The sequence below is a fragment of the Phaethon lepturus genome, unplaced genomic scaffold (assembly GCF_000687285.1).
Source record: "Phaethon lepturus isolate BGI_N335 unplaced genomic scaffold, ASM68728v1 scaffold5843, whole genome shotgun sequence".
Taxonomy (NCBI): domain Eukaryota; kingdom Metazoa; phylum Chordata; class Aves; order Phaethontiformes; family Phaethontidae; genus Phaethon; species Phaethon lepturus.
In genome coordinates, this window is record NW_010531107.1 from 16284 (window position 1) to 73369 (window position 57086).

Genomic DNA, 57086 nt, shown 5'->3' on the forward strand with positions numbered 1-57086 from the left:
CCCTTCAGTGGCCTCTGCTCTTTCCACCTCTCCTCACCCGTGGAGCTCCACCAAACCCAGGCAGAACCAGGCGAAGGTCCACGAGAGAAACTCTTAGAGCTCCAGTAAGCACAGAGCTGGGACTGCAGAGTCGAGCTGAGGAAGGCAGCCACGGCTAGAATAGATGTAAGACTGCATAGCTAGTTGCTGGGCTGAGGACAACCCGAAATTCATTCAAAACTTGAGGAGAAGCTTAGAAATTCCACATCCCCAAGCAGGCAGCAAAAACCCCTACAGTGAAGCACTGCCAGAGCAGCCTTATGCTGTGCACAGTGAGTGTGGGCTAGGATGTCACCAGAGAGAGGGTGGGTTTGGGCTGTCTTAAAAAAGCCTTAAACACAAGAGACAGACCAAACCACCAGGCATATGTTTGTATTGTGGGGTGGGTTTTTTTTAATCTTCAAATTTTTTAATCTCTGAGATAAACACTTCTGCAGTTTGCTTTTTGAGCAAACTGACTACTACTGGTGCTGGGCTTGGAAACCTGTCAAGGCGTAAAGCCTGTTGAGTCAGACTGAGTCATGGGCAGATGGAGAAAACAAGGAAAGGCCGCAGGAATTGAAGCTGCAACATGGACAGAGATATATCAGAGAACAAAACATTTCCATCAGCCAACTCAGATGGCCACAACAGCCTTCCCCACCTTTTGCTAGAGCTGAGGTAGTTCTCACAGGAGACAGGAATCAACTCCCTTGTTGGCACCAGCTCTCCCATTGCAAACCGGTGTTGGCACCAGCTCTCCCATTGCAAACCGGAACAGTTACTTTTGACCCCACTGCAATCACACAGCACCCTCAAAGACAACCTGAAGAGGACCCGACCACCTAGACCCACTTTCCTCAAGTGTGGCAACTGCAGCACTTCGCTCATTCCTGCCATGTCCGTCTACCGTGAGCTAGAACGTCCCTCCTGCAACAGCTCTGCACTGCCTGCCGGCACAGTCTGCTCCAGCGTCCTCCTCCCCGACTCACGACACACTCGCACCACCCCGTTTTTCAAGAACCTCTACTCTACAAACAGATTCCAAGGGGATTTCTGCAAGGTGTGAATACTCCCATTCGTAACAACTGGTGTTCTTTCATTAGTTGCACTGGAACGTGACCCAAAGTACATAACCACTGAAAAGGCGCTTTTTTTTTTCCCCCCCTTTCAGATTAGCTGGAAATGGAAGGCATATAGTGTGGAGTATATAAACAGTAATAAATAAGATGCAAGATGCAAGCCTATCTTACAGCATCTAACTTGGGGGGAGGGAGCGGGGGAAGAGAGCAATGCATTTCCTTCAGTCCTTTGCTCTCCACAGCGAGCACTTTATTTCCCCTTCCCCCAGAGCCCTCCATTAACGGAGGCCTTCCCCGTGTGCTCTGCAGCACTGACGGACGTTTGAAATGCTGCACCCACCAGTCAATAAAGTGTGACCAGAATCAGCTCATGCTGCTGGTTCAAAGACATAGTTGACTTCTACAAAAATGTTAACCCCAAACCACGACCCCCACAAGAGCCACATCGTTCTGCCCAGTCGCTCATGCTATGGGGCGTCCTCCCCTGCTAATGTGTCAGATGTCCTCGTCTGAGCACTGGCACCAGCAGCCCATCGCCGAGATCCGTTTCCAATGCTGAGGAGCCCCACCCGCAACTCAAACGGAACGTGGTCTATACACCAGGTACAACAGGAAGCATTCTGTTCTTCTGGGCTGTTGACGTCTCTTGAGTTTTTGTGAGTTTTGAGTAAAAGGCTTAAAAGGCCTGTCCTGGCAATGACTTCTGTGAGGGCAGCCCGGCCCGCTGCAGAGCGCCTGGGAGCTTCATCCACAGGGTTCTCATCGCAACAGCGTTGAAGCGAGTAACTTGCGTTAAGCTGTAGAAACTCCCTATTTTAAAATGTAGGCTCATATATGGAGCAAGTTTTCCATTTCCAAATGCTCTCCACAGTTTATTTTAATCAAGTTTAATTTCTTAAAAGAATGACTCTCCATCTGTATAGTTTATTAAAATGTATTTTGAATACGTTGGCAGTAATTTACGCACACAAATCATTCAACTGCTAACCACCTATGGCTTTTAAAGATACATGACCATTATTTCCAGGGGACTTCATAATAATCTTTTAATTGCCACATTACTAGAATATATTGAAGCTCAGAGGCAGTGAGAGATTAAGCCTTATTTTTAAAAGTTCCCCTATGCACAGCTATATTCTCTTTACTGATAAGCACATATGAGCTTTACATCTTTTACGTGACAGGCTAGTAGCTTTAAATTGTCAGCTTACTTGCATTCATTTTCTGTTTCCAAAACTACCCTTTAAAAAAGAAGAAAAGAAATGGGCACAAACAATCCTGTCCTCCAACCTTGAGTATTTTGGTAGTAGCAGTATTGGAGATACTAACAAAACACTACAAACTAGGAAGAAAGTACTCACTCCTGGGCCTTTCTAAATGCTTAAGGTCATCAGAAAATCATCATTTGAGTATGAACCCTTGGCATGGATTCATGTGCAATTAGAATCATAGCATCATAGGATAGTTTGGGTTGGAAGGGACCTTTAAAGGCCATCTAGTCCAGCCCCCCTGCAATGAGCAGGGACATCTTCAACTACATCAGGTTGCTCAGAGCCCCGTCCAACCTGACCTTGAAGGGTTCCAGGGATGGGGCATCTACCACCTCTCTGGGCAACATGTGCCAGGGTTTCACCACCCTCACTGTGAAAAATTTCTTCCTTATATCTAGTCCAAATTTGCCCTCTTTTAGTTTAAAACCATTACCCCTTGTTCTATCTCAGCAGGTCCTGCTAGAAAGTCTGTCCCCATCTTTCTTAGAAGCTCCCTTTAAGCACTGGCAGGCTGCAGTAAGGTCTCCCCGGAGCCTTCTCTTCTCCAGGCTGAACAACCCCAACTCTTTCAGCCTGTCCTCACAGGAGAGGTGCTCCATCCCTCTGATCATTTCTGTGGTCTCCTCTGGACCTGCTCCAACAGCCTGGATTTAGATGCCCTATGGCAAGGACAGCACACCAACATGCATGACTGGCCCCCGCTGTAGTCATGGTCTCCTGATGCTACTCTTCACTTCTGTAGCACCGTGCATCTCATTAGCTAAAGCCCACTCTAAGCTTCCAAGTTATCTCCCTTATTTTAGCAGTGACAAAACTGCATTCAGAAATCACGATTTCCATCCACAGAGGGAAATACCAAGGTGTGCAAAAAGCTGTTTAAGCATAAGTAATTTAGCACAGCTGTTTGCATTTGTTGTAGCAGCTTCCAGAAACAGATCTCAGTCAAGAATCACTCTTCCACCTGGTTGAGCTTCAACCCATGAATTCTACTCCTGCAGGTACCACAGTTACACGATTCATTTTTTAAGCAAACATGGCCAAAGGGCATGTGAAAGGCTACTGCAAGGCATGCAAGGACACACCCAAAAACATTCTGGGCTTGCAACTTGTTGGAGGCTATGTAATGTCCAAGTTACGGCACTTAGGATTTGGTTTTGTTAATTTATCAGGGGATTGGAAGGGGCTACACACCACCGCCTTACATATTGTGGTGGGTTGGCCTTGGCTGGCTGCCAGATGCCTACCCCTCAGCAGGACAAGGAGGGGGAAAGGGGATAAAAAAAGCTTGTGGGTCAGGATTAAGATAGGGGAGATCGCTTCCAGTAACCATCATGGGAAAAACAGACTTAACTTGGGGAAAATTCATTTAATTTATTGCCAATTGACATAGATTTGGGTAGAGAAAATACATTCTACATTACTGGCCTTAGGTTGATTGAATGGTCTTGCCTCATTTCTTTAATTCTCTCTAGAAAATAATACTATAAACCACTGTTAGTTGTGCTCAGTCCCTCAAGACAGCTGAAAAACTCTCTCCCTATGTGTCATGAGTATTTTCTTTTCCAGTTAGATGAGATGGCAGGACATCTTACATTTTGGAACCCCTTCGGTTTCATTGTGCCTGTTTTGTTTTTTTTTTTTTAATTAAAATACTTTTTTTTTTCCAACACAAAGACAATTTCCTGCTATCACACCCTAGATATTTTATGTGACATAAAATTTAGCCTCTAAGGGGCTTACAGCTTTTTCAACAAATACTTTTTATTTTTAAGTCAAGTCTTGATAGAGATATTAGGGATTCTTTGGGACAAGAATATTTATATGTAGAAGCAAATAATGAGGATTGCATCTCATGTTTTTTTATTTTAAAAAAGAGCACATTACATAAACATCACAAGGAGTGTGCATTTCTGATTTTTTCCTTGTACAGAATTTGTACAAAGTACCTAGGCACAGCACATATTCGTGAGTCAACTTAATAAACCCTGTTTTACATTTCAAAGGTTCAAGTTCAGGCTCTGCCTGTTTGCATATCCAGAATGGTATGTTAAACTGCCCTCGAGGCCACATTCAAGAAATATTTATCAGATTTCACAGAGAATTTCCAATAAAAAACATGTATAATCAATGAGAAGCATGTCATTTGGGTTTTAGTTCCATCTCTCATCTTTTCAGACTGGAGAGAAGATGCACCTTTGTGGCAAGTCTCAGCAGTGGGGATGGTCAAGGCTTTTTTTAATTAAAAACAAAACAGAAAGGAGAATAAAAACAGACCAGCTCCGATATAAATGCTTTCAAAAGCAATTTAATTTAAAACCAAGAAGAATCCCAGACCATCATAATTCCAGTGCTCAGTCTTCTATTCATACTGATTGTGGTATCATATAGCATGAAAGAAACTATGTTCTTCAAGAAATTGTGTATCACCATGGCTAAACCTCTGACTACTCATTCTTCGCACTTATACCACACTGTGGAGAAGTAATGAAATCTTTTTTCCCCATCTTAATGGGAGAGAGGATGGATTTTAACTACATGGGGACTGAAATGCAGCCCAGAGGCAATGCACTAATCAGTCTTTCTTGGTTCTTCATAAAAGTTAAAAATGCCTGTAATAAAACCGATATAAATAACATTCAGTGTCCCATACCGTTCAAGAAAAGGGAAATTATGGCTTTAATGTTCCACTGAGAGATGATGAATACAATTTTCTCCCTCTGAGTTTGCACACACTAATAAAATATTGATCTTTATGACAAAACAAGTTACGTTTGTATGGAGAACAGTTCAGGAGGGTTTCATGGCTCACAGCAACGATGGCAGAGCATATAACATTAAATATTAAGTGTCAGTTTGCTGAATTAATGCCCCAGTGTAGCCGAGTAAAGGGTTTTGCAAAGAGACATAATAGTTTCTTCTCCTTGTTTATGAGTATCCAAGTCATCATCGTTTAATTTATTATCTGTACTACTGCAGATCAATTTGATATGGGTTATTAACATATCTGGCTCCTGTGCTCCAAGCCATATGTCCCCAATGTAAGCAGATGTCAGGAATACACAAACAGCTGTGGAAGAAAAATCAGAGAAAAATCAGAACAGATATTCTTCTATTTCCAAAACCAAACCATTTTGCCTCCCTACCCATGTTTTAAAATAGTTTCCTAACTCTTTTCCTAGATGGAAAATTTGTGGACATTTTTGCCCATGCAAAGCCAATGATCCTCCCCACAGTAAAGAAGAAAACAGTTTCTTGTTAGCACAACCTTCTGACGTCTTTAAATAAAAAAGTTTGAAATCTGACCTGTAGCTTTTACTATCAAATGATAACTGAACAGCATATGGATCAGAACCCATACCCACATGGACGCGTTTGTTGCAGACTATTCTCCCCCTTGGAATTATATTTTTCATACCTCACTGAACTTCATTTTAGTCCTAGAAAGCAAAGTTTCTCTGGGGGATTATGACTGTTGTACTAGCAGAAACCGCTACAGTGCGACCCTATTCTGTGCTACCAACCCCTGTGATCACACCACCAGAGACAGAGCTTTTAATTTGTGAAGTTATGAACACCAACAGACAAGGGCAAACTTCGAACTGTTTTGATGAATTAAAAAACACATGAAACTACCTATTTTCTACCATTACCACCCCGTAAGGTGAGCGAAAAGGAAAAGAGGAGTTACCTTTCTTGTTCACATCCTCTTCCGTCATTGCTGACAGACACAATGTTTTCACAAGTTCATGGAAGCTGTTGTTGGTCAGGCCCTGAGCATCCATCAGGTGAAGCATGACTGAACTGAACAAACAGAGCTCTTTAAAGAGTCCAGCCGTCCCACTGCTGGCCTCACAGATCCGGGTGTAAAACTTGAAGATGTTGTTTCTCAATGTCTCATCCCTGAGCATCTCCTGCACTGCCACTGGGTGTGGCAAGATGCACTTCTGTAGCCACCGCAGAGTTAACGGAACATTTTGCATATTGAGGCTGTGCTCAACCATGGACTTTACAAGCCATTTAGTTACTAGGCAAGTGGACGCACAGGTAAGACTGACTGTTTCATCCGCCGGGTCAGCGGAGTTGAGGGGCTCCCCTTGATGCTTGGTAGGCGGCGCTGGGAAAACGGGCTCCCAGTGGGCAAATATGGAATTCAGATGACCTCTGCATTTCTCCAGCTCGGAGGCTTTCAGGTCTGCAGCAGTGTCATCTTCTCTTTCCATCTCATTCTTTTTCCGAATGTGATGACATGCATGAGATGAGGCTTGAGATTTGTTCTTGTCTTTAGTATTTTCTGTAAGAAGAAAAACACCAGCAAAACAAACATCAGGCACTCCAAAGGATTTTCTTGGTACAAAATTACGCAAGAAAGACGGTACCATGTGTTGTTTCAGTTGCTAAAAGGATAAGTACTAGCCTCATTTAGCAGCCTAATTGAGCCTACGCAATTCAAAGCAACGCCCAATGATTCACGGGCTGAACCGGCTTTCTGAACTGCATCGCTTAACTTCGAGGTGAGCAACAAATAACGCCACACTGGCCCTGGCCCCGCGGGGCCAAGGCAGTATTTCCACGAGATGCAGTTTTGCCAGTAACGCTACGTTATTTACACCACCTCACGAGAAACGCTCGAGCCGCTGTTCTCGGGGCTAGCGAAGGCATAGCACACGCCTGCCTGCAGAAAGGGATCACCGGCACTGCTACGTCACCTTTGAATGGCGCAGGCTAACGCGGCGAAGTCTGCCATCCTCCAGCACAGCCGCGTCCTGGCTGGGTGCCTGGCTGGCGAAGTGTTGCCAACCAGGGGCACGTGAATTTTTCATACCCCAAGGGGAAGAGACAGAGAGCCGAACTCTGCAATGCGGGGCTGCCCTCCGGTAGGTGCTGCCTGGTCATGGGCAGCAGCAAAGCTCCTGAACAGCAACAGCGCTTCGCCACCACCATACCACACGAAGCATTTTACGGCAATTTGCTTTTGAGAGGTCGTTGAGAAAAATCTTCAGAAGTTTCAACTATGTTGCACTCTGCAGCTTAAAATCGACCAAATGCATTTCCTGGGAGCTGTGGGGGATGGGGACAACTCTAGAAATGTACCGTCAGAAACAAAATTTCAGATAAGGACCCATTTTTGCAACTGCTTTATAAGCTCCTGAGCCTTGGAGCAACAGATACTTTTTAAAACCACATGTATAGTTAAGTTACAGATGTCACTATAACTACTTTCTAAAAACCCTCACAAAGACACTAAAAGGGTGTGAAAAACTTAAGAAAAACTAGAGCTTTTATGGTGTCCCTTAAAACTTTAATAATTAGTTTATCCAATACAGAACATTTAAAGAAACCTACAAAAGTTGTAACAGGCACCAAGAGCAGTTGTATTTGCAGGAAAAGTGTCATTTAACACCTCCAACTACAAAGTTCCTTCTACATTTTATATGAAATTATCACAGAGATAACAAGACAGAAGTCATACAAGTTCAAACGTATTTTTGCTTTCTCCTAACACTGATGACAATAAGAAAAATTAACTATTTCATTTTCACTTGCTTTACTGCTAGTTTTTACTCATATTTCACTTTCAGATCCCCCATCCACACTCAGAATGGTCTGAATCATTGAAGACAAAACCTCCAAACACCATTTCAGATTTCACTTAAGAATACAATTTTTCAAAGCCTGACAGCAGATCTGCAACTAGGTTTTTTTTCAAAGCTCCCTTTTTAAAACTGCATTTCTCCAAAGCTTCCAGAATTGTGTTAAAGTTACAAATCACTACAATAAAGACCTGAAAAATGTCTTTCCATTTCCGTTCCTTCTCCTCCAAGTTACATCAGCTTGTCTGACAAAAGTTATTAATACTACTTCTTATGAAGTTTGCCTCACTTGTAACAGCCTCAACAATATTGCTTTTCTGAAAAATTTTAGTACTTACTAAGCAATTCTTTGATTTGGTATTTCTGAGCAAGAGTCTGCACATCCTCCTGCAGTTGCACGTCTTTTTCGATGATGCTCCACTTACGCAGCAGCAGCAGGATCTCTTTGTTCGAGAGAACGCTTTCATTCACAGTGAACCGGCTCATTTCTTTGAAGGCCTCAACAACTATGGCACGATATTCCAGCACAGAATTGAGTGTACTGAAAAACTGAGTCAGTTTGGCTAGATCTAAATTAGTCCTGTGAAAAGAAAACAAAAGTGCCATGTATTTTTCTGCATGCTAATTAACAAAATAAGTACAGGTTTTTCTCCTTACAGTCTCTTCCTACAGTTTTCTTCTGCTGTTCTCTAGAAATACACTTTTGTTTCTCAGGCTGCCAGTAATAATTCGTTTCATTCCCACTGAATCCCCAGTGCTTCGCTCCATTAGTGTTTGGCAGAACAAACCACGAAACATAGTCTTTTCCCTCCTGCCTGTAAATAGCTTTACCTACGCTTCTTCATTTTGCATGAATTTTCAAAATTTTGAGGAAGTAAACATAGCTTCTCCAGGCTGTGGCAATACTTGTCTGCACGAAGGGCTGCCGGTGCTATCACGAACCCAAATAGAACTGGTTACCCATTTGCTTTCTACTATCCCTGCTGCAACTGCTGGGCTTAGACAGGTTAAGTGCTCTAGATCTGGAGAGAAGGGACTGACCCCTTAACATTGTCACGTAGAACTTTGCACTGATTCTCCTCGTACAATTTGCAGGCATGGTACAGACACAGAAAGTCTAAACCTTTGCAGAGTATGAAAGATCTCTGCAGCAAACAGCATTGCTACCTGCAGGCTGTAATCCAGCAGGGAAAATGTAAAACATAGCAGCTCAAAAACGCCCAGTAATTAAGGATGTAGAGGTTGACAGTAACTGTGCATCAGCTGTTATTTTGTTCTCCATGTATTTAAACAGCTAAACCTTCCTGTCAAAGAAATCTCATCAAAATTCACTACTCAACAGTGAAAGTGAAGGGGGAAAAAAAGCATTAAACTACCAGAGATCAAGAAATTCTCCTGGCCCTAATAAATTTCAAACTGGACAAAGGATGACATGCAAATTGATTAAAAAGGAAAAAAAAAAAAACACACCAAAAAAAAGGACTTACCGAACGTGTTTGATTAATGTGATCAAAACATAGAGAAATTCATTTACAAGCTGAATAGGAAGGAACTTCCTGTTCTCCTGGGACTGATTCTTGCTTTCCCTCTTGCCTCCTAAATTTGTTAGCCACAGAGTATGGAGCAAGGAAATAATTCTATTTAACAGCTTGTTTTCCAGAAACCTGAAAAACAACAACAACAACAAAAAAAGGCAAACTCCCATTTAGAAGGCAGATCCTAACGAAGAACCAGTCCATCTCCTAGAGAGGGCCACATTCTAGTGCACTTTTGGAGCTATGAATGGCAATAGGTTCCTCTCAGCCAGGACCCCATCAGGGCATGGGAGCACACTCCTTTGAAGCCCCAGCCACACAGGGGTGTGGTTACTGCCCTCCTCTTGCCATTCTGCAGCTGGGAAAACACAGTAGTGTATCACAGCCCCTGCATGAGACTAGTGATTTCTGACTTGCATCTTTCATTACACAGCTCTGCCAAGTATTCCACTACATTGCAACCACTGCCACCATTTCTTTAGAGCAGCTACTCTTCAAGACAGCTTGAATATCTTCCTGAGACTTTAAGTAACAACAGCAATGCTTACAGCACAGTACCAGGAGCCGTATTTACTTTGTTATTCTAAGGGAGGGGGGGGGAAAGAGGAGGGAGAAATCTCATTTTTGTACAAAGGATGCAAGAATACTTGGCAAAAGTACAATCACAAAATAACTACTGGGTGCTAGAGGACAAATCCAGGCTTTCTCACTTCCAAATGTACCAAATGGTACCAAAGAGAGGTGCACAACAGGGGAGCAGTACTGGGAACCTGTTCAGGCCAATCACACTGTACATGACCCTGAAACTTTGCTTGAACCTGCCAGGGGAATCTATGCAAAAGAGATTTTGTGTGTGTGTGTGCACGCGTGCATGTATGTGAGGGAAAGGCAAGGGGAGGAGGAAGGAGTGGGAGGAGAAATGTTACAGACAGCTCATATTCATTATTGTGCCAATTACTGCGTAGAAGGTCCTATGACAGGATGTGAATTGTGGGTATTTGAAAGTGTCACATATGCTAAAAAGAGGTGCCATTTTGTTTCCTAAGTTTTTCAAGAAAGCGTTACCAAAAATATGACCCACCCCCCCACCATCATCCCTCTTACTACAGCCTGAAAGCATCTTGATTTTGTTTTCAGAAACACAAAGGAATGCTTCAGAGTTCGGCCAGTTCTGCCAGTATGGCCCTGGGTCCCAAACATCACAACTGCTGACAGGCCATCTCTGTATCTGTCACCCTTGTTTTCATACTCAGTTGCATAATTATTCTACTGTAAACAGTAAAATTGCTCCCACCTCACTAGTATTTCCCTAGTTACCTTTTCTCCAAGATGTGCAGCATCCAGGTTAGGAGGCTGTGATCTTGTATCAGCTCATAGGCAGCTCTGGTGACATGGGCAGCATTTTGTAATATCTCCAGAATACGACTCTGAAACAGAAAATATCATTTGTTCTTTTACAAAATTAGAATATAGTCAGGATCTAATTATTCTCAATCTTTCAGAAGGATATAATTAGCAATCTGACAGGTATCTAATCAACTTATAGTTAAAATGTTTTACCAAACACCACATGTTCTTAGCAACCCCACGAAAGAAGATACTCTCTTTTCAAGGCTTCATACACACAGACTCTACTCTTATAAAGAAGTCTTAAGGTAGCAAGACAATTCTCTCTTTTTGTCCAAGATTTTGATACCTAACTGAGATACTTTTAACAGACTGGATTTCTCATGGTAGACGCTTGTGAACATGAGAGCTTCTGGCATGTGAGTGTTCTTCCTGCTAAAGCACTGTACAAGTAACATGCTGGTTAGGGAAAAAGGAGACCTAAAAAAGGAAAGTCCCTGACCATATGAGCAAAACTGTGGTATCTGCAGTATTTTCCATGAAGCAGTAGAAATATGACTATAACCACACCACCAGTTGATGAAACCGAGTGAGGCTCTATGATGGCAGGGACCTATTTCAATTTCAGGGGACAAGAATGTGACTCTGGTTTAGACAGAAGCAATTATTTTACCCTCCACACATACACAAAAGTCAACAAGCAACAGATTTTCAAGAGGGCAAGAGAAGAGTCAACTGCTCCTTTCTGCTTTGTAGTTGTTTAAGATCTCCAAATGATGTAAACGTCTGTGGTTTTGGGTTTTTTTGTGGGTTTTGGGTTTGTTTTTTTTTTTTTTAATTCTTACCTGGGAGCCCTCATCACACAAAGGACTGTTGAAAAATGAAAGAATGACCTGAAAAATCCTCTGGTAGTCATAAAGCTCGTAGCAATGTTTATCACGCAGCCCTTCTCCAAGAAATCTCAGAATCCACTCACGTTCTGTTTTGTACTAGAAACCGTAAGAAAAATACCACCATCAGACATTTCAAAATAATGCCTGCTCATAAAAGCACAAAACACCCTGCTTCCCTGGGAGTGCCAGCACAGCGCTTAACAGCTTTTTCTGGACTTCTCAATTTTCATCCCTATCAAATTTAATCAATAACATCCATCAGGAACAGTTACTCTGCAGCCCAAATAAGCACTTGATAATGGAACGTTAAAAGTTGCTGTTTCTAAAATACCTCAGCTGAACTCAACATTAATAATCTAAACTTGAATATGAATGTAAGCTAGCTAAGGCAGAACATGCTGTTTGCTGTGCTTACAGAGCACGCACAACACAACTCACAATTTCATTACCTGTTACTATTAAGAAAACAAGAAAGAAACCCAGAAATAATACTTATAATTCCAATATAAAACAAAACAAAGATGCCTCTAATCAATTACCTATGGAAAAATAAGATTTCATTGTGTTTTTATGGCTTTTTTTCTATTATTTTCTGAAGAATTAGTGGATACCTAAGATGGGATTCTTACATTACCTCGAAATCAAAACTGTAGAAAAGCTGGAAAAACCCTGGTACTTTCCTCAGGTCCAAATATTGGTGTGACAGAAGGAATTTGTTCACCTTTATATACATGTGCTCCTCTGTGAAGAGAAAAAATGGTTATTGTGGAGGAGGACAACATTCACAGTACACAACCATGCAGAAAAAAAAAAATGGAACCTGTATTTTTCAGTGTTTCAGCTAGCTGCCAAAACAGTCCGTTAATTACAGTGAGGAGGCTGCCTGCTCTAAGGCTGATGATATTGTTGGCCATCCCTCTTCTTCTCTTCCCCAAAATGAGAAACTCATTCAGAGTGTGCACAAAGCAAGTGAGAAGATAAACATTCAACATGGCTCTGATTTCAGCAAATACAACATTACTCCATTGACAAAACAGAAATCTGTGGCAAAGTGAGAGGCAAATCTCTCCACATTTCAAGCCTAACGCTTTACATTAGGCAATCATAATTTTTAACCTACAGACCAGACGTGTCCCCCATGAGCAGTGGGTTTAACTAGACACCTCACAAGGTCCTTTCTAAACTGAGCTACTCTCTGATGCTGTGATTCTCCTTTGCAACAGTGACTCATGTTGATGCAGTGTCTAAGGACAAAAGGACACTTGGGCCAACCTACTTTGATCTGCTAAACCAGACGCACATACCCATCTAGGTTCACTCGTCTAGTCCTCTGCCCACCTCCACCCCAAAATTCAGAGGCGGTAGTGGCTTCATCCCTGAAGGATCAGACTGGTTTTGTACACAAATCAAAATGCACTCTCCACTTCTCCAGCAAAGCAGTCTACACAAGCACTGAAGGTTTTTTTTTGTGAAACACAGGAAGGCATACCTCATGGCTCCTACCAGTGTCACAGCTATCTCATCTTCCAGTATCGGTCAAGGACATTACTTTCATCCATGCACAGTCACTCTCTCCTGTTTACCACCCCAGGAGTTCAACATGCACAGTAGGTTACAGTACCTGGCTTCAGAATCTGCTGTGCCACACGAGCAATGTAGAGGGTCAAAGAGAACGTAAATCTGAGATTTGGCTGCCTGATTCCATTTTGCACAGCATCCAAGAGATACAGCAACTGCAGCACAAGAGCCCAGGGAAAAAAAGCTTGAACCATAACCCAAACAAATACAACAGGAGAGCATGAATACATAATTAAGCTTTTAGGATATTTCATAGGCTATAAATCAAATACCAATCCCATCAGGATTTCCATTCCTACAAATAAAATTCCTAAGAATTTCTAAAACACGTTTTCCTCCCTTTTTCTGCCTGTCGATTATAACAGAAGGAAACACAAAGCAATAGAGGAGAAACAATGGAATAGAGTATAAAAAGCTTCTTTTAGCTCTGTCACCACATGCATATAGATGGATGAGTAAAGCAGTGACTCTCCCATAAGTGTACATGGCCTAACACATCTAACCTGGCAAACTATCAACTGAGCTCAGTCTTACCTGACTCTTCTCTCGAAAGCGAGCTCCTTCCAGATGAGAACGAAAGGAAGCCAGGACAAAATAGGCAGCTGCTCTCATGTTGGAATCATAGCTGCTAAGGGCAGCTACTGTAAGACCCAGGGCATTGACTTCGACAAACTTGTGACATGCCACTACACACTCTGTGTGGGAATAGGGGGAAAAAATGCAAGAAAAACACCCAGTGCATTATACTGACATGTTATAGAGTCTATAACAGCACTATAATCTTTAAGAAAACTTCTGTTTCTCTTCCTCAAAACATTTTCTGGGCACTTGGTAAGCTTGTGCCTAAAAGAATGATCAGCATAGCGAGTGAAAAGCCTATCCGCGCTGAAGAGCTTCTGTAATAGAATGGACGGGAAAATAATAAATAAGCCATTAGCCACACACCAGTTGTTACGGCGCAGGCATGAGTGATTCTGATGGTAAGGCGTGTTCCAAGCAAAGTGCTAAACTGTAACCCTATGTTCTTCTAGGACAAACAAAATCCAGCAAGGAACAGTAACCAGCCAAACAGAAAACACACCCTTGAATCTAACATTTCTCTTCCATAGCATATTACCATCAGGACTTAAGAGTTTCTCATTTAAGGGCTGTGTGTTTTGAAGAACTTGTGCCACTTCCACCCACTCATGGCTAGAAAAGACTTCATGTAAACCTCCAGAATATCTCCTGTGCTATTTCTATTCCATTCACCAGTCATGGAATACAGTGGCACCTCAGTTGTATTTTACCAGCTGAAGTGCAAATGTACTGCAGTTCTGAGTTTAGCAACAATATTCACATATTTTCTTGTAATCCACATGGAAGGCCAAGAGGAAGTTTCTGAGAAACAAATATTCCTATTTAAGAAGGGACTACAGTCTTACTGACAAGTAGCTATATTTGGTCCACTGATTTCTTCTCCCCCCCCCGCCAACTAATATACATATATATATATGCATTTTATATACATTTATGTAAAAATCACAGACTATTTATGTCCTCACACCAGCAGCTGGGCTGTTTCTCTCATCTTTTCCTCAACTGCCAGAACTCCTACTTCAATTTTGTGCCTGGCAGTTTCATACCAGCCCTGCTAGTTACAGGCCAGGCAACGGAAGGGTCTCCACCTCCCAGCACTGCCTCCCAACCAGCCCCCTGCTACATGACCAATGCAAACGCATCACTGAATTGCAGTAACAGATCTTTTCAGTGAGTGGTTTTACAAGTTATTTCAACGCTAGCAATTACTGTACACACCCCTACACCACTCCTCGCCGAAGCACATCAAGTTCAACGGGCGTAATGTAAAACACCTTAGTCATTCTCCCAGTGAGCGAAAAGATCCCTCGTTTGTTAGCATGGGATACCTCTCACATCACCAGAGCTCATACAGATACAACTCTACCAACCCTCTCTACTTGCAGGCACTGGGCAAGGCTACCACCTGACTGCCAAAGTGAAAATGGTGAGTAGCAACAACAAGGCAGGAGAAAAAGAAACACAGGCGAGATAGACACCTAATCTACGCCTTCTCCTACCTTCTGCCTGTGGCAAAGCAACTCTGCACTTCCCACTCTTCAGGCAAGATGCAAGGGTGCAAGTTAAGCACTGGGAAATGGACGCCTTCTGCTGAATCCCAAGTGAACATGCAAAGATGATCTAAAATTCATCTGTCTGCAGAGGATTCTCCATCACTCATGGATATCTCACACATAGCCCTGGCCTATACAACAACCTCTCTTCAGAACAGGATCAGGTATGTGCTGTATGCCTTTTCACAGCAAGACTCCACAAGGCTCCTTCAAACTGCAGTTCTTAAGAACTACTAATGTACACCAACAAGACAGACAAAGTGGGTAATTTTATGGGGTGGTACCACATAGTGAAATCCAAGGTCCTCACTTCAGCAGTAAAGCTCATGCTGGTCACAGAAAGATTTATTTGGAAAACTTTCTTTCACTGAAAACATGCAGTGGAAATATTTTCCATCCAGCTGACCTTAGAGAGTGCATTCAACAACTAGCATAAAATAACAAGCTATTATTAAAAAAAAAAAAAAGTTAATTCTATGTCTGACATACAGTTTGTTTAAAGTACCTTGAGAACCATGATGGAAAAGCTTTCCACAAGATGCTTATCAGAGCTAAAGTTAGACAGAGCTTGCTATCTGCCCAACTCCAGACTTGTTTTTTACTCAGTGAGCATGAAAAACTGTGCAATAAGACTATGTTTATAAATTCAGCAGTTATATAACATCTGTGCACAGGGCACTGTGCAGCCAGTACAAAGAGCAAATAAATAAAGAGGAACTGGGAACTCCAAGGGCAGCTGACAGTTTAGGAGCACCATGGGACTTGAACTCATAAATCACTTGGGCCCTTTAAAAATGCCCCTCTTAGGACACAGACTCTCACTCAGAGTGGAACAGTTAAGAGAACTATTTTTCCCCTTTCCAGTTTTAGAGCAGCCTATGTCAGGATACCCATTGCCTCCACAGCTCCACAAGAAAACAATGTGCATGAGCTCCCTCAACCCCACTAATTCCCACATAAGCGGTTGTCCTCGTTGGCTGACTGTAGTGCTGCTGAGGATGACCAACAGCCACCAAATCCCCCCCACCAGTTAAGATGGTGGCGTCTAGGTGGTGGGTGACAATGACAGGTGTGTGACAGCAGTGCATTTTCCAACTATTACACCCAAGTTCAAAAGACACTGTCTGTCCATGCTCTTAATCAACAACAAAAGACCCAGCATTAACTGGATTGTCTAAGACCCCCCCTACTGCAAAATGCCAAATGGTTCTGGTACCTTTTTTTCCTCAGTAAACTAAAAGACAGCTCTTTTTACTGCTGTCAAAATTAAAAAGAGCAGTTTACAGCTATAGCTAAGTATAGCTGAGAACACACAAAACAGGTACAGTACTATAAGGGTATAGGTGAACAAAGAAGAACTATAAGTATGATTTCGCTGACAGACAGTTATCAGCCTGCCAATTGCTTTGGATGTTATTGTTGTGGAAAGCCAAATCCAGCCGTAACTACACAGTGGTTAACCATAATCAACACAGGGAAGGAGCTGGTTAGGAAATTCCTTATGATACTTGTCTCACTTTGATCCTTAGGGGCTCTCTAAATAGACAGTGTACCTGTGAAGGGATATGCATATGCATATGCAAAGCAGGGTCATGTCAAACAAGAAAAATGAGTCTAAGCAGTTTGTTTTCAAGCATCATGTAGATCTCATCAAATGTAAATTCTCATCAAACAATTCTGAGCACAGGTTTAGTCGTGACATACAATGGCCCCATGCATCTCTGCTTGATGGAAAATGCGTTGGCTGAAGTTTCCCGATGCTATGACCACAGCCTGTAACAGGCCAGATCTCCAGTCCATTCAGTCACACTGTCCCTCACAGAAATCAACACCCCTGCAGAGATTCACTCCGGCCAGGAAACAACTTCACCCTTCCCCAGCAATGGCAGCTTCTGGTCTATGCCTGGAGAACTCCTCCAACATTGCAGGTCACGTTCTCCAACCTGCCCTACCCCTGCCCAGCTCCCACTCAGAGCACAGCCGCAAGGAGCCAATTACTTCTCCCAAAAACTCAGCCACAAAGCAGCCCAGATCAGCCCAGTCCTATCAGCTGCAGGAGGGGCACTGCATGTAGCAGCAGAAGGCACCATCCCTCCCACGCCTGTTTGGTTCATCATGGCACTGTGACACCATAGCTGATGCAGAATACAGCTGTACACATTCACCAGAAAAAAATACAACCTTCCAGTGGGGAATATTCTCTACTGATGCCTCTTATGCTATAATTACATTATGTTGGTTTTTGTGATATACAGAACACTGACAGATCAGAGAACATAAATCTTTGTCTACTTTTTGTCTCTTCCAAGCTGTTTCCATTCCCAGTTTAAAAAAACTCTCCTCATCTTAAGCAGATCAGTCCCTCTACGTTAACCCACTACATTTAGAAGAGCTATGAGGGAGCACCTGGTCATCTGGTCATCTGGACAAGAGCAGCTTGGCAGGCACGCCCATCTGCTGCTACGCTGCTCTAATTCCGAGTAGCCAAATCTCACTAGAGATACTGCATTATTTGGAAAAGTGCCTTAAAACAAACCAAAAAACTTTAATGCCAATTATACCTGGTTACTTTTTAATTCTGACAATTACAATGCAATGCAGTAGCTGGGCACATAATGCATGTTTCTTCTCTCCAAAACCAGGCACAAATTTCTTTGTAGTATTAGTTTTAGATTGAGAATAACAGAGCTACAGATAGAGCCATGCAGCTCCTGCAGCAGAGTAAAATGACACTAAATATTGAAGACAAACATTCACTTTACCTGGTCTGGTCAGTTCACTGAAGAGCTGAAGTAGAAAACAAGGATCATAGAAATCATCAAGACTCTTGACACTTTCATCTCTATATAGTGACTCTTGAACCTCCTGAAACCAAACCAAAACCAGTATTTGTAAGGAACACCACCATTTTCCAGCTTGGTTTCAAACTTCCCCAACCACCTCATCCCATTATAAAGCAGCGATACTAAACCTTGCAAAATATAATGCAACACAGGGTGAGACATGCTTGTGTTTAAATCTGGCTTTCACTATTAGGGTTCCAAAACTATTTCCCCTGACTAGCACAAACAGGTATAGAAGCATGTTAGCAAACTGGATGAAAGACTGAAGAGCCCACTGTCAGTGGATCCTTGGGCAATCAATTTTATCAACTGTTTAAAAGTTAAACTCTGGTCTCACTTATACATGGCAATCTTTGCAATGCTGCACATCACACCTGCTGACAAGATGTGGTTCATGTATTGCAGTTCATTTGAAAAGTACTCCTAAAGAATTAATTCCAGGCCTCCTATGATGTAAACAAATTGGAACGTACTACATGAATGCAAGAAATAAATTACTAAAGTGAAAGGCTCTTTTTCTTAATCAAAAGATGGATAATTCAGCAGTCTGAACCAAAGCACCTGTGATGACAGAAGACGGCGATGCTGAGGGAAAGATAGAATTGTCTTCATCATCTTTTCTCGATCTAGCAGACACAGAATCTCTTCCATGCTTGGCTGCTGCCATAGTGATTTCCCTAGACTCTTGCAAGTCTTGTGATGCTCCACAGCTGCTGGACCCCATAGCAGGATTCTTAAACATTGTTAAAAGTAAAGGTGTTAGTCAACAGACTACTAGCTCTGAGCAAAAAGCAATTACAGAGGATATAAATTAGTATTTAAATTTTCCCTTCACTTGTACTTATTATCCTGTGGGAACTTGAAACCAGAACTCGTTTCCCTGGCAACACCTTTTTCATCCATCCAAAAGCTTTTCAAATTCAGTCTGAGGGCGTCTCATTAACTATTTCGTACCCTGTTAATCTGAGTCAAAACTTACCTTCTCACAAAACCCACTTTTTTCTTTAATGCTACAATGCAGGTGAGTATGATAGCAGCTTCATGAAGAGACAGTGGTCAAGACCTGGTCAGACAAGGTTGTCTCAAATGAAATCAGTATTTCGAAACAGCATCACAGCAGTTCAGTAAAACATAAATCCTTAGTCTTCTCCTCCGGGTTGCTCCTTAGACTCCACTTACTTTGCTATTGTGTTTAAAGTGCTATTGATACTGTCATTTATTATGTGGGTACTGCTAGCAGCATGCCTCACTGTCAGTGAGGCAGCTGGAGGGATGGTGTTAGGCTTCTTATCACCCAGAACCTAAGAGTAACACAAGTCTGGCTCTGCTGGGTTGCACGTACAGCACTTTTGCTGAACATTCTCTATATTCACTCAAACTCTTCAGTGCTGGGATCAAGTCTAACCAAGTGTCTGACTAGCAATTCACTTCAGGGTACAGTATGAAATTGTTTTTCCTTTAAAAAGGCTACAAAAGTTTTGGGACCTAACTACCTCTGAAATCAGTCTCCTTCTCACATAACACCTGCCCATTTGCAAACACTTTCAGTAAAGATTTATGCAGGATGAGGCTACTGCCACAACCCTGGCTTCCAGAAGCCACTTCAATTCCCTGCCAATGAGTACCTTCATTTCCTGTCCCCCTTCACAGACTGCAAGGATTATCTATATTCTCAGACAAAGCTAAGGGAGGTTCTTAATTCAGAGTCCTGTCCTGCTCCAAATGCCTGAGCCAGTACTCTTGCATTGCTGGTAATATTTATGCCCATACCTCAAAGACAGAAAAGTGCATTTGAGCAAGGCAGAGCAAAACCACCAGCATCTGTAGGAACTATCTGTTAGCAACAGTCTTCCTGGTGGACTGTTTGGGGACAGGGCCTGAAAAGAAACCAACTATTTTATACAATACATGGTTCTCTCTTATGAAGCAAGGTTGCATTATAAGTAGAGCTGCAGTCCAGACTGGTGAAAGACAAGGAAGGCATTGATACCATGTATTAGTACCCCAAAACTAACAATACATGTGTTAATGGAAGAGGTTATACACTCACCCCTCCACTGGCATATTCCTCTCCTCTCCAGCAAAGCACCAGAGCAGAGTATCATGCACGCAGGGGCAAGATCATTGAAAACGGCAAAGGCTGCACTGAGTATCAAATGCTGTATCCCAAGGAACAGGGAAGGGGAAGGAGTCCTACACTAGCAACTTGTGCTTTGGCCTTCATCTGTGATGAAATCCCTATAGTGGGTTCTTACTATGGAGAGTGACTACTGAAATGAGACAGTCCCTCACCCGATCCACAGACACTTGAAAGTTTGGGCAACACATGAGAATTACATTAAGAGCAGGAAATACATAGGAAAAACGTTTCCAAAAGCAACATTCACCTCTAGGTTTGACCTTGCTCACTGTTTATCTCAGTTAAAAATAAGACCCTGGAAAAACGTCAGTTGTGAGACAGCTTATTTTTGTGCAGTTAGTCAAACAAAGGAAGGTGGTCGGCTTACCTGGAATTTATAAGACTTTGATTATTCTTCTCATATAACTGAAGCAGTAGCAGTATCTTCTGATCTAAAAACCAAGATGAAACCCAAAGTCAGTCACCTATGAAGATGAAAACCAGATGTAGTAGGAAGTACCTTTCCCAGGCTAACACACTTACCTACAGCACTCAGTGTAGCTCCGTAGGCACCCAGCAACACGGCAAGGTGACTGCTCTCACAGAGAGATGGGCTGAGTTTCACAACTGTCAGCAGTATATCCACCAAGGCCTCTGAAATAAACACACAGCTTTAGCTTTGTTTCTCTCTCAGTTAGATAGCGTGTATATAAATACCACCCCCCCCTACATCCTTTCTAAACAGATGCACTACTGTACATTTTAGATCAAGATCCATCTCTATAAATACCAAAAGCCATTTCCCCGTCTACACTGAAGGATGATTACAATGCATTTAATTCAAGTGGAACAACTGTTTTTGAAGAAGTTAAAACTATTTCCAAGCTGGACACACAAATGTTATTGTGAGGTAAGGTCCACAACGTGGTATACTACCCTGCAGAAACTTCCCATGTGTACATATTTGCTCTCTGGTTAAAAAGCAGCACTATACCCTAGCCTACCATACTGCAGCTCCTTCCTCTCCCAGGAATGTATCTTAAATTATCTCAGGAGTTGCAGAGAGTAAAGGCAGACATCCCAGAAACGTCCCCAAGCTACTCAAGAAGTTGTAAGTTCACTTGTAAGTTCACACCCAAGCTGCAGTAACTTATCAAAATGCTTCTGCACTGTGCATTTAAACAGGGGTCATCATTGTAGAATCCAGTTCATTAGCAAGCTACAGGAACTCCGTCCTGGGGCGTACAAAAATTATCCATCTTTATTTTATAACTATTTGAGAAACAGATCAAATAAGCAACCAGATTACTGAAAGGCAAATAGGGTATCTGTGGCAGATTCAAGACCTGAATCCAGATTTCTTTACTCCCAGTATCTGAAAAGGCACAGACTTTTTGCTCCTAGTATCTACAGAATATAAAATGTATGTCAAAACAAAACAGATCATAAAGACAACAGCCTGAATGAATGCACTCTTGACACCAAGTTTCTGAATTACTGAGGTTAGCCTCAAAGAATCCATCTTGCTGCTCTGCAGAGATACATTCAAAAGGTAAAACACATACAGTATGCAGCCGCATCTATTACTTATTTTTTAATTTCACTGAATTTGTGACTTCCAAGAGCTTTTTGCTCTTTTCAGGTAATTTAAAACTTTAAAGTTTATTTACATGTTGCTCACCAATACACACAAAATTTGTTATCAACATACTGCCCTGAGAATTTCCTCCCCTTTTCTTATATAGCTCCTTCAATATCACTGAATCTCAAAACCCTGCACAGTGGGAAAAGGCTGAGGTCTACGTAGATTAAATGATTGGTTCAAGGTCAGGTTGTATTTCAGTTGACAGAGATGAAGAAACAAAGCCAATCCTACACATGAACTAGCACCCAATTTATATCACTCATGGAAGGATATTCCTTGAAAAGGTCGCAGTATCAAATACACATTTATTAAATTAACATTTTTGAAACAACTTGCAAAATCAACTTAAAATCTTCTATATCAACCTATTTTAAAACAGGTTTAAATCTCTCACATGTTTCTAACAGAACCTATATGCACCTACAAGTGATCTCACACTAACAGCCTCATAGAAACCAAAAGAATCAATTCAAGATTTCAACAGGGTTAAAAAACAAACAAACAAAAAACCCCAAACCCACCTTTTCAGTAGTCTTCTAAAACATAAGCATTTGAAACTGACAGCCATAAAATGAATGCAACATTTGGGTCCAAGTAGAGGTACAATTTAGAAATAAATGCTAATATCCTGGAATTATTTAATAGCTCTGCAAGTATATGTAGGTGGATAGGTTACTGAATGGATAGAATATAAAGCAAGAAAGACAAGATTACTAAATATAGTTAAAGGGAAGAAGATGATTAAAAAATACCTCTTGTTTGTATGTTTGTGCCATCTTCTTCTCTTGACCTCAGTATGGCTGACAAAAATAGAGAGTGCTGCGTGACCATCATGTGAAGTTTGGAGAGCTTGACTAATCTCTGACTAAGTGAGGATTCTTTCTTGTATAATAACTGAATAGCGATGTTCAGGACTTTCAAAAATGCTTCATTTCTGTAGCGGTACCTTTAGAAGCAAGGATCACAGAAAAGTCAGATCCCAACCAAACCCAAGGAAACCTGCTTGAAAAAGATTTGAGAAATCAGAACTTTACAAAGAAAGTAAACTTAAAGCCAAAACAAATGAAAAAGAAATGAAAACACGTGCACCTCTTTCTCTGAGCTGTTTTAATTCTTTTTAAGCTATACTGATGTCTTAATTATAAAAAAAATAAAGGAGAATCAACACACAGTCACATTTGTAGCTGCACTGATCTTAATAAAAGATTAGAATTTTGCCCACTAACCTTCAGACAACAACCCTTCAGATAAACACTGAAGCTAAGATCATCCTAAACTATTTGTCATTTCTTTTATTTAAATGGTTTACATTTAAAGGTGAAAGATCTGACTCTGTTTTCATGTGAATTGTATTTAAGAAATATCTTAAATAAAAAGAAGTTACATAAGCATGAAACTTCTTTATGCCAAAGCTAGTTGGCATAGCTGGCTAGTCCAGCTCTCCAGTTAGCTATGTTAATTACCCTAAATGGAGCATAAAATCCAAATCTGCCTGCAGTTGTGCAGGTTCAGGCTCCAATGAAGCCAGTGGATGTGACAAAGTGCATCCTGAGAAACAAGCAGCAGCATCAAATCTGACTGAATTTCAAGGGAGACAGGGTGTTTCCAGTATAATGCAGAACAAGGCCAAGTGAACAGAACTGTACCTCCTACAGCACCTTTGGTGCATCTCAAAATTACTTACCTGAGTCCTGTCTTCACAAGGCTGTACCAGTCATCTGGGTCCATTTCTTCAACAAAGCGCTGTGCATGTAGTAAGTAAAAACATATGTTTACACTTAGCACATAGAGCTTCTACAGATCAAGACCAGAAATTTTTGTTCAACAGACACATGAACAACATGCAAGCCTAAGACTCAGATGGGATAATCAAAGGATAACAGGGAAGAAAGCTCTTGGATACAACAATACTACCTCCTGATTCAAATGAAACTGCAAGTCTTGTTTTGTTCGTCCTGGGAGCAAAGGAGCATATGCGCTGTGTGCAATTAAAAAGCAAGCTGGTCTGCAGGTACCAAAAAGCCCTCAGTCTTCAAACTCTTCACACTCCCAAAGTGTGAAAGGAATAAAAAGTCATCAAGTCAAAGCAAGAGATTCAGTACTAGGTTTTTGTGTACCTACAATATGCTTAAGCTAACCAACCTTTGCATGTGGCAAACAGGGGTGGTTGGGTGTACGTGTTCTTTACAAAAGCTCATCTTCCCTGAAATGCTATAAACCACAATAAACAACAATCAGTTTTAAGAAGACTGACAGCTGTACATGCCAGCAGCCGCTGTAATGGTAGGTGCTAACCTTGTCAGGCCTGTGAACACCATCAGGATGAAGACTATGAGGTAGCCCCTCAGGGCCTGCAAGACTCCTGTCCTGTACAATCAATCATGTACTTAAAAGGCAGTCTCGCCAGCAGCCAGCAAGAGGTCAAAGGCATTCGCTGCCTGCAGAGACTTTAATTTTTATGTCTTACGTGGATCTGCCTACCTAACTGAACTACGAAAGAAACAGTAGTACAGGGGGAATGATCAAGTAGCATTCTTTACAATCAAAGTCCGGATTTCTGTCTATGATCAACCGGATTTTCTGCCACAAACTTCAGAGAGCATGGCAGGCAGGTCTTGTCAAAAGTGTCTCCATCACTCTTATTTTTTTCCCCTTTTAATAAAAGCATCCGTTGGCACCCTTTGATTTTTAACTCTTGAACACCTCAAACTCTGATTTTTCAAAGGGGACCGTTAGCAGAAAGCCGTCATCAAGAACAGCTCAAAATTGCTTCTTATAAAGGATTAGCAGGGCTAAGTTAACTCTGTAAAAGCTATTAAAAGCCCACAGAAGCCATTATCTATAAAACAGAAAATAAACTCCAGTCTATATTTACCCAAGATACAAGAGCACAAAAACACATATCCACACAGTCGCATTCTGGCAATGCAGATAAAAAGAAGTCTCACCAATAATTCTTCTAGCCTCAGCAGCATGGACCTCTCCATTTCTTCCTTGCTTTCATCTTTACTGCTGTTGTACATGACAATTAACCCCTTCATGCAGGCTGATAACAGGCGTCTTCTCCAGGAATGCAGCTCTTCAGAGTTTTCAAGCACTCTAGATATGGCATCTGCCACTGTCCAACTGCCAAAAGATATTTATTTCTTAATTTTTAACATGCTTTTGTATATGCTAAAGATGCCTGGCTGCCAAAGCTCTGAAGTGACAGATTCTCTAAGGAGAGGATGCTATTATTGTTCACAATATTTGCATTCATCCATATCTATCACAATGTTTTATGGGACAAACCTACGGGACAAACCTAGGACAAGCAGGGCAACTGGATTTGCCTACCTTTCATTATTTTCTGCCTTCTCAAGAAGAGCAGGAAGTTGGTCAATAAGCTTTCGCAGCCCCTTGCTTTCTGAAGATGGCAACAGCTTCGAAAGAACTTGCAGTTTCACAGTGGTCTCATGCGATGCTTCTGTGTCTTGAAATACACTGCAGAGCTCCTTCCACAGAGCTTTCCTCAAGACAGATGTAACAGCTGAGGCCACTGTTCAGAGAGAGCAGGGGATGCAGGTTTCACCATCTAAGTGTGCTAAGCAACAACAGATTTATAATTACAGAAATCCCAAACCACTTTTCTAATCAAGCTCCAGATTACTTAGTTTCTAGGAAATTACACTACAGTAGCTGCTAATCTGCTACAGAGAAGTGCACTCTGCATTGCTCCATAGCATCATTAGGAAGTATTTAGCATATGTACCAGACAACCACTTGCTACACAGCTGAAACTATTAGACACAAGCAAGCAATGCAGACCTCCAAAAGAGGAACAACTTCCTGATAAGAAACCTTGTCCTTGCATCTCAGGAAGGATGAAACCTTACCAGTTTTCTGACCCTGGGCTCAAGGACATTTTGTCTCACATCAACAGACAGAAGTTTAACAAACAGATACTTTATAAATCAAGTCACTCATACAGCAGTTTCCCCTTCTAGCGTTCAAAAATGAAACCACTGGTGTGCCTTGGGTGCTAGAGAAAGGTTTAGTTCTTTTAGGTCTTTTCACTACTTGAACTTCTCCTAGATAGAGCTATCCACCTCCACCAACAGCTACAGTCAGCCTGTTTCTGTTGCTATGCACATTTCTATGCAATAAGAGAAATTAAATCAAAGCGATCATGTTCTGTCAAGTTGAATCCTAACTTGCAGTTTTGCTGGTAGAAAATTTAACAGTCTTGTTAATTTAATGCTGCTGCTAGTTCGGAAAGTTTTGGACTGCCAGGTTAGGAAGGCATTACTGTAGGAAACTATATTTGGAGATTTATTTTAGAAGAAAGTTTTGGACTCTTACACTTGTAAAAGTGAAAGCTTACGTTATGCAAAACCATATGGCTATGGCATTCCACTCACCAGACAGTGTTCCATCTATGTCTGAAAGAAAGTTTTTACCTCCTATACTCAACTAAGCATGAAGACAGATTTTCTATGCACTAAGTATTAAATAAGGGCTTCAAAAGAAAAAAATGGGCAACAGCAACTGTAAGAGTACTTTGCTTCAGTCTAACAACAAACCTTCACTACAGTCCTTTACCTTTTATACCACAGAGGTACTTACAAGAGAACCATTAGAACTTAGACATGCAAATTCTTATCATCTCTACTTATTGTGCAGAGGATCCAAGACTTTAAGGCCAGCAGAGCCTACACTGGGAATTTGGCCTCCCAAATGACAAAATCAGGCATTTGCCTATGCTGTTCCACACACCCTGCCATTTGTAACTATCCAGCTTCAGGGTAGATCTCTGGATGATATTCTTGAATTGCTTGCTAACCTTAGACAAAACCAAAACAATATTCCCAAGAAGTACCAATAGAAGTATTTTAACTACCCAGGGGTGTTCAAAATACTGAAAAGTTATTATGATGAAGAAGAAAACACAATCGAGGGTAGCAAAGGTACCGTTCTGCATTTCCTCCATAAAAAGCCTTTCAGAGGAAGGAGTAAAATTTAGTGGCTTTACCTGTGGAAGGTCGGGTGATATCATACTGGTCTCTGCATTGCAAATACACATTAAGAAGTGGAAGAAAGCTGTCCATGTTTTTCCTGAGGTACTTTGCAGTAGCACTGCTCAAACACCACAGCTCAAACTGCAGCAGGTGAGTCCTACAGTGTTTTATCAGCATGCCCACAATGGCAAGGGAGGTTTCTGACCTCTGGTTAAGGCAGTGAACGTGCACACCTACACTGACTGCGTGTGCAAGGACTGGCTCGCTTTGGAGAGCCTGAAGGAAAACTTTCTCCAAATCTTTGCTGGCTGATGCTGACATCAATATCCCCAAAGCTTTAATGAGCTCTGTGGATAGCAGTAGCTCTCCTTGTTGGGGCTGCCTTTTGTAGCTCTCTGTGAGGAGCTGCACCAAAATCTGTCCATAGAAGCTTAATTGTTTCCCTTTTTTAGGGGACTTTTCAGATTTCTGAGTAGTCAAGCTCATCTCAGGAAGTCGCAGCATGGTTAAAGTGATCTCCTTCAGCTGAGCTGCTGCCATGTATATATGCAACTCCTCCAGAGCCTCCAGCTGGTGAGACTTCTTGGGAGAGACCTGGCTTCTGTCTTTCCCCAAAGCCTGTAGCTCTTTCAAGACACTTTTTGTGATAGCTTCAAAATACTTTGATAAAACATGTTTGTGATTCATGCTCTGCAGCATGGGCGCACCCGTTCTCAACAGCTGGAGCACACCAGCATTGAGATGAGCCGAGAGGAGCTTCACAGTGACAGGGTTTAAACTGTGCTGAGGAACAGAACGTTGTTCTAAAGCCAGGAACCAACTCTCCAGCATAGGATGTCTAAAAATCAACAGGAGCGTATCTTCTAGTGTCTGTAAGAAATGATTGTAACAATATCACTGAATGGATAATTATAGGTGGAGGGAGGAATCATTCATCTGCTTATTTTCCAGAGCATGTTTATTACAATTACTGAACATGAAATTGTTTATTAACTGGTCAGAGGATAAAAATATTAACGAATTACAAGCACATAAATACCGTTCTTCCAACATTTATAATGTGAGAGGATGTCCTGGTTTTGAGTTACTTTTCTTCCTAGTAGCTGGTATAGTGTTGTTTTGGATTTAGTATGAGAATAACATTGATAACACACTGATGTTTTAGCTGTTGCTAAGCAGTGCTTACACTAGTCAAGGACTTTTCATCTTCTCATGCCCTGCCAGCAAGAAGCTGGGATGGGGCACAGCCAGGACAGCTGACCCAAACTGGCCAAAGGGGTATTGCATACCATGTGATGTCATGCTCAATAAATAAACCGGGGGGAGTTGGCTGAGGGCACCATGGCTTGGGAACTGGCTAAGCATCACTCAGCGGGTGGTGAGAAACTTTATTGTGCATCACTTGTTTTGTATATCATTATGATTATTACTATTATTATCATCATCACCACCATCATATTTTCTCCTCCCTTGCTGTCCTATTAAACTGAGGTGGGGAGAAGGACTGAGTGAGCAGCTACATGATGCTTAGTTGCTGTCTGGGGTTAACATGACAGAAGCATGCCTTCACTCAGCATTCTCCACATGTCTAAGCATGCTTCAAGCAGAAAACTGTATATTCTGGGGTTTGTCAATACAATTCCATTCTAATCTCCATAAATCCACAGAACAGATGAAAGGGTGGGCAACAATTCACTCCTCCAAGCAGATAATTTTCATAATCAGGCTTTACACAGGGCTTAGGGAATAGAATTTCTTCTGTAAAGGTGAGTGATCTCTGTCAGGTTCTTTCCTGACCGTATTCCAGCTGAGGTTGAGACTGTGGGTGATGCAGCTTGGTCAAGTCTCCAGACAGTAGTTTTCTAACTGTTGGACCACATGCCCAAAGTGCCTAAGTCGTCCTCCTAGACCTTAGCACCATCTCTCTGGTTCAACCTGTCTCCATGCAACACAACTCTGAAATATACAATGTATAGTATCCCTTTCACTCCCTGCCCTTCTGAGGTCCTGGCAAAAGGCACAATAATGCTTCTACAAAGCAGTAAAATCCTATTCAAGCCCTTATACAGTGAAAGTATGACAGACAGACTTTAATCCTAACTGAAATCCCAGAAATACTCACGACTATTAAGTCACAGCACTCACAAAGCCTGATCCCTGCCAGATCCCCTGTTCGCTGTCACATTTAGCCAGTTCCATGTTTTGGTGATCGGTGAAAAAATATCAACATAATTTGTGCTCAAAAATCATTCATGTTCAAGATAATTTACTTTAATTAATGGTTCAGCAAAACTTACAACTATTTCCCTAAAGAATAAATCAAATCAAAGTTTACTAATAGGTGAGCTTCTGACCTGTGTATCAAGGGATTGGGTACCTTGTCATTTGAAGACTCCTCTGCAATCAGAGCTTCCTCGTCCATAAAGAGATCTGGTTCAGTCTGATGTTCTTCTCGTTTCTGTTGATTATCCAACTCTATCTGATTTCCCCGGCACAACAAGCCATTCAGCAGGTCCATATAGAGGTCAACAAGGTGAGGACCAGAAGTTTTACTAAGCTGTGAAAATAGCAGACATCTTGGAAGTTTAGAAAATAGAAGGATGGGAGCAGACGGATAACGATCCAACAGGAATAGAAATTAACTAAAAACTTCCTAGATTACAACTCTTTTGTGGAAAGGAATCAATCCCCTCTGTAGAAACCTGATTCTAAGAAAAGTCTCAGGGTGGCAAATAAATAATCTATTTATAGATTTTGATCTGTACTGCAACTTTTGGTGTAACACAGGCCAATGAATTTCACTCTCTGGAGAGGCTTCTTATGGAGACCCAGGAGCTGAATTAAAATCTGGAGTTTATTTGCTTTAAATCCAAGACTCCTCAACAATTAGAAGGATAGACATTTGTTCACAAATTAAGTGCAAGTTTGTCTGGTGCTCTATAGCCTCAGTGAGAGCAGAGTATGTCAAAAAGCTGCAGAACTGGATCCTTAAGTTTTAACAGCCAAGTCATTTGTACTTGCTGCACTAAAATAAAACAAACCAACCCACGATATCACCACAATATTGCTCTTACACTGCCAAAGTTCTCCACTGTGGATTTCAGGTATAGCAACACATGCTTTACTCCTAACAGAAGCTGTTCAGGTAGGAGCTGGGAAGCCAAGTCTCTCAATTTTCTCTGGATATCATCTTCCAGTAAGGTATTGCCTCCTCTCTCATATGCTTCCTTTAGCAAAGTGGTAAATACAGAATCCAGGGCCACAGCAGGTTCTTTGCATACCTCTTTGTGTTTTTTAAACTGTTTAAAGTGGAAAAATAACAGAAGAGAAAAATAAAGATGAGTATGAATCAAAAGTTTCTTCAGCTACCTCTGTTTTGAAATGAGTTCTGTGCTAAAAGCAGGACTGAAGCTCCAGGAGCGTACATGTAGAGTCCTGCTATCACAGAGCTAGTCAAAGGTGTCCCATGGCAAATCTGCACATGGGCACTGCTGGGCTAACAGAAAAACACAGCAACCCCTAGCACAGCTGGTCCGTGCATTCCCAACCTCTAGCTGCATGAACTCCAACCACTGTAAAGTGGCTCCTCGGGCCACATCACACATTACGCTACACCGTGCCTGATGAAGAGCTGTAGTCTGAGTGACTGTACAACCCTTGAGCCCTGGCTTCACTTCCCAATCACAGCACAGACTTCTTGTATTGTTACAGAAAAGTCCTTGAGCAAATTTTTGTCCCAATGTGATCAAGGAACAATACAGAATTAGCTTAATGTAAATGCATTTTCTGATGGAAATGTAACCTTTATACACTGTAAGGTTTTATAGTAATACTGGCTCAAGCATTCAAGTGACTTCAGGTATTCCGTACCACAGGTTCCTGAGATTGCTGGGGTATCCAGAGTTTATAGTACTGATTAAATCGGTGGAGCTGAGGATACTTAGAAACTTTCAGGGACTGTAGGTCTTTATCATAGAGCTGGAACATCAAGCAGAGGGCGAGGGGTTCTCTCTGAGAGTGCAGGAGGTCAGTGAAAACAGCAACAAGATAGTCTACGATATGTGCTCCTAGAAAAGCAAAATAAAAAATAAAAAATAAAAAATAAAAAGGAAGTGAAAAAATAAAAGAAAATTCTGTTGGCAGAAGTAATCTGCATAAACACAGACACTAGGGCAACCCTCTTTCCTTAAGACCTGGGCAACAGGCCATATAGCATCACTTGGAAAAGTATTGAATAGGATTAAAAGGTGTTTGTAATAAGCTAGACAAGTGTTCCTGACAGAGGTATCTGGAAAAATCCTCCATACAGTAGTCCTTGGGGAAGTAAATAATCACCCCACTTCAAGATACATGCTCGGGTTGGCCTTTTTCCTTCCAGAGCAGCATAAAATTCACTCCACCTTTACTGTGTTGTGCTAAACATGTCTGTATTTTGATGCATAAGGACCCCAGCCAAGCCTCACCTAAAAGAACTGATTTGTACTGGGGGGAACACACCCAAGTTAACACACACTGGTTAAATAAGGAGGATTTTCTTTCAGAACTGGGACTTCTGTTCCACCCCAGGTGCTACTCAACAGCCAAACAGGACTTAGTGAGGTGCTGTGGGGTTGGCAAATTCTGCTCTGAAGCCAACTGCTGCCCCTGTGACTCCTCACTCAACCAAACCCTTTCCTCAAGGAGGTGGTAGAACTTTGCAATATTCACCCCTGGAGCTTTGTCTCTGAAGTTTTCTTTGCAAAATGCAGCCCAGTCAGTCAAAAATCAACAGTCCAGTCCTCTCTCCCCTACTGACTGGTCTCAGTGGAAGAGCTGCCTACAGCCATCGAAACCACCTTTCTCTCACAACCTGCATACTCTGTGCTTAAAATACTGCGCAACTGCTTCCAGGCCAAGATTGTCCATGCAGGGACAACGTCTCTCCGCTGCCCCTCAGTCCCCTCTATACCGTGCTCAGAGCCTAGGGTCATTCTCTTCCTTCACTTCCCTGAATCTCACAGGCGAAAGGCAGGCTCTCCTTCTAACCTGGATAAATTTGTTTTCCCACAGTAGGAGCTCCCTGGAGTCAAATGGCCGTTTATAGAACGCCCGCATTTCCATCTATTTTCCCTACTCCAGAAACCCAGAGCAAGCTTCTTTAGGGTCAGGAAAAAAGGGACAGAAGCACCTCATGAGCTTTAATGCCTCTCTTGAGCAGGGAACACCATGAATCTGCACCTCCTCCTGCGTGTAACAGAGATAAGAAAATGTCTCAAAGAGCTCACTTGGCAAGAATGATCCTACTTCCACTCCACTAGCATAGATGATACATAGGAACAAAAAAGTCTGTACCTGTTCCATTTTCGGTCTGAAGCAGCAGTATATTCCTGGCCTCTAATGCAGCAGGAACAACAGCACTGAATGGAAATGTTTGGATAATCATGTCTTCATTTAAAGTGAACCCAATTTCTTCATCTAAGCCATCACTGCCCTCAATTAGGACATCCACCATATCCAGGACATCTATTAAGTGAAGAAAAAAATGAAAACAGAGGATTCAGACCAACTAGGAAACAACAGAGGTAGAATCCAACACTCCAGGAATACAAGGCAGCTTCTGAATTCCCAAAGCAGAAAAAAGGATGAAAGACATATTTGTCTAGCAATATAATGGTAAATGCAACTGTAAAAATCACTGTCTCTTACTGTGTACTTAACTTTCCTTTCTGCCTTTCAACATTGCTGCCCAGCTGACAGAAGTAAGGGAAGGGAAGAGGTGCATCACCTACTGCTATCTTGATGGCATTAGGCAAGGCCCATCTGAGCATAACAGTGACAAGAAACGTGTATGGGAAAGTATGAAGCAAGCAGCCATTTCCCCATTAAAAGAACATCCTGAGCAGTCTTTGAAGAGATTCTCAGCTCTTTATAGCCAGAGAACCAAATCTTTTTGTTTAACAGCTTTAACATTTGAAGAAGATACCATGTATTCTGTAACTGGCATTATGTCCCTATAATACAGTCAATGCAAGGCAATTGATCCATCTGGTACTGACTGTTAAACTACCTCAATTATCTTACATTTGTGTACTGCAGATGGACTGTTAGAGCAGAACAGCTAGCACATGGTAAGTTGTCCAAGTGTCCACATCTGCAGAAGTTTGTCTGCAGTAGGGCTGTGACTGGTCCCAGAAAGCAGGAGCAGCAAAATTCCAGCTGTGTGCCTGGGAATAAGAAAGTTCCCTGGGCACCCCGGCACCTTCCTCCTGGATGAACAGATATGAGCAGCCCCACAGAGAGGAACTGTAATAGTTCTCATTTTATTTAGAAAATGCTGCTGCAGGAGCCTGAGGAGAGATTTAAAATACTGTTAAAACTGCATAACTGCATCAGAAATTACTTTTGGGGGTAAAGTAGTAACTTTGCAATTCAGACTTCTACTTCTGACACTAAATACAACTGGAGGGCTGAATCCTGTAGGTCCTTACTTAGGCAGGATTTCTACAGTTATCAGTCATCAGTGTGCAAATCAGGGCTAGAAAATTTAGCACAAACTCTTGGAATTCTCTTTTGTTGACGGAATCGCCACATACCGTCAATGTGAGAGATGGGGATGCTGATGTTATCAGAGTCTTGCTTAAACATATTAACTTGGAGCATACTGGCTTCCTGAACAAGGTCTGCTGCTTTATCTGTATAAGGATAGGGATTCGTCACAAGTTTCAACAGGATCTGTTAACAAAGGTTGAGAGAGAAACGTAAGTGCACAGGCTATTAAGTCTATGAGAACCGTATCTTCTTAAGAAAGACTGTGTGCTAAAAGTGATTGGAATCTGGGAAAGTTTTAGGAGGACAACTTCCACATACTTCTGCAGGAATCTACCTATGGTTACTGCTGTACATGGGACATCGTCTGATTGAAAAAGAAACGTCCCATTTCGCACCTTAAGTGCTACCATAGACTGAGTCCCTGGGGAAACTGCAACAAAAAGGAAGCAAGGGGCATTTAACATCCTGAAAGGTAAACATGAAATGTCAACTTTTCTTGTAAAAGGTTACAATTTACTTGGGTCTGATCATTTTGGTAGGTATTGCCACATAAAGAAAAAAGGACATAAGAGCTACCCCTGCACACAACACTACCTTTATATCAACAATGCTGTAATAAGAACTTATCTTTCTGGATTTAATTTTCCTCCAAATCATTTCACTGTCCTCCCACCCAAGACAAGAAAGATGTCAGCTCTGTATAAAGAATCACAAACACTGCTTTTCTCAGAATTCATCCACTGATCTTTGACAGGTTTCTCAACAATAGCAAAAAAATAATTAGTTTCCATTAATGTTATTCTTGGCATTGTTTATCCAGCTAATTTGAATAGTTGTTACCCTTTCCAAAAATTGAATCACTGCTTCCTTTTTGTCTTCTTTTGTATTATCCAAGTGTTCCAGCCAAACTGAAAGTTCCTTCCACGTGTACTCAAACACTCCACTGTCACGTAAAACCTGTCCAGAAAAATCAAAGGGGGTGTAAGAAAAAAAAACAACCACCACAACTAAAATACAAACCCCCAAAAAAGCACAGATCTTTCTGTATAGCACCTTCATGTTTTCTTCTTCTTGGAAAGAAAAAAAATAAAAAAAGAGCCGGTTGATGAAAATAAGTATCTGTCATTCTCATCCCCTCAGTTCAGGAGGCCTTATTCCCACCCACCAGGGCCACTCTAACTGCATAACAGAGGGTAAAACTGAATGCATTTTTTAAAACTAAGTCTTCCAAGACTGTATCAGCTGGCCTCAGTGTAATTAGGACCAAGGCTTAGTGCCTTCATCAAGGCTGTTTTGCTTACTTCTCGCTCAGCATGACCAAGAGAGAGGTGAGGCATGACTATGTCACAGCTGACACACGGAACCTGCTGAGCTGTGCCAGACACACACAGCCACTGTAAGAAAAGGGCAAGAAGCAAAGGAGGTTTTTAAGAATGACCAAAGTAAGAGGTAAAAACATGGCTTACTCTCTCACAACTGGAAAAACGAGCTGAGAGCAACTTCTTTCTGATCCTGTCTTCTCAGAGTCTCCCCTCCTCTCATCTGCTGCCTGCAGCACCAACCCAGTACAACTCCTCTTGGTTCCTGCCCTCACACTGACCCTGTGTATGGGATGGATGCCATGTGCACCCCGTTCAAGTAGGCTGCCAACAGCTACTCACTGGACCGGGCAGCCAGCACACGGCGATCTCACTACAAACGTTCACGCCCATGCATTTGGAACACAAGACTTCTACAAGCACTCAGGACACAGGAACCTGCTTCAGCACATGCCGGGGCAGCATGCACTGGATCCAGAGGCTGTTGCGCTGCCTGCAGTGCTGCTCATTGCAGCAGCCTCTCTGCTGCTCCACTGCTCAAGGCCTACGCTGCGGGGAGACGGAGGAAAAGAGGTGGCTACAGCACAGAGCCACAGCCAGGGCCAATCCATCTTGCTGGTCCCAGCCTGCAAAAGAGCCTTATACGCTGGACAGCTGCCGTGGAGCTAGGGTGTCCCCTGCCTACCACGCCACCTGAAACACCAGATGTGTCCCCTGCAACAGGGGCTGCTACAACGCTGTCTCACACACTGGCAAGGAAGGTCCAGCCAAGGCACAGCCAAAGGTAAGAACCAGGTCAAAGACTAGCAGGACTTTCGGTCCAACCACCTCAAGTTCTTCTGTTGTCAGTAGTCAGTCAGCACAAACCCTACGGATGTCAAAGTTTTCTGGACACAGAGCATTCGTTCCCTCCACCTTAGTAAATCTTATTTTTATAATTTCAGGGAAGCCGGCTATACTGCTTTCAGAGGGTTCTACATCCTTATACCATTACAGCAAGAAAAAAAAAGAAGTGCCATACCCTTAAAAACAGCCTGTAGGGAAGCGTTTGAAAACGACGCTAAATTAAATCCAAATCAGGCTACTTGTGCTTAAAAGAGTTGGGCAGATGGGTAAACAGTCAAATAAATAAACAGTGGGTCATGACCACGGCAAGGTCCAGAGAGAAGCATAAGCATACTCATGGTTGCTGTGGGTGGTGAGGTAGACACAATTTTACCACAGTCAAATAACAGATACTAACATATTTAGTAACTTTTGCCCACTTTCATGCTCTCTAAGTTCAGGCCCTTATCTGAGGCACCTAAATTAGGAACTTGGTGACCCTCTGCTCCATCTGTAAAAGAAAGAAAGGAGGAGGAGGGAGAAGAGGAACAGCTGTCTGAAGGACAATTCAGATGGCAGGCGATTTGAACTGCATGATGGTAGAACCGCCTGCCCCTCACTCTCAACAAGAGAGGAAACCTTGACCAGCTTCCTAACTCTGGCACCTACATTAAATGGCTGTAATTATGTGGGATGAATCTGGGCCTTTGTTTCTCCCCACACACAAAATACAAAGGAAGCTATCACAGCTCATTTGTTCTACATTTACTCTGCGTACACCACCAGCAGCTATAAAAATAACACCGCTGCTTACACAAATCTGACAGGATAATTCATTTAAAGAAAGAAAAAAAAAAAGAAAAAAGGATTCATTTTTAAATAATTAACTATTTTTGGCAGAGTCTCGAAATAGAAATACACTTGCAGCTCTCATGAAAACAGGCAGGAACAGAATGTGAAATCCAAAAACATGCCTTCCGATTATATGGCACTGTGTTGAAAAATAAGCAAAACACACTCATTAACATCTATTCTTAGCAGCCTTTCTGCTGACATAACTGCCCTAACTTCACTGCTCCTGTATTCTCCTCATAGAAAATGAAATGGACTGAATCTAAATGAGGAAACAAGAATGAGTCAGGCAGCCCACGTCTCCACTCAGCAAAAAAATCCAAATACACTAGAAAGACTGTACTGGGTAGCTTTTGATTGAGATATTCATTACTGTGAGACAAAGTTAACCTGACTTTAATCCTCTGCAGGGATCAAAGGCAACTGAAACCTAATTCAATCACTGTAACTTTGGTTTAGTGGATTGAACATTACAATTGCACCCTCTGATTGAAATTAAATGCACAAAGCTGTATACAAACTTGTATGCCACTATTGCTATGGGACACTGCACAAGGAGCCCTGTTCAGGGATTAGAACAGCTTTTTGGATTTTGTCTTGGCAGGGACAGTTGTTTGGTTGGGTTTGTTTTAATATAGGTTTCTAACCCTACTTAGACAACTAAGACAGGCCCAGTTTTAAAAAGATACTGAAAACAACAGCCACTGGTGCCTGCAGGACACTTGTAGTTGATGAGCACTTCTGAAAAGTCAGATAACTTAAATAAGTACACAGAAGGGGATTTTAATTCATTTTTAAGACAAAAGTACTCCTTGCATCAGAGCTCGTACCAGACGGTAAGAAACAGAACTACTTTGCAAGGGCAGAGCAAACTAGCTAAGGCTTTAGGAAGGCTTGAGTGATGAAGTACAGATTAAATAAAGGAGAATAAAAAAGAACAATCAAAAACAGATTAAATAAAGAAGAATAAAAAAGAACAATCAAAAATAATCTCTTCTTGATCAATGTCAAGATATTTGCAGGCATAAACTACATTAATTTATTACAGTATAGGAATTAATTCAGCCTAGTGGGGTGGGCAAACATTAACGACATTTTCCTTACTATTTCATCAACTGTTGCAGCAAATTCAGTTGACAGCATTTACTTTCATAGAATATTTAGTAACAGGTAGTTATCTGACAGCAAATTCCAAGAACAGTCACAGAAAACAGAAAAAAAGACTGTTGGCTACACAACTATGCAGTAAAGGTATCTGCTTTAAGAAAAAATTTTACAATCCTGAAATTTCAGACCTATGGGATATAGTGGATAACCTGATATTTCAGATCAAACACTTACCTTGATGATCAGTTTTTTGGTTGAAATTTTCAGATGAGAATGGTTACTGGTAACAAACATTTTCATCAGTAAATAGAATACTGATTTTTCACCAGATACCTTCTCTGTCTCAGAGACATCCTAAAAGAAAAATATATTAAAATTCACCTGGGACAGCAACACTGCACAGGATTATGTTGCACTGAGGCAGATATGCAATTTAAGTATATTATTTTATAGATCTGCCCAAAAATATCAAGGCCAATGGTATCATTGATGGTATCATTAGTGGGATCATTTAGACTACTTTGCATTCAGTGAGCCAGGAAGACAAGTACAATGGTTTTTTTGGAAAGTGGAAGAAGATGAGAGTAACAGAAACACCAACTAATACAAGGGTCCAAGATAAAGCCACCTTCCTCTCCAGTCATCCATTCTACTTCTATTTCTGTTTTCCCCAGGCATTTAGATTTCCTACAAATACTGTCCGAATAGAAATATAATCATTTAAAAGACTGATCCCCAAAGAACAGGAAAACAGTGCAAGTCACAGAGATGCTGAATGCTATCTGAACATCAAATTACAATCATTCAGCCACCTCCCCTGCTTTTCTCACTGACTTGCATTTGATGTCCAACAACTGTAACCCTCTAACATTGACAGATTTGGCTTTTATCTTTTCTGTTAAAACCTGTCTATACTAGAAGGGCAAAGCCAGAAGAAAATATCCATTCTTTGCCCATTTCCAGGTTTTCCTTTGCTTGCTCTTAACTCTCCTCACTTTTTCTTTATGGATGAGAAGGAGATGGTAGAGGTTTTCTGCCCTACTGTAGAGAAACAGAAAAACTCCTACAAGGCAGGGTCACAGTCACAACACCCTTGGGTCTCTCTGCTTCTCCCCAAAGTTAGGCCCACTCCTTTCTCCAGACATGAAAAGCAGGCTCTCTACAGCTTTCTTACTTTACAAGCCTGCAGTAAAGAAGAAAGCAGGGGCCCTGAAGCTTTCCTGTAATTATGGAGATGAGGGACAGCCTTAACGAATGCCAGAATCTTCCTCAGGAATAGGTGGGATGACTCCCCTCAGCGGGTCATTTCCTCGGTCTGAAATCTCAGGCTTTCCAGACAAGTGAAAACCAGCAAATTCTCACTCTTCCCCCTCCCCAAGGACAAGAAGAGCTGAAGGAACCTTGTCCAGCCCTTGTCAGCGAGGCAAAAATTTCCATCCTTGTAGAAAAACTTTTCAGTTCAAGAGGGATTCTTCACTAATGCTATGATTATAATTCCTACTGGTTTTACAAAACGGTGACCTCCTAAGACACCTGGACTGGGAATAGTTTAAACCCAGGCAGTGCCGGATGTAAAGATTTGCGGACAACAGGACAAAGAAACATAAATCTGCCTTAAAGTCTCTTACCTGTACTCTGAACCAGGCAAATTTATTTGCAGGAAGTTCCAAAGCCACTTTCAGTATATGGTGCTGCAGAACAGGAGGGACCTCTTCTCGGAGGCCCTTTTCAGTGACGATACCTGAGGTTTCAAAGCAATACAATCAACTTTATTTTGGTATATCTTCCTGAGATCTCAGGAACACTAATCATTTAGTGTTTCAAACCATCACTGTGAGATAAGCTGGCAATCTGCAAATTCCCATATCCAGAGGTCCCCAGACACACTACCATTACGTTTGGCCAATCTAAGGCTGGAATCCAGCCCTCAACAGGGAAAGTGTAAGACCTGCCCCTGCCACAAGCCATCGTTGGTGCATGGGAATACAAAATCTCTTCTGTCAGTCTCAGCAACCCTGAAAAGCTGTGTCCTACAGGAAGTAAAGAGGATGGATAAACTGGAAACAAAAATACAGAATTTAAATCAATAACAAAACTTAACGTTTACACTACTACAATATTTGCTACAGGCAATGGAACTTTACACTTGTGTCTCTCCCTACATCACTTTTATCATCTGCTCACAACTGCTTTGGCATAGCCTCAGAATTATCCACCTTACAGGTCAAAGAGCTGTGCAGAGACCCTTGCAGTGTGCTTTAAAAACTGACCTGCCCACACTTTATCTGCTTTAGTTTGGTATATCTTCCTGAGATCTCAGGAACACTAATCATTTAGTGTTTCAAACCATCACTGTGAGACTGTGAGATAAGCTGGCAATCTGCAAATTCCCATATCCAGAGGTCCCCAGACACACTACCATTACGTTTGGCCAATCTAAGGCTGGAATCCAGCCCTCAACAGGGAAAGTGTAAAGACCTGCCCCTGCCACAAGCCATCGTTGGTGCATGGGAATACAAAATCTCTTCTGTCAGTCTCAGCAACCCTGAAAAGCTGTGTCCTACAGGAAGTAAAGAGGATGGATAAACTGGAAACAAAAATACAGAATTTAAATCAATAACAAAACAACGTTTACACTACTACAATATTTGCTACAGGCAATGGAACTTTACACTTGTGTCTCTCCCTACATCACTTTTATCATCTGCTCACAACTGCTTTGGCATAGCCTCAGAATTATCCACCTTACAGGTCAAAGAGCTGTGCAGAGACCCTTGCAGTGTGCTTTAAAAACTGACCTGCCCACACTTTATCTGCAGTTAAGTTACCAGCTATACAAAGCTTTGGTGTCAGTGTGCTTTTCATAGTCTGTGTAGTATCTTTGTGGTCCAGACTAGAGAGAACAATAGATTTTTAAAATGCAGCCTCACTACAAAGTCTAGCCAACAGTAAGACGAAACAATAAAACTGTACCAGCTGTGTAAAGCACATTGCTACAATGTAGAAAAATATGCTGCCAGACCTGCCCCTGCCACAAGCCATCGTTGGTGCATGGGAATACAAAATCTCTTCTGTCAGTCTCAGCAACCCTGAAAAGCTGTGTCCTACAGGAAGTAAAGAGGATGGATAAACTGGAAACAAAAATACAGAATTTAAATCAATAACAAAACTTAACGTTTACACTACTACAATATTTGCTACAGGCAATGGAACTTTACACTTGTGTCTCTCCCTACATCACTTTTATCATCTGCTCACAACTGCTTTGGCATAGCCTCAGAATTATCCACCTTACAGGTCAAAGAGCTGTGCAGAGACCCTTGCAGTGTGCTTTAAAAACTGACCTGCCCACACTTTATCTGCAGTTAAGTTACCAGCTATACAAAGCTTTGGTGTCAGTGTGCTTTTCATAGTCTGTGTAGTATCTTTGTGGTCCAGACTAGAGAGAACAATAGATTTTTAAAATGCAGCCTCACTACAAAGTCTAGCCAACAGTAAGACGAAACAATAAAACTGTACCAGCTGTGTAAAGCACATTGCTACAATGTAGAAAAATATGCTGCCTTCAGTGTACGTTTCAATCAGGGTGAGGGGAAGGAACGACAGAATTCTCAAGCTGGCATCTGAGAGAACCAAGTTTTATGATTAATTTACACCATAATTTTCTACCATATCATCTTCATCAAAATTAATATGCATTAATTCATTACATTTGCTTGAGAATGACATCTTATTTTCCACTCTATTCAACTTTATTGTTTTATTATTTTAGACTGTAACAAAACATACCACCAAAGAGATTTCTGCCTCATAAAAATGTGTCCTGCCTTTTGTCCTTTTTAAAAAAGCAGACCAATGCAAGAAATAACATGATAAACAGGATATGTGATTTGGTGAGTCACCAAGTATACAAGCCAATTAAATACGCTTTGACAGAGGGGAAAAAAACCTCATGCAGGAGACAGTTGATTCAGAGGGTTTTTTTGTTTAAAGCCCCCTTTTTTCCCCCAGCAAACTTTAATTAAGGGATTTACATACTCCCATTCTTACACACCTCAGATCTGCCTAAAGCGGAGATAGTTGCTCTAGTTTGGTAGCCTACAAGCTCTAGTGGCCCACAGGCAGCAACGATGCCCAAACAGTACCTTGCTCTCTCCTCCAGTCTCTATTTCAAATGGCTGTATTTATTGTACCACAAGCAGTATGGGAGGATCTTGCCCACAGCCCGTAATTTGTGGCTCATCATCCTTGCTGCATTAAGCAGGTATAGAACATCTCTGTTTACTCTGCTGTATGAATACCCTCCGTGAACACAACATCAGAGGCAAAAATACAACATTGCTCAAGTGCTTCCTCATATAGATATTCCGCAGGAGATAATACCATACAGAACACTGTTGTTCTCCCCACACACTGCCAAACTGTGATATAATAATTCAAAACACAGCAAATGGAAAAAAGCACTTGAGCGTTAAAAGATTTTCCAGAGGAGACTGGTGAATTGGTTTGTGCTTCTCCCTCACCCCAAACTTTCTGTGAACTATTCTGTTAAAAAAAAAAAATTCTGTCATTGCAGCTAAGAAGAGTCTGGAAATAACTGACTTATGCTGGATTGTTGACATAGGTCTAGGAGAATTACACACCCAAATCTCATTAAGAGTTGGACATAAATCTTCCTCAGAAACATTAGAATTAAAAACCCATAAAGACCAAATTTTTGCAAGAATATGACACACACAGAGGAAGACTGTAGGACAACCTACCACTTACAACAACTGAGTGTAGCAGAGCAGCTATGGAATTTAAGAGGGCAGAGTGACAGAGCACTGCAGAAATAGCAACACTAAATGCCAACACAATGAAGAAACTAAAATGGGTTACTTTTAATAATGGTTCGTTCTCTATCTACACAGAAGAGCAAACATTCTCTTCTGCTGTAGACTTTGTAAATAGCCAGAGAAAGCAATGAAGGTAATAAAAATACCTATCACATACCTTTTAGCAGCTTGCTAAAATCGAAGTTGCTCCGTGCTACCAAGTGGGGCACAACCTTCTGATAAAAGCATATGACCTGAAGCAGTGCAGCTTTCAGAAACAGTGTCTCAGCATCATCTGGACCTAAACAAAGTGTTTACATAATTAGTTTCTCCTTCCTTCATACCAAGAGAGCTCCGTGTAGCACCTGCATTATGCAACATGAGAATTACTAACTGTATTTCCAATAGACTTGCCTATAAAATGATCAGTTATCTTCCTCATTAACACGAAACAGAAAAAAACCAAACACGGAATCCCCAGCTTCCTTCTCCAGCATCCCTGTGTGAATATTTTTAAAACTAAACCAGCTTATTCAGTGCTTAAATTGGCAGTTGCCATTTCTAATTTGATTCTAAAGTGCTCACACACATAAAAGACAATCTCAACATTTTAACACTCGCTATAACAATCCAGTCAGTCCCACCGCTGTTCAATTTTAGACTGAACAACAAACAAAGCAAAGGCAAGGATATGGTCACGCTGATGGTTTCCGGGGACATTATTTTTGCCTAATGCCAGGTGGGTTTGACTGGGGAAGCGCAGGAGACAGTATACTAATTTATTACTAATTTATTAAAGGTTTCATACTTTCCCTTCCCTCTTTCAAAACAATACTTTCTCAATGTGACTTCTTGGCAAGAAGACGACAACAAATATCTGTATGAGAGAAACACCAACCCCAGCTAAGGCAGCTGTTTACTTCTTAGGAAAAGTTATTTCAGCAGCTAAATATTCTTTTAGTTTACAACATGAGGACGCATAAAAGCTACTTGTTATCCAGTCACTAATGAAAGGAAGTAAAATAAATGAAAGGCAGCCAAAACTTTTTTTAACACCTACTTTTTTCCTGTTAACTGGGTCTCCCTCAGGGAGCCATGAAGAACTGGATGGATGCCATGCATAAACTTTGTCCTTCTTTGTCTGAGTCTCAACTCCCATTAAAAAAAGAATTCTCTAGTAGCCACAGTGTAAATAAAGCTCTAAAAGGTGAGCTGAGAGTATTATCAACCTAGCATGCAGAGGAACTACAGCTACAGTACTTTACAGATTAGCTGTCCATTGGTTTCAGCAGGCACTCTACCAAGAAAAAGCTTTGGAGCGTCAGCGTTGACTATTTTGCTGCTCAAAGCCACACATAGAAGGATATACACTGAGAAAACCCCCTGCTCCAGGAAGTCTCACTGTGGAATACGCCCTGTGAAGGGCATAAAACTGGACGTAGATTTACCTTCAGTCTGTAAGTAAAACATTGCAGGCTGCTAGCCAAGCTACAGAGTACTAAAACTTAGAGTTCCCTGCAGTGGGATCACAAAAGCAAGTCCTTCAGGAGGTACACTGGTTTTCAGAGGAAAACTCAAGCCTTCACTCCAACACTCTCTCTCTCTTCAAACACTTGCATGTTTTTACTCCTGTGTTACAGCAACACAAGAATTTGCATAGCCACAGTAACTAACTGCTTAAAAAAACCCCAAACCACATGACAAAATAACTTAGCCAAACTGAAATGCCTCAAAAAATATTTTTCAGGCATATCAGCTTCCCTACCTGTTTTACTGTGTGGCTGCAAAATACTCCTGCTAGTATAAAAGGGACAAGGACAGGAGGGTTAAGTTCAACAAGGAGAATTGCAGAGTCCTGCACCTAAGGAGAAACAACTCTATTTGCCAGTATGTGCTGGGAGCCATCCAACTGGAAAACAGCTTGGCAGAAAAGGACCTGGGGGTCCTTGTGGACACCAAGTTGAACACGAGCCAGCGATGTGCCTTTGCCGCAGAGAAGGCTACCAGTATCCTGGGCTGCATTAGGCAAAGCATTGCCAGCAGGTCAAGGGAGGTGATCCTTCCTCTCTACTTAGCACTTGTGAGGCCACACCTGGAGTGCTGTGTCCAGTTCTGGGCTCCCCAGTACAAGAGAGAGGACATACTGGAGAGAGTCCCACAAAGGGCTACAAACATCATGAAGGGACCGGAGCATCTCTCCTGTGAGGAAAGGCTGGAAAGCCAGGACTGTTCAGCCTGGAGAAGAGAAGGCTCAGGGGGATCTTATCAATGTATGTAAATACCTGAAGGGAAGGTGCAAAGAGGATGGAGCCAGGCTCTTCTCAGTGGTGCCCAGTGACAGGGCCAGAGGCAACGGGCACAGACCGAAACACAGGAGTTTCCTCTGAACATGAGGAAACAGTTTTTTACTGTGAGGGTGACCAAGTACTGGCACAGGTTGCCCAGAGATGTGGTTGCAGTCTCCATCCTTGGAGATATTCAAAAGCTGTTTGGACATCATCCTGGGCAACCAGGTTCAGCCACGGGGATTTGATGAGACGACCTCCAGAGGTCCCTTCCAACATGAACCATTCTGTGATTCTGTGACAGGCAAACTGCTTAACCTCCTAGTAGCAATGGCAGCCTTTTTGTCAAACTGTGTTCTTAGGCAATTCTGACACTGGTTAGAATTAAATTGCTGAAAGAACAGAAGAAAGCAAAGACGAATACTAAATGCACAAGTGACATCTGGACTCTGCTGAAGTTAACTACCTTACATGGGATGAGTATTTCACAACACCCATTTGCGCACATGTAAGAAGGGGTAACTCCACCTGCTTTGCCTACCATGCTGTTCAGCAACTTCTGCTGTCTCAGTCACTGCCTTCACCATGGAGATATCACTTTCCTTTTTCTCCTGTTGGCCATCGTGGTGTTCTCTCTCTTGCTTCAGAAGGGACTGCCAGACAGCCACTATAGTGTTCATGTCTGGTAAAAGCTAAAAGCAAAAAGAGTATATTGCAATAGCTCTCCTGCATGAGACGAAGGTACTGTAATAAAAACATTCACAACCAACCAACAAGAGGATTTGCTGCTCTTCACAAAGGTTGTAACTAATTTGGTATGCAATTGGAAAAAGATCTGAAATCAAGTACTGTACTTTCACTCCTGCAGAACATAAATATTGGAATGAACATTTTATTGAAAAAGTTTCCTGTAAAAAATTTACATTTGGTTCTTCATCCTCATGGTATATTCTCAACCCAAGTGCTACCTTGTCTAGTAACTTCTAACTCTGAATGAACTCTACTGGCTACAATTTCCTTGAACCAGAAGGAGAATTTGCCTCTGAGCCTTCTCTTGGAATTCATTTGCAGCACAATAGCTGCCAAGGTTACAAATTTGTCTCACAACAAAATTTTATTTGCATTTCCATCAGCCAGCTTTGTTAGGAAATGTAGTCTACTACCACAATAGTTATTAACACCTTTTAACCCACAGCACTCCCCTCTCCCTGCCCAAAGATACTATCTCCTGGCTCCCAGGCCACAATCACTTGGAGAGAAAGTGCAGAGGAGTAGTTACCTGCTGCAAAATGACTCATGTTAGACCCCAATTTTCTTTTTTACTTTGTACCTTGCTGATGGCTTCTCTGTATAGCTGTACAAATTCCTGCATCATTGACAGTGTGTAAATTTCTGACTTTTGCCAGGTTTCTTCATTCAAACAGTACTCAATGTTCTTCAAGGCTCTTCTCAGAACCATTGATACAAGCGACAGTATGCTGTGCTTCACTACTGTGCTGGGTAACTAAAAGAAGGAAGTGGAATTAATGACATTTCAGTGCTTCCTCTTATGCTTTGCACGTAATCTGTACTCTGAATATATGTTAAAATTTGTTAATGAATTAATTACTTTCTAAACCTTGGCTTGTAGGAAAGAATCCGTAAGTTTTCAGATTCCCAGCCTAAACCACCAGTGAGCACTGGCAGAGTTGGTGCTTGTGAATGGCTCTTGGAAGCAGTATCAATGGGTTTTAATTAATTTTCCAGTGCTTCCCCAAGCCAGTTTTATGCTGGGACAGACAATATAAAATGTATGTAATTAACCAGCTTAAGAAACTTCTTGGATGATTACACACTTAAGTCAAACAGTATTATCTAGGACAGAAAAATCCACTGAAATGCTATAGACTGTTCTTACATTTAGTCCTTGGGTGAACATTATTTTATTGCATACTGCAGGGACTGTTGTTACCATCACCATAGAAAGCAACCTGGGAAGAGGAATAAACTCTGAAGTCTTAAAAGAATTGGAAATCTCTGGTTGAGCCTCATAGATCTGAAACAAAAATAACAGTTTAATCAACATTGATATAGTCCTGGAGGTAATGGCTTCTTCTGGGAAGCATTTTACAGAACGGCTTTGACTTCTCAAAAGTAATGACAGTACTAAATACAAATTTTTAATCAGAAATGCTACAAAGTGTCACCCAGACTTCTATTCAACTAAATGGAACATCTGTATGCAACCTGCACCCCTGCTAAAGGCCACCCCTTTTCAACAAACAGACTACAGATGCTACTTGCCCATTTTAAGCTAAAGCAAAGAGTCAGAGGAACACTCAGAAAGGACAAAGGGTTTTTCTAGCTGATCTTCATTGTTGCTGCATCCCAAAACACATATCATCAGCGTGATGTTTCCCACTGTTTCTTACGCCAATTCCTTCTTTCCCAGTTTAGTTAAATGTTTGTACAGCCTCCTGCTCCGAGCATGGCTTTTTACCAAATAACCTTCCAACTCACTCTGTGTCCACACTTTTTAAAGCAGCTGTGGCTCTGAGCCATGGCTCATTTTCATCAGCACCCACAGAAAACAGGATGCCATTTTCCCCCCTCCATTTACCATCTTCGACATTTAACAGCATCCTGCTGCTCCTTTCCTAACGTACCTACAGTAATTGATGGTGTTATTTCAGAACCATTAAGTCCTTCCTGTTTAGCTCACTTAAACCTCAGCCACCTAACTTCCCCACTGCTGGACTGGTTTGTTTTTAAAATCATTATTTCAGAAAAATTGTGCCTGTCTGCTTCTTAGTGATTTTAATAAACTCTAAAGCACTGTGCATTTACAGCTGTGAATGCAACACATCTTCACACATGTGAGTTTCCTCTGATACAGAACAGCTGCTTCTGAAACAAAACCCAAAAAACCCCACTCCCTGATCCTCAGCGTAGTTCCTCTGCAACCAATGAAATCTTGTTCCTTGTCACTAGGAAGACCTCATCTAAATTGATTAATTGAGAGTTAATTTATACCTAACATGGCCACACTACAGGCTGGCTGGGCTCTGTACTGCACAGTAGGCAAATTGTAACAACTTTTACATAGGAACAGCATTATAATATCTATCTGTAATAAAAGCAATCAAAGGCAAGCTTACCAATCTACTACCAAGTTCCATGGCTTGGTAACTTTTCTGTAGGTCAGGAACATTTGACTTTACCATCTTTCCTATTACAATTTTGTATAATTCTGCATTACTGTTTAACAAAAACTACTTCAATTTTTGGAGAGAAAAAAAAAAAAGAGTACTGGGATTGCATATTTAAGTGGAGAAGTGGTGTGCAACATTCACACTCTTACCTTTTTGAGTAACTTCATATTGTCCATCCAAGCTGACTTCAGTCTAGGAACAAAGGAATACCGGGTCTCCTTAAAGTATCTAGTCAATAAATCTGGGCATACTTTAAGAATATTCACCATGAGATCAGCAACCATTTCATCTTCTGTTGCAGTTTTCAAACCAAGGAGGAAGCGCAGAAGCACCACATTTCCTCCCCTATTGAAGACAAAAAAACACTTTAAAAAAGAAATCCCTATTTCGATACTTTACATGTGATGCTAATCCTGCAACTCCTCTAGGTGTTGCTGGGGTAAATTCAAGGCAAGACCCCTCACACTGCTGGCATAATTTCTGAGTTTATAGTCAGAAATGTAAGAATTGAATTTACCTCCAGGTTTTCTGCATGAAAAACAGTAATTACTTTTAATTAAAACCACAATGTTTCAGAAATATTCTAACTGAACTTCACAAAGCTAAAAATGCAGTATTAAAACTTAGTATTAAATTTGGAAGTATTTTCTGTGATCTTTCAGTTCTCTTTTTTTATTTTTCCCCTCTGTATGTCCCTAAACAAAATGAGAATACCACAGATACCAGATGAATACCAGATAAAATTGCATTCAAAGCAAGAAACAACCTGCACTAGCACCACTCAGTATTAGTACCTGCTACTACAATCTAGTACTTTCTTTGCCCAACTAATGCGATCAAGCATGAGCTCAGCCTGGGAGAACCCCTCCATGGAATTACAAGAGTCTCACTGTTTTCTCTATCAGTCATAATCTTAGTGCACACATATTTTAACCAGTTAGCAAATGGAAACTGTAGGGCAAATAGGTACTTCCAGATCAGGTGTTGCAGGCCAAACTGTGGCACTACTGAAATCATGTCAGCATTTTGACAAAATCTGGGATAAACCATGTCTGACTCTACAAAATGTAAATTAGACTAGATATTTCACCACCATCTGGTTAACGCTACAGCTTTGATGCTTTGTCACATTAAAAAAAAAAAATCTATGGTCCAAAATCACATCTTACAATAAGGGACTTGGTATCTAGTTATTCACAGAGATGGCTCAGAGAAACACGACCATTGCCTAAGCCCCTATGAATAGGGCAGTGCACTCTCTACTGCAGTACGCGGCAGCATAAGGAGATCCAATAGTTTGATCTTGGGAAGTTAAAAACAAAAACAACAAAACCCCCAACATATTTATTTTTTCTGCCACCAAAGAGAGACAGAAGCAGAATTCAGCGAAGTTACTGGCAAAGGCCTGGAAGGACAGACAAGATAACTAGTGAGGTCTCTCTTGTTCCCAGCACAGAGCACACGTACAATCTCAGCTGTATGGTGACTTACTTGCCAGAAGTTCCAAGGCTTGGATCGTAGAAAGTTATGCCATGTTTCAGAGAGCAGCAGAGGTCCATTAAGAAATTATGAACAAGTTCCCGTACCATCACCTTTCCCACCTCTTCAGAACCTTGAGTCACCTATAAAAATCAAAAAAAAGGAGTAAAAACCCCATATATGATTGTTGATATCACAGAAGAAAATCTTCCACGAATTTCACTCTTCTCTAAATTTTATGAAGCTCCTTTTATACAAAACCGCTGATAGATGTTCAGATTAACAAAACAGATTTCAGTTTCTATATTAAACACATTAAATATGACAGTGTTTTTTGTTTCAGGGAAAGCAAACCTCCCAAATTTAGGTACCTATGTGCTATTTGCAGGACATTACTGACTTAGGGCTTTTTGCTAAGAAGGCAAACAGAAGACGGAGAAAAGTCAAGCTAAAGAAAAGTAGCAATATAAAACTTCCATAAATTGGGCAAGGCCATCCTGGGACTTTGAAGTCAAGGACCTAATATTTAATCTGAAATAACCAACTTTCAACCTTGCAGGCCCCATTCACTATAAGGAAGTTCAGAAAGACAAAAAAAAAAAAAAAAAAAATCACTGAAACCTTCAGCATAAAGCATGTGAAAAAAGCATGCGTATGTTTTTTTGGGCCAATTTGGCAGAAGATGGAACAACTTTAATCCAGGGCAAGAAAGATGGATAGCTAGCAATGCACTGAATATGCCAACAGTTCAGGGAAAGGTGGGGCATCAACGCCATTACAGTCACCATACAAAAATGGAAGAAGTGACCAGATATCCATGTCAGGCAAAAAGAAAAAAAGTGAACCTAGATTCCATTAACCTTTTACACCCAGCACAGCTCAAGAGCCCTAGAAATGAGAAGCCTCTTGACAACTGCGACTGGGAAATCACAAGCCATATGACTCACAAGAACTGCATGGAATTGTAAGAATTTAAAATTACTCAAAACTAAAATGTTTATTTGCGTAGCTCCAAGCAGACACCTACTAGAAACAGATCTCCTCCAAAAGGTGTGACAATGTATCAGGATCAGATATAAACATCCAGTGGAGGAAATACAAGGCAGCAGTTGATCAGTGTCAGAAGGTTTGAAGAATGGTTGGGCTTCTAAAGATCAAGCACTAATCAACCCAAAGGTGAAGTGTCTACAGCCAGAACCCAGTGGAAGCATAGATGTCCTTCTACTGCTTTGCACTGATCTTACAGCAATGCCTTAGATATTCCCACAGTGAGAGAGGGGGAAAAAAGAGATTACATGATTAAGAAAAATAAAACCAAAAAAATGTAACTTACTTATGAGGAGAAGATGACAAAACATCTGCAGTACTAAAACACACCCACCAGCTGTGGCCCTGATCCTTGCCTCACCCGTGACTTTAGGAATGTGATTTCATGGACCAGTAGAATCAGTGACAGCTTAGCCCTCAGAAACCCTGCCAACCTCTCAAACAATGCAAGCTGAGAAGGCTGGCAACCATCTTGGGAGTTTAGCTCTCATATCAGACCAGCAAGTAGGACGGGAATGAGGCATGTGGTAAGAACATGCTTCCAATATACTCGCCTATAGAGACACCAGTGTGCCCAGGCAATGGAACTACTCACACCCAAAAGCCCCATTTCTCCCTGTTTAACAGATCTGCACTGCAGTTCTGGCAATCAAGGAGAGGAAACAAACCCTCATCCTCAAGTGGTGAGAAGCAGCAGAAGGTCAGGGTTTCTTAGCCTCAGCAGACCCATCTTCTTGAGTTCATCAAGGTTAGAGTGACTGGGAGATATTTCAAAATGTGTGGGCCGCAAGGGGGTAGGAAGCAGGACAAGGAGTAGGAGTTACAAAGAAGTAAGTTACCAGACCTTTAAATCCCCAGGGCTAACATCAGTAATCCCATTCCACCGGTAAAGTGAAGCAATGTGAATCAACACTTCTGCAGTAAAAAAGCGCACCTTCTGAGTTTTAGTGATGTTTTTATTTTGGACCACCTGAAAATGATAAAAAAAACAGACAATTCTATTTACTGCAAGTTATAGCAAAATAATGGCAAATTAGCAACACACTTCATTCTTCTAGTACACACACAGCTCACACCCGTCACTACAGCAGACAAAAGGTTCTGCCTGTCCTGTTAACACTTCTTTCACATGCTCCTGCTCCCATCTTGGTACAGTTGAAGCCATAGGACTCTACACCAACATTGTGTAAACACTGCACATGCTGAACAGGATAGACTTTCAAGTTCAACTAAAGAGCACAGAACGTATTTATAGTAGCACAGACACAGACTAGGATCATGGAAACCTGCTGGTAGACATGATAGAACCTGCTACAAATAAAGTTTGAATGAAAGGGAAAACACAGCGGAGGAAGTTCTCAAAAGTTCTCCTACTGTTTTTTCTGGTCTTCATTTTTTTAATTCTGACTTTCCTTGCTAAACTGAAGGAGTCATATAATGTGTTAGGTTTCATCAATAACATAACAGTACATGACGTGCGATTCCCCCATGGGAAAAGCTTCATTTGGAAAACAAAGTTCCAAGGAGGTTTATTTTACATTTAAATGCTAGCTTTTTTCTTCTTCCAAGGTTATTGCAATAGAAAAACTAAAGAATATTTTTGGCTTTAAATTGTCAGTTGTGAAAACCCTGAGTCTGAGGCAGACTCTTGTTACATTCTAAATTTGAAACTACTTCTTCTTCATTCTAACTGGTCATACAACAGCTTGTGAAACATTGCTACAGTAATCCAAAACGGAGATTCAAAAATCATAGATATTCGTACTAAAAACATTTTAAAAACATTTTTATAGAAATAAAATAAATCTCTGGTGCAGTTACTGTACCCACAGCAGCAATAAGCTGGTGCATCACAGTGAAAGAGGCACTGCTGTGCTCAGAAGGAAAAACAGACCACCGGAAAGGCAGTCGAGACTAAAGCAACTCTCAAACATTTCAGCAATTCCTGCTTTCAAGTTTTCTGTCTCAACCCTGCTATATCACAAGGTTATTTCTGTCTGCTATGAAAGAATCAGAAAAACCAACTTCAAAGAGTAGCAGACTTACCTCTCCAACAGCACTTTCAGACAGCAGGTGGTATGTACCCTTTCTTTTTCACAAAAACTTCTCTGATTTTGGGAAGACAATTTTATGCTAAGACTTCCCTTTTCCTCTACCCCACCAAGAAATGAGGGAATTTGATGATGACCAAATTTACCTCATGCAGCAGAAACTTTGCCATCCTAACAGTAAGCAAGTCCAAAGACCAGCTAACCAGGACAACAGGATGTGGCCTCAATGGAACCCTGCCAAGACTGGTACCATATACACTTCAACTGCATCCAGACAGCTCCTAGAAACCCATTTCATGTCACAGTCCCCATACTAAAAAACACACAAAATCCTTTTTCTCCTGGAAAGAAGACTGTATGTCATTACCTAGTTCAGAGCTAACAAACCTAGCCAAATCTAGCTGATCTCCCCATTTCAGCATGAGACACATTCATTGATGGATCGATCTCACTGTCACTGCAAGCACCAAAAAGACTCCAGTTCTTTTGACCTTCAGGCTTGGCACTGATGCAATCGCAACCTGTGAAACAGTCGGAATCTGCTGGATACCACGCACTAAAGATGAGCTGAAATTAGCATCCAAATACAAGCTATGCAAGGACTCCCTTTAAAAGACAGCATTGGAAAAGCATAACAAGCTTCAGTCCTCAAACAGTAATACAGCCAAGCTATCGACCTCCAACAAATACTATCAGTAATGTACACACTGACAAACTTTCAGCAGTAGCAGCACAATGCCAACGTCTTAGACAGCTGTACATTTTATGAGAAATTACTGCAAAACTGTTTCCAGCAGCAAACAAGATGGAAAACAAGAAACAACACAGTTTCAAGGGTGTCTCATACCTTAGTTCTCAGTGTGGAAAGCAGAAGATTGACAGTAGAAACTCTGTCTTCCTTTATTTCAGAACGAAGAATATCTGGAATGAAATCTAAGAAGGCATTTAAAATGTTAAGTGAGACGGTGAAAGCTATTTTCATACTAAAATGCTTCACGGAATTCCTACCCATTTCTCTTTGATGTCATATTATTTACCTTGCTGTTATACTTAAGGATGAACCAAAAGGCTGCAATCAGAGTTCAGAAGGATGAACTGTAACTACAGCGATGAAAAAGTGATGCTGCCAAACCTACCCTCATCGTAACTAGTTAATTTGCCAACTTAGTTATTAACACTTATTGCAACAGCACCTGTCAACTTCAAACATATTTCATGCCCCAATGTGCTATACAGTATTTAAACTTGAGTAAATGACTATCCGTTCCATTAAAGGACTCAGAATTGTTTCATGGAGTGATTCTCAAATGTTTGGAGATTACATGTCCAACAACATGCATCACCTTTTGGCTCACCTGTGCGTCCCAAAGTTAGAGAACTTCAGTTTACAGAGAACTTCAGTATCTTACAGCGGAATGAAAGTCAGCTGTGCTGACTGGGTCTAGGTGTGCACTGCCACTCCCTGTCCTGAAAGAACTGAACAACTGCAAGCAATTAAAGGAACTCAGGAGCCCCCAGGGTAGTGTGAACAATAGAAGTAAGTAATTATGGCATGTTCTCACTCCCTCACCATAGAAATTATTGATGCCAGCTAATAGCTTCTTTTTTTGTTTTGTTTTTAGAGTATTTCTAGATCCCTTCTGAATTCTTTCACAACCTTACCAAGGGTTGCAAATCACAACTTGAGAAACATCAGCAGATTTCAAATCACTTAAGTCAACAGAAGTTTTACATTATCTTCAGCACATAAAGGATCAAGTATTAATCAAAGGTATGTAAGATTTAACTTTCTGGATCCTCTTCTTTATCAGTTCAGTTTGACTCCCTTCTCTAAGAGATATGGGTGTAACATACTCCTGGACTGCACTCCCATGTAATGCCTCCATAAAGGATGCAAAAGACCTTACACCGGTCTCCAGAATCACTGACAAAAAGCTGTCCAACAGAGTACGCAACAGTTGTACTGCATGAGGATAGAAAGGAAACTGAAGTATGCACTGTCTTTAACACTGTTTTAAAAATTTTTATTGCAACACCATTGGAATAGCCTCCCCAGGGAAGTGGTGGATTCCCCAACATTGGACACTTTCAAGATTCGGCTAGACAGAATGCTGGGCCATCTTGTCTAGACCGTGGCAAGACCATCTTGCCAAGAAAGGTTGGACCTAATGATTCTTGAGGTCCCTTCCAACCTGGTATTCTACAATATCCACTATTACTGTGTTATGAGCAAGGTTGGAGGCAATGACCTTTTTTTTCTACTTGTTGAATCTATGGCCTCAAAGTTATATTACATTTCCTTTTTTACATCTGTGTCACGAAGGGCTTCCTATTTTTGCAGTTTTTGCAGATAAAAAACATTATTCTCAAGCAGAAGAGGCACTCACTAGAATACTGAAGAATTTTAAAGCTTTTCAGGTAATAAGATTAAACATAGGTATTTTGTCTCTTATTAGTGCTGTTTAACTGCTTCACATTTTGAATTAGCTCATATTTATTATCACCTATAAATGACTCTGCCTTAAAATAAAAATAAATATATGTAATTGTGAAATACCTTTTAATTCCAGCACCTGTGTCAAGATTGCATTGTCACCAGCAATTAAAAAGGAGAGAGCAAACTGAATATAGGCCATACGGACATCAGTTCTCCCCTAAAAAAAGAAAAAAGGTACTGTTAGCATACAGATTGTACACAATGGCAAAATAAATACTGTAACAATTGATTATCATTGTAAGTACTATAAACAAGTAAATTAAACAACATCTATAAACATGTTGCACATAGCCATACACATATATGTATATGCAATACATCTAGAGCATATTAATTTGAAAAACTTCTTGCATTAAGCAAATCACATCTATTAAAGTAAACATCAAAAAGGAAGGTGTCCTCATTCTCATATTTTTTTAATTCTCAGTATACGAAACAGGCTATAAATACCAAAAAAACATTAAGAGTAGTTTCATGCCACAAACCCTGAACACTTCTGCACCACTCGGTACACTGGTCAGTTCACAAAAACACTCAAGAACGGTAATGACAGTAGTGTTGCTGCAATTTCTTACTATACAGACTTCCAGAGCAGCGTCAGTCTTGGGGACTCCTGCTGCTCATTGCCATCTTTGAGCTGCAGTGCATTACACACATCTCAGCTGGCACAGCTGCTCAGGGAGCTACCCGGGTCATGCGACTGAAACTGGCTAAAACAAAAAAACCCTCTTAAAAACGGGGCTAATATGTTATAAAACTACAAATTCAGGCACAGTGGAAGTAATAAAAACTTTGCCTGTAAAAGGATCATAGGATATGAACATGATTTGTAATTTTTTGAAACTTACTGTGCAAAATTAAGTTGCATGTAAAAATGCTTGAAAGCGGATACTGACTAGACTAAACATAAGGCAGAACTGACTCACAAAAGCGTTGAAAGAAGAAATAAAGAGCGAGAAATTAGATTTTGCTGTAAGCTTTGGGTCCGATATTTTGGTATTAAACATTCACCTCTGACAGCCAGTTGTGACATAGTAATTTCACTGAAAGCTGAGCAAGAGTAAGATCTTCAAACCGTTTTTGGAAACTTTTTTCCTTGTCCCTTACTTGCATATCTAATAAGCTTGTGGTCAAAAGACTACATCCAAGCATTTAAATTTAAGTGGTGGAGGTACTCCTAAAGGACAACTTCTGCAGTAAGGTCAAAACCCATGAAATCTGACATTCCCGAAACTGTTTATATATAAAGCAGTCAAGTAGAAGGCACAAAAACACACACCCTTCTCGCTGAAATGACTTTTTCAAGTCTCATTTGTCACCACAGATGGCACAAACCCAACACAAATGTACACATTTATTCTGCAAGTCTTTAAAAACTAGAAACAATGTATCAGCACTGAAAATAATGTTGGAGTTATTATACACTTATATTTGGAATGAAATATAAATATTTTTGTTCTAAAACAGGTTCAAGTCAACCCTGATTATTTTTAGCAAACAGAGAGAAAAAAAGAAATAAAGTTCCTTAAAGAGGAGTGACGACTTCTACTCACTCGCATATCCTCCTTAAAGATTTCTGCCAAGAGATTGTTTAAAACTCCTGATTACATTGTCAAATGCAGTTACTCTGATCGTACTAGTACTGGGCAAAATCCTCTCTTCATTAAAACAACTGCAGAACCTCCATTTATTTCCCTGGGACCAAACTGCAATCCACACATTGGAAAAAAGACTGAACTCTTCCCAAACACATCACTGAATACTGTTGAGAAGTTTACCATCATTTTCATTCCATTTTAGACATTAAAAGGGTAGTCCACGGAAACTACAAATTTGAGCCTATCAGGGGAGGTGCCTTGCTTGACCTGCTGTTTACAAACAGAGAAGGACTGGTGGGAGATGTGGTGGTCGGAGGCCGGCTTGGGCTTAGAAACCATGACATGATAGAATTCTCAGTTGTGAGCGAAGTAAGGAGAGGGGTCAGCAAAACTGCTACTGTCTACAGAGCAGACTTTGGCCTGTTCGGGTCACTGGTTG

At 41.2% G+C, this 57086-nt stretch overlaps 1 protein-coding gene across 1 annotated transcript; it reads right to left on the reverse strand.

The window, feature by feature from the left end:
• Positions 1 to 5081: 5081 nt before the first annotated feature.
• Positions 5082 to 55206, reverse strand: URB1 (URB1 ribosome biogenesis 1 homolog (S. cerevisiae); the record flags this gene model as incomplete). Its single annotated transcript, XM_010284439.1, has 35 exons — positions 5082 to 5438; positions 6060 to 6662; positions 8301 to 8542; positions 9450 to 9626; positions 10815 to 10924; positions 11690 to 11833; positions 12372 to 12478; positions 13359 to 13470; positions 13850 to 14010; positions 18210 to 18312; positions 18852 to 19023; positions 20798 to 20861; positions 20953 to 21063; positions 22807 to 23000; positions 23739 to 23797; positions 25003 to 25180; positions 25391 to 25592; positions 27066 to 27921; positions 29429 to 29608; positions 30126 to 30350; positions 30922 to 31118; positions 32383 to 32553; positions 33624 to 33762; positions 34420 to 34536; positions 37917 to 38036; positions 39311 to 39423; positions 42678 to 42800; positions 45326 to 45476; positions 46115 to 46288; positions 46682 to 46819; positions 48125 to 48320; positions 49467 to 49597; positions 51346 to 51471; positions 53400 to 53485; positions 55110 to 55206. Coding segments are annotated over 35 exons (6285 nt in total), but the record flags the coding sequence as incomplete, so codon positions are not given.
• Positions 55207 to 57086: the final 1880 nt, after the last annotated feature.